At 44.4% G+C, this 56,063-nt stretch overlaps 1 protein-coding gene across 1 annotated transcript; it reads left to right on the top strand.

Annotated features, from left to right (window-relative positions):
- Positions 1 to 4,725: 4,725 nt before the first annotated feature.
- On the top strand, positions 4,726 to 52,293 carry RCL1 (RNA terminal phosphate cyclase like 1). The gene is made up of 9 exons (XM_007939304.2): positions 4,726 to 4,861; positions 19,435 to 19,506; positions 26,557 to 26,732; positions 27,288 to 27,362; positions 28,293 to 28,417; positions 33,507 to 33,632; positions 37,149 to 37,305; positions 41,007 to 41,110; positions 52,143 to 52,293. Exons 1-9 carry the CDS (start codon positions 4,726 to 4,728, stop codon positions 52,291 to 52,293), a joined length of 1,122 nt encoding a protein of 373 aa, XP_007937495.1.
- Positions 52,294 to 56,063: the final 3,770 nt, after the last annotated feature.

Genomic DNA, 56,063 nt, shown 5'->3' with positions numbered 1-56,063 from the left:
GGATTGCCCAACCTTCCTTCCGAGGAGTGGCTTGTGGGTTTGAACCGCCAGCCTTCTGGTGAGCAGTCAAGTGCCTTAGGCACTATGCTACCTTGGAAACCCTATGGGATAGTTCTATTCTGTCCCATAGAGTTGTTATGAGTCAGATTCAACTCAACAGCACACAACAACAATAGCGACATATTTAAAATTATTAACTGTATGATCAGTACAATGAAGAACGTCATTCCTCTCTGTTATTTATATTAGACACCCTGACTTTGTCCATATGGCTTTCTTTAAATAGGGTAACATACTTCAGCACTGGAATGTACTCAAAAGGATCTTGAAATCTGAAACGAGAAAAGAAGAAAAAATATATCTTCCAAATCACCATGAACATATATTACAATGACAGGGGAAAAATCTATTTTTAATGTTGCCAGCTGTATGGAGGCATTACTGCAGACAATTCTGACAACCAGTCCCTTCTCCTTCTTGGTAATGCCCTTGCACCTCTTTATCTAAAGCATATCTGGCAGTTCTTTTTCTTTCTTTTTTTTTAATCACCCCAATTTTTTTTTTTAATGTTACTGAATACCACATAAATACAAACCTAATCCAGGATTCCCACAGCAGTGTCCAAAGTAGCAACTTTTAAATATAGAAGCTTCCCCCTGACTTACTCCTTCAGGATTCCATTTCCTTAGTAAACAAATAGTTAGCTAGCATTTATTGTTTTGAAAATTAGGCTAAATATTGTATTACTTTCTCTCTCTTTTTTTTCTGAACCCTCAAGTTTTTTTGTTTTTATTGAGATAAAATTCACATGACAGAAAACCCACCATTTTAAATATTTTTAAGTGCATCCTCCAGTGGTTTTTAGTATATTCACAGTGTCATCCAACTATCATCACTTTAATTCCAGAGCAGTTTCATCACCCCACAAAGAAGCTCTGAACCTACCAATCCCTCCAACCCCAATCTCCTGACAACCACTATTCTACTTCCTGTCTGTGTGGAATTGCCTACTCTGGACAGTACCAATAAATTAGGTATTGTCATCATCAATATTGACCTTTTGTGTCTGGCTTCTCCCACTTAGCTTCATGGTAGGCAGACTTCCTACTGGAGGTTCAAGGTTCCAAAGAGAATATGGAGGGGAAGGGAGAGGGGGAGGGGGGAAAAGAGAGAGAGAAGGAGGGAGGGGGATGGAGAGAGAGAGAAAGGGAGAAAGGGAGAGTGAGGGAGAGAGAGGGAGAGAGGGAAAGAGGGAGAGAGAGGGAGAGAGAGAGAGAGATGGAGTTTTTAACTAGGTGTGTCACTTCAAGCAGGTCCCTTAATTTCTCTGATGTACTTTGGACAGTGTAAGTAGTTTATTTGGAGCACTGGTTGCTCAATGGTTAAGTGCTTAGCTGTAAACTAAACAGCCCATGGTTAGGTTGAACCCACCAGGCTCTCTGCAGAAGTGCTGATCTGTTGTTGTTAGGTGCCGGAGAGTGGGTTCCAATTCATAGTGACCCTGTGTGCAACAGAATGAAACAGTGCTCGGTTCTGCATCATCCTCAAAATCGTTGCTATGTTTGAACCCACTGTTGCAGCCCGTGTCAATCCACCTCATTCAAGATCTTCCTCTTTATCGCTGACCCTCTACTTTACTAAGTATGATGTCCTTCTTCAGGGACTGGTCCCTCATGATGACATGTCCAAAGTACATGAGACGAAGTCTTGCCATCCTCACTTCTAAGGCTCATTCTGGCTGTACTTCTCCCAAGACAGATTTGTTCATTCTTCTAGAAGTCGGTGGTATAGTCAGTATTCTTTGCCAAAATCATAATTCAAAGGAATCAATTCTTCTTTGGTCTTCCTTATTCATTGTCCAGCTTTCCCATGCATATGAGGCAATTGAAAATACTATGGTTTAGGGCAGGTGCACCTTAATCTTCCAAGTGACATCTTTGCTTTTTAACACTTTAAAGAGTTGTCTTGCAGCAGATTTGTCCAAAGCAGTAAGTCATTTGATCTCTTGGCTGCTGCTTTCACAGGCATTGATTATGGGTCCAAGTAAAAGGATACCTTGACAACTTCAATCTTTACTCCATTTATCATGATGTTGCTTTTTGGTACAGTTGTGAGGATTTTTTTTATGTTGAGGTATAATCTATACTGAAGGCTGTAGTCTTTGTGACTTTCATTAATAAATAAATGCAAGTTCTCTTCACTTTCAGCATATTGCAGGTTGTTCATGAGTCTTCCTCCAATCCTGATACCACATTTTTCATCATATATCTAGCTTCAGGGATTATTTACTCAGCATATAGATTAAATAAGTATGGTAAAAGGATACAACCCTGAGGCACATCTTTCCTGATTTTAAACAATGCAGTATGCCCTTGTTTTGTTTGAATGACAGCCTCTGGTCTATGTACAGTTTTCTCATGAGCATAATTAAGTGTTCTGGAATTTTCAATCTTCACAATGCTATCCATAATTTGTTATGATCCACACACTCGAATACCTTTGCATAGTCAATAAAACACAGATAAACATCTTTCTGGTATTCTCTGCTTTCAGCCAAGAATATTCAGCTATTTTTTAATGTTCTTCTGCAAAATTTTATTTGCATGTGGTATTAATGAATGTTTGATAATTTCCACATTCTTTCAGATCATCTTTCTTTAGAGTAGTCACAAATACAGATCTCTACCAGTCGGTTGACCAGGTAGCTGTCTTCCAAATTTCTTAACATAGATGTATCAGTACTTCCAGTGTTGCATTTGTTTGTTGAAACATTTCAATTATATTCCATCAGTTCCTGGAGGCTTGTTTTTCTCCAATGCCTTCAGTGCAGCTAGTACTTCTTCCTTCAATACCATCACTTCTTGATCATATACTACCTCCTGAAATGGTTGAACATTGACCAATACTTTTTGGTACCAAACCAAACCAAACTCACTGCTGTAAGTCGATCCCAACTCATAGTAACCCCTCCTTGGGTTTCTGAGGCAGTATCTCTACAGAAATAGATTGCCCAGGCTTCCTTCTGAGGAGTGGTTGGTGGGTTTGAACTGGCAGCCTTCTGGTTAGCAGTCAAATGCCTTAGGCAGTACACCACCAGAGCTCCCTCTTTTTGGTATAGACTGTGCATTCCTTCTATCCTCTTTTGATTCTTCTTGCATCATTCAATACTTTGCCCACAGAATCCTTCACTATTGCAAATCAAGCCTTACTCTTTTTTTTGGTTCTTTCAGCTTGAGAAATGCTGAGTGTGCTCTTTCTTTTTGGTTTTCTAACTCCAAGTCTTTGCACATTCCATTATAATAACTTACTTTGTCTTCTCAACTCCTCCTTTGAAACCTTTCGTTCAGCTCTTTTCATCATTTCTTCCTTTTGTTTTAGCTACTCTACATTCAAGAACAAGTTTCAGAGTCACTTTTGACATCCCTTTTTTTTTTTTTCTATTTTATTGACGCTTTGCTTTCTTCATGTATCGTGTCCTTGATGTCATCCAACATCTTGTCTGGTCTTCAGTTATTAGTGTTTGTTGTAGTTAAGTTTGTGTGTCAACTTGGCTGGGCCTGGTTGAATGGCTGGACAGCTGAATGTAGTATTCCCCATGATGAGACTGGTAATCAACTCCATGGTGGAATCAACTGTGAGCAGCTGAGTTGCTGTTTTAGGGATGTGGTCTGCTTCCTATACATAAGAAGCCTTGGGTAATGGTGTCTAGCTTAAGGCATGCTTGAACTCTGCATGTAGCTGTGGCATTGTTCAGCAGCCTGCCATGCTCTGCCGACCTTGGGACTTTCAATGGACTTGAATTAATGGCCTGCCATATGGTTTGGTAACATCGGGACTGTGCCTTTTTACTTGTCAACCTTGGGCTTGTCAGCCTCAGCAGCCAGCAGCTGTCTGAGTGAAGAAAAGCCGCTAGCTTCAGTGGGCCGGGTGCAGGTACCCACTGTGAATGATGAAGGGACCATGTGCAGGGGCAAACCTGGGTGTCTCATAACAAAAACAAGCAGTGGCCTCGTGTCGAACACACGAGTGCCAGCAAAGGCTGCAACTGCCAACTCTGCAAGGTTCTTGTGTCCTGTCTTGTAGTGCACGAGGGGGCTGACATTGCTGCGCAGGTCAGAGCAGGGACCTAGATAGAGGACCGCGCCTACAGCGCGCTCAACTCCGCGTCTGTAACAGGGTTAATTAGCGCGCCAGCCCTCAAGAAAAAGGCGGAGAGGTGATATCAACCTCACCTCTGGGGTTGCCGCAGAACGAGTTCAGTAGCACACGCAGGATGCGCCCACCTCTGGACCCAGGAGACACTGCAGAGTCAGCCAGGGTGCAGCGCCTGTACTCCTGGCAGCCCTCCGACGCTCCCCGCCGAGCTCTGTTGCCGGGGCTCAGGCCCCGCCCAGTTCCAGCGAGGACCAATGGAGGCGCGGCATAGACCACGCCTAGCTCCGGCTCGGGCCAATAACAGCGTGGAGAAGGCCCCGCCCTGATCGTTCAGAGGCCAATGGTGGCGCGGCCCGGCCGGGTGGGGAGGCGGGAGTTGGCCGTTGCCCCTCCCCGCTCCCCTCTGACCTGTGTCTCGTCGTTCCATCTTCCTGTTCCAAACCACGTGGACGCGCCGGGGGCCGCTGGTGCGGGAGGGAACCCTGGCCGCCGCTGCTGCCGTCGTCGCCGCCCCGCGCACTCGCGCTGTCGGATCTGCGCGCCCGGCCCGCGCGAGCCGAGGGCGCGCACATGGCCACCTCTGCGCACTCCCTGAGCTATGTTGGCTGTAACTTCTTGCGCCAGCGGTTGATCCTGGCCACGCTGAGCGGGCGCCCGGTCAAGATCCGCAAGATTCGGCCCAGAGACGACAACCCGGGCCTCCGAGGTAACGCAGGGCGGGCGCGGGGTGGAGCGAACGGGGCACGGGCCCTGGGGGCCAGGAGGTCTGGTGTGTGCCCTGGGGGCTCCGGGTTCCTCACGGTCCTTCGGGGTGCCGCCAGGGGGCGGGGGATGGCGCCCGCGGCGGAGGGGAGGCGGGTTGGGCCCGGAGCGGAGCGCTCTGCCGCGCCTCCGGGCACTGGTAGTAAACAGCTACACGTTTTCCAGCATTCTGTATTGCAACACTCCTGGCATCGCCCCTTCGCTCCCTTCCAGTCCCTTTTGCTCTCGCCGTAAACCTTTCAAAGGAGAAAAACAGTTTCTTGGCCTGAACTGTGGTGAATGGGCCGATATAAAGATGGAGAAAGACTTGGAGGGAAAAGTCCTTCTGGTTGATTCCCTGCCCTGTACCCAGACGTGTCTCAGAAGCAGCTGCTCTCGTGGACACTACCTGTCCCTGTGGCCCCGATTTCTGCCCCACACCCCTCCTTGCGTGTGAATTCAACAGTTTCTTAAAATCCTGCGTTTGTTTTCAGCTGTGACTGTGATTGATGCGCCAAGACCGGAGTTTGAGAGAGATTTTCGCAGTCTTGGGCCTAGCCTAGTTCCCTTGACATTAGAGAAGGGTTGGTGACAGGTACTAAACTACAGGTCTCCAAGCCCACTTTTATCTTAGGAAGGCAAATAGGTTAAAATAGACCCCATGGAACACCTCATGGTGGTCAGTGATGCTGGTTTTCAGCTGCTTCCCGACTGTAAGATACATGCGTTTAAAAGTTACTGTATGATTATTCAAAATTGGGAGACTCAGTTAAAGAAAGAAAGAAAAAACCTGTTTGGAAGTTGAAGGAAAGGGTTTGTGGTGGTTCTGGTAGGTTGCTTGCTGAGTTGTGTTGATTAGTTTAATTTTGCACTGTCTTCTGTTAGGTGGCCAGCCCATTTCATGATTGGTTTGGTTGCATTTTGTGGACAGTTCTATTTCTGCTGCTCTTGAGTGGTGGTTGGGTGAACATAATGCCATGTCATTGATGGAGATAGAAGATTAGGAAGGAAGGAACCAGAAGACCCATATTCTGTGCTGAGGAGCCTGGGGACAGTAGGAAAGGCTTGTGTTGCAACAAGGCTCCTCTCTGTTCTCTGTAGCTCAGAAAACCTGAAGAGGTTAGGGAGAGCATGACTGGATGGTTTGTGCCAGGTGCTGTCCTGCTCAGCATCCATTACTCTGTTTTGAGTCTGGCTCTTGGGATCAATTGCTTGATCTCTCTCTACTCTGGCATTCTTAACCAGCTCTCTCTCTCACCTCTAGATTAGCCCAGAGAACTTGCCACTACCTAGATATTCTAAGAAGACAGGCTTTTACTTTCTGAGAACCCTGGGCATAATAGCTTTTTTTGTTGTTGGATGAGTAGCAGATAATAGTGTACAGAAGATATTGCTGTTGCTACGTGTTGCCGTCAATTCTGACTCCAGACAACCCCGTCTTACAGAGTAGAACTGAGTCCCATAGGGCTTTCTTGGCTGTAATCTAAATTTATGGAAGCATATTGCTGGACCTTTCTTCCATGGCACCACTGGGTGGGTTCAAATCACTAACCTTTTGGTTAGTAGTCCTTACAAATCATTTGCACCACCCAGGGACCTGCACAGAAGCTGTGTTTATCTCTTAATAAACACAGTGGCCTTCAAACTAATATTTACTCTACCAAAGGATGCTCCTCTTTCCCTCCTTCTCTGTTAATGAACACCTCCCACCATCACATACATGAGCTCCCATTTCTTTGAAGAACATGGTTTAGCCACTTGGCACTTTGCTGAAAGGTTCCAGAGTCTTGGACCTGGGAGAGGTAGTACTGGTTGGCATATGTGCTAGTCTTTTATGGGGAACACACGTGTAGGGCATTATTCGCCTGACCTTGTTGTTATGTGCCATTGAGTTGGACCCGACTCATAGCGACACCTCCTTGGGTTTCCAAGACAGTGTCACTACAGAAGTAGATTGCCCAACCTTCCTTACTAGGAGTGGCTGGTGGGTTTGAACCACCAACCTTGTGGTCAGCAGTCAAGTGCCTTAGGCATTATGCTACCAGAGCTTCTCTGACCTCATTAGAATATCAGAAAAAAAAGAAAGAGATCCTAATTTAGACCTCCTTATGCTGGGAGCTCTGGTAGCATAGTGCCTAAGGCACTTGACTGCTAACCAGAAGGCTGGCGGTTCAGACCCACTAGCCACTCCTCGGAAGGAAGATGGGGCAGTCTACTTCGTAGTGATACTGCCTCAGCAACCCAAGGAGGGCCCGACTATGAGTCGGGTCCGACTCGAAGGCACATAACAACAACAACATGCTGGCTCCTGGAAGGAGCCCTGGTGGCACAGTGGTTAAGCACTAGGGTGCTAACTAAAGACCAGCAGTTTGAACCCACCAACCACTCTGTTGGAGAAAGATGTGGCAGTCTGCCTCTGTGAGGATTACAGCCTTGGAAACCCTATGAGATAGTTCTACTCTGTCCTATAGAATTGCCATGAGTCAGAATCAACTCCACAGCAACAAGTTTATGCAGGCTTCCACACCTCAGAAACTTATCTGTGTTTGTCTGCTTAGTTTCTTATAGAGGGAACTGAGATACATGTATATACTTGCATTCATAGTAGTTCAGTGTTAGAATCCTCGCTTCTCACACTAGAGAACCAGGTTTGATTCCCTGGCCAGTGCACCTCATGTGTGGCCTTATATATTGCTGTGAAGTTGAACAGATTTGATTGCAGCTTCTGGACCAAGATAGACTAAGGAAAAAATGCCTAGCAATCTGCTTCTGAAAATCAGCCATTGAAAAACCTATAGATGACAATGGTTCTATCCACAGCCGGTCATGAAGAAGGTGCAGGATGGGCAGCGATTTGTTCTGTTGTGCATGGGATCATCATGAGTTGGTGACCAACTCTATGGGAGCTAATGACAGCACATACATTTCATAGATAGATGTCTTCATGCACATGCACATAAATGCATGTAACCTCTGACACACAATTGGTTGTCATAGTCAAGCATGTCCTTGGTAGCTTGATTCAAGATTTAGGCAACCAGCAATATTGCCAGTCATCCATCCCCTTCCTCTTCTTCAGAATGCAGATTCTGAGAGTTGGAAGGAACTCAGAACATATCTCATAGTTTTTAGCTCAGAATCAAGAATCTCGTCTCCCGAAGGTCCTACTAGCTTTACATCTGTCGTGGTGTGGGCTTTGGAGGGTATGAGTGGCTTGGGAGGCCTTCTGCTTTAGGAGAAGTTATTCAGAAAAAGCTTAATGGAACCCCAGTTATGTAGAAGGCCTTGAGGGGGTGTCAGAGTCCCTGGCCCCACTCTCTAGGCATTTGCATCTCACCTAGAAGAGCTTGAGTGAGTGACTCGAGTAATGTTCAAGTAGGAAGAGCTTCTTGTTGTGTGCCATTGAGTTGGACTCGACTCATAGCGACCCCTCCTTGGGTTTCCAAGGCAGTATCACTATGGAAGTAGATTGCCCCATCTTCCTTCCGAGGAGTGGCTGGTGGGTTTGAACTGCCAGCCTTCTGGTTAGCAGTCAAGTGCCTTAGCCACTATGCTACCAGAGCTCCCAGGAAGAGCTTAGGCAGGTGTAAAGGGGCTCAGTGGACTTCAGAGCAGAGACTTTCCCGGAAGTTATGAAGCAAGGCTTTATGAATGTATCTCAGGTTGGGACAGATAAGATTGAGATGTGGCTGTGAGAATATTTGTTGGTGAAACAGTTAAGTCAAAACATTCTTAATTTCCTTTATGATACTGAGGTAAAATTCTTAATTTGTCGTGGTCATTGTGGCTTGGTGCTTAAGAGTTGGCTCTGAGTTAGAGCTGTGTTTCAGTTCTGGTTCTGCTTTTTGCTGTTAATTCTTGTCCCTTAGTCAAATTCTTTAACATTTTTGAGCCTCAGTTTTTTTATCTGTAAAACAGGGCCAGTACCACCTACCTCATCGGGTCATTGTGAAAGTTAAATAAAATAATATATGAAAGTGCTCTGAACAGTGGCTGGAAGAATACATGCTAGATGCTTTTATTATTATGCAGCCTCTACACACTGGTTGTAATTCTGCTTTCTAGTGTCTCAAATCTGTTCTTTCTTCTCTGTGGAAATCCTTCAAATATTTGAAGAGAAATTCCCTTTGCTTAGTCTTCCCTTTAAATCTAAGGGTTTCTTCTTAGGTGATGGTACCCAAATGTTTGTTGTATATTACAACGTGGAGTCCCTGGGTGGTGCAAATGGTTAATGTGCTAGGCTACAAACTGAAAGGTTGGGAGTTCAAGTCCATCCAGAGCTACTTCACAAAAAAGGCCTAGCAGTCTACTTCTGAACAATGAGCCATTGAAAGCCCAGTGAAGCATAGTTCTTCTCTGACACACGTGGGGTTGTCATGAGTCAGAGTCTACTCGGTGGCAACTTTTTAAAAAAGAGTATGATGCAGTGGCTCTAAACCAGGGGTGTTCCCCCCCCCCCCAGGGTACATGTGACAGTGTTGAGACATTTTTGGTTGTCACAACTGGGGAGAGATTTCCAGGGATGCTGCTGAACATCTTACAGTGCACAGAATTACACAGCAAAGAATTATTTGACCCAAGGTGTCAATCAATAGTTCTGAGATGGAGAAACCTGAATCTAATGAACTTAATTATCAATCCTTATCTTTTTCCAAAACCCTTATAAGAATAGTGGCATGTGGTACCAAGATAACTGTACAAGGCTTCAGAAAGGAATGAGTCTGTTGTAGGTCAAGCTGTAACATTGGGCAGATCACTTAGATAAAACTTGCCCCTTTCAAGACAGAGAGATTGTAAATCATAAGATAAATTTGAGGAAGGAGGATCCGTTCCCTGGGATGGTTGTTTTTTTTTTTTTTTTTTTTTAAATTGTGATTTAGGTGAAAGTTTCCAAAGCAAATTCACTTTCCATACAGCAGTTCACACACATGTTGTCTCATGACATTGACTACAATTTACCCCAATGCAACAGCTCCCCTCTCACTTCCTCCCCATAGTTACCTCTTCCCTGTGTCCATCCTTCCATGCACCCCTGCCCCCTGAGCAGTCTCCGTGTGCATACACAGCCCTTCTTTCTCCCATGATTGTTCTCTCCAAGGAGTGTATCTGCCTCAGGTTCAACTCATATGCCTGTCTTTTGCTTGGCTGGAAGCCACAGGTGTGGGTTCAACTCCAGACCTGAAGGGCAGCTAGGGGCCATAGTCTTAGTGGTTCCACCAGGCTCTATCAGACCAGCAAACCTGGTCCCTGGGATGGTTTTTATAATGATATGTCTACATGTGTAACTCAGGTTTGATAGGACTACATGTGTAACTGTTGAGGAATGAGGAGGATCATGCTGTCTTATTACACTCTTCTCTAGTGAAGAAGAAGTAAATATTTTCATTGTTGTTAGTTGCTATCGAGTTGGTCCCTGCTCATGGTGACCCCGTGTATAACAGAATGAAACATTGCCTGATCCTGCACCATATTCCTAGGGAGCTCTGGTGGTGTAGTGTCTAAGGCATTTGACTGCCTAACCAGAAGGCTGGCGGATCAAACCCACCAGCCACTCCTCGGAAGGAAGGTTGGGCTATTTACTCCATAGTGATACCACCTCAGAAACTCAAGGAGGGGTCGCTATAAGTTGGATCCGATTCAACGACAGTGTGTTTGCTTTTTTTTGGGGGGGGGTTGGTACCATATTCCTGATGGTATGCTCAAGTCTGTTGTTGCAGCCACTGTCTGAGTGTCTTCCAACCAAGGGGGTTCATCTTCCTGTGCTATATCACACAATATTCTGTTGTGATTCATGGGGTTTGTTTTCATTGGCTAATTTTTGGAATTGGATTGCCCTATTTTCCTGGTCTGCCTTAGTCTGGAAGCTCTGCTAGAACCTGTCCATCATGGGTGACATAAAATACCAGTGACATAATTTCTGACATCATAGCAACACAAAAGCCACCACAGTATGACACACTGACAGATGGGTGGTACATAGCAGCAGCATTGTGTTGATTTTTAGTGTTATATTTATGATATTCCATTTCATTAATAGATTGCAATTAATTCTATTGTTGATGAACACTTGGGTTGTTACCAATTTTTAGCTGTTCTAAGCAATGATACTAAAAATATTTTTGTATAGGGGTGCACTCAGTGTGCATTTTTGTTGAGTATATGCTGGGCCATAGGTTATGCTAGTGTAAAGCTTTGGAAAGATGCTATGAAACAGTTTTCCAAAGTGGTTTTATAGCTTGCAGTCTCCCTAGCTTCAGTTCCAGTTGCTCCAAATCCTTCTTAGTCTAATTTGAACCATTTTGCGTTTCTATGAAGATTAATGAGATTGAGGACCTTTTCTTTGATGTGTTGGTCATTTGGATATCCTCTTTGTGAATTGTCTGCTCAGATCTTTTGCTCACTTTTTCTTGATTTCTGTCTCTCTTTTTCTTACTGATATGTGGTGTTAGTAATATATTTTAGCTTTGTTAAAGTATTGTAGGTATCTGGCTCCACTTTCTGACTTGTCTTTTCACACTCATAATGGTGTCTTTTGACGGACAATAGTTTCTAATTTTAACATAGTCCAATGTATAGGTCTCTGTATCCTTTTGAAGAATCTCTGCCTACTCTAAGGCCATGAAGATATTCTCCTTCAACTTTAACACCTTGTATTTTTAAGTATAAGTGTTTTATTACTTTAAAGAAACTCCTTCTTCATACCTTTAAAACAGACTTTTTCTGAAAAGTAGGTGTTAAAATGTATCAAATGCCTTTTCTGTGGTAATTAAGCTAGTTACTTGATTTTTGTCTTGTTTATGTATTAATGCTGTATTTAGCTACATTGTGTTTTACCTTGTGCCCTGTCCTACTGCACACTCTTGGGATGTCAGCTTCTTCCTTGTAGAGGGTGGTTTTTAAAAATGTGGTGTAGTGTCTTTCCGAAGACTTTATTTTAGGATTTTTCATCACTTCCCATTAAATGAGATTAGTTTGTGATTTCATTTTTTTTTAGTGGTGTTCTCAACAGTTCTGCAGTTGAAGCCATCTTTATATTTTTATTATTTTTAGTACTTTGGGACATGTAATACACAGATTTTTTTTTTCTTTGAATGTTGGGAAAACATTTTTCAAGTAACTTCATCAGTGTTTTTTTCTGTTTGCTACTTGATACGTTTGTTTATTTATTTCCATCCTCTTTGTTACAACTTTTTTTTGTGTCTTCATTTGTTTTAACAGTTTTGGTTTTTCATTTTTTAACATTGCTTGTGCCTTAATCCCAGCAATACTAATAAATAATATTAGTATTGTTAATGTAATTATGCTTCCATAAAGATTGCTAATATTATTAGTATCACCAGAGAAACTCGCAGTGTGTTTCAGTGGTTGTATTATTCTTTTGCTTTCTGCTTTACTAATTCATGTTTCGGTTTTTTTTCCCCCTTTTACAGAAGAATGAGACCATTCATTGATTGTATTTTCTCAATGAACTAGCTGATTTTTTTTTTTTTTTAAATTGTTTCCATTTTGTTTATCTTTCTTTGGACTTTAATTTTCTTTTTGGCTTGTAATTTTGTTCCATTTCTAAAATGTAGGTTCATTTTGCTCTTGCCTTTTTTTTTCTTAATTGTCAAGATATTTAAGGTGGTAATTTTTTCTTTGGTATTCTCTCATATATTTTCACAAAATTTATATTTATTTAAAATATTTTACTGTGCTTGACAATTTCTTTCTTTACCTGTTCATAATTTAGGAACATGTTATGTATTTCTTCAGATCATAATGGAACTTAACACTTATCAAGGCACTCTGTTGGCGCTATGTTTAAAACATTGCACTGCTAACCAAAAGATCAGTGGTTCAAACTCACCAGCTGCTTCGTGGCAGAAAGATGAGGCAGTCTGCTTGCATAAAGACTTACAACCTTGGAAACCCTCTGGAGCAGTTCTATCTACTCTATCCTATAGGTCACTCTGAGTCGGAATTACCTCTGGCAGTGGATTTTTATTACCGCATTATGTAATGATATGTGATACAAGCATATGTATATTTTTACCACATACATTATTTCCACTCGGAAGGAAGGTTGGGCAGTCCTACTTCCGTAGTGATAACTGCCTCGGAAACCCAAGGAGGGATCGCTAGGAGTTGGGGCCGACTTGATGGCAAATAACAATAACAACAACAAACATTATTTCCAAGCCAAGAGGTGTCTTTTAATTTATTCTGAGAATTGGGTGTGTGTATGTAATTTCTATCTCTTTGGATTTATGAGGAAAATAATGGCTCCTGATTTCACTTATGAACAGTTTGCTGTCTTGTCTTCCAGTTACTTCTCTAAAATTGAAATCACATTTATATATTACTTTTTAATTCTTTTCCTAAATGTTGTGTGAGCATTTCCTCATGTAATACTTATTTTAAAAGCATTTTTAATAGCTACACAGAATGATAAAAGAGCCATCCTAAATTATTTAATGGAAGTAATTTTGTTGGCTATTTAAATTGTGTTACAGTACCTTTATTTGTATTTTAAAATTTAAATTTTATGTACTAAAAAAAATACATAGACATGGCATGAAATTCAAAGGAAGGGAAAGAGTTTACAGTGGAAAGTGTGTCTGGCTGCTTAAGCACTGCACCACCAGGGCTCCTTTCTGATACCTGATGAATGGATGTGCTTCAGTGTTTCTGAATATTTAATTTGTAATCCTTTTCAGTGGAAACTGTTGAGATTTGATCTTGTTTTCGAAGTATATAGCTCCTTAGATTATATTCATTTTGCATTTCTTGGTGAGGAGTTACTGGCTGACCCCTTTCAAAAAAAAGACGAGATCATTTATTCCTGTTGTAGGGAGGAGAGGAGGCATAGGGGGTGGTATCTAAGAAAATCCTGAAATTAAAGGTCCTGACCTTTCAAAATAAATTTAAAATATGAAATATAATAACAAGAAAATGTATACAACGTAAAGGAAATGCTTAGTACATTGTAAAATGAATACTTGTGTGATCCTGTCCAAGTCAAGAAATAGAACATTGCCAGCCATGTGCGCCCCTGACCATCCACTTTCCAGATAACTGTGGTATTGATTCCCTTTGCTTTTGTTTATAGCTTTTAAACCTAGTTAGGTAATCCTAAACACCACAGTAAAATTGAGCTTGCTTTTGGAACTTTTCCCCTGATGCTTTTAGATAGCTGAAATTCTCTACCACCAGTAGCAGTCTTGAAGAATCGCAAAGAGCATGGGAGCAGCAGGGGCAAGGAGTCCTACATACCTTGTGTGGCGGTTATGTTTGTGTGTCAACTTGGCTGGGCCTGGTTGAGTGGCTGGGCAGCTGGATGTAGTATTCCCCATGATGAGACTGGTAATCAACTCCATGGTGGAATCTACTATGAGCAGCTGAGTATGAATATGTGGTCTGCTTCCTGTATATAAGGAGAAGCTTTGGGAAAGGTCTCTAGCCTATGGCATGCTTAGACCCTGCATGTAGCCATGTCATTGCTCAGCAGCCTGCTATGCTCTGCCAACCTTGGGACTTACAATGAACTTAAGTTAATGGCCTGCCGTGTGGTTTGGTAACATCAGGACAGTGCCTTTTTACTTGTCAACCTTGGGGCTTTTCAGCCTTAGCAGACAGCAACTGTCTGAGTGAAGAAAAGCCTCTAGCTCCAGTGGGCCGGGAGCAGGAAGCAGAGCTGGACCCCAGGGTTGAGGGACTTTCACCTAGCCCCTAGAGCCTGGCACTTTGAACTTGGACTAAAAGCCTCCAAATTGTAAGAATAAACTCCTGTTTGCTAAGGCCTTCCTATTTGTGGTATATTCTTGTCAGAGCAGCACTAGGTAACCAGAACACCTTGTCTTCCTGAAGTTTGGGGGCTAGTGCTGTTGTAGCAGGTGGGTGGCTGTCACAAACAGAAATCTATTTTCTCACAGTTTAAGAGACAAGAAGTCTGAATTTAGGGTGCCAGCTCTAGAGAAAGGGTCTGTCTTCTCTCTATCAACTCTGGGGTAAGGTCCCTGTCTATTCCGAGCTCTGCTCCTGGTCGGTCTTCATGTGGCTTGACGTCTGTCTTCCTCCATCTCTGCTCTGCTCCCTTGTTTAATGTCTTTTATATCTCAAAAGGGGAGCTCTGGTGGTGTAGTGCCTAAGGCATTTGACTGCTAACCAGAAGGCTGGTGGTTCAAACCCACCAGCCACTCCTCAGAAGGAAGATTGGACAATCTGCTTCTATAGAGATACTGCCTCAGAAACCCAGGAGGGGTTGTTATGAGTCGGAATCAACTCTACGGCAGTGAGTTTAGTTTGTTTTTTTTTTTTTAAATATCTTAAAACAGATTGACTTAAGGAACCCCCTGCACTAATCCTGCCTTGTTAACATAACAAGAGGTCACAGGCATAGAGATGAAGACTTACAACACGTATTTTGGGGGGGTGGAGTGGGGATAGAAGTCAGTCCATGACAGGGATGGTTGGTTACATTGTGTTGATGTGAACCTGAGCTCTCTTTAGTACCAGCTGATGGCGCTCTAGCTTCACTGTTGCCAGGACTCTGGAGGTAGCTGTGTGTCTCCTTGTTTGACGTACTGCTCCCAAAGCACCTGTTTGCTGTGGCACGGGTGTCCTGCACAGCAGTCCCTATGCACGCTTCTCAGCTGGCGTTCCTTACTGTGTTCATGTGTAAGTATATTTATAGTAGATTTATAACTGAAGTGGATTTTTACTTGCTTTGTTATTAAGAATACACACAGCCGACATTCACCAGTTCAGCAGTTTCTCCACGTACAATGCAGTGACACCGATGACATTCTTTGAGTTGTGCGACCATCTCACCCTCCTTTGCTGAGTGTTCCTCCTCCATTAACATCAGCTGACTACCTCAAGGTTCCTCTGTAACCTTTGGAGTTGCTGTGGTCAATTTGATACCGTAGAGATAGTTCTTAAAAGAGCATAGTGCTCAAGGCAGACATCCTTTACTAGTTGAGCTAAACTGTTGTTGAACCTGATTTTTTAAAACACAGACTATTCTACCTAGAAAAGACCATGGAAATTACTTCAGGTTCAATTCCATAGCTCAATTCTTTCAAACTTTTGTGATGGCTACTAGCAGTGAGCATACCTTCTTCACCACAACCTAGTATACAAGCAAAGCTATGTAAATCTGGGCAAAGTTTCATGACCAGTACCCTAACTATGTCCAGTGACTCTTCTATATTTTGTTCTGTTTGAATCTCATTAAAGGTAAATAAATGATGGTTGAGGGCCCATAACATTGACTTCAGGATCCTTAGGTAGGTCAGTGGTTGCAGCTGAGAAAACCAAAAATCAAACCCACTGCCATCAAGTTGATTCTGACTCATAGCAACCTTCGTTGGGTTTCCAAGGCTATAAATCTTTTATTATTATTATTATTATTATTTTAATTTTTATTATGATTTGGGTGAAAGTTTACAGAGCAAATTTATTTTCCATATAGAATTTCATACACATTTTATTTCATGGCATTGACTGCCATTCCCCACAATGTACTAGCTCTTTTCCCACTTCCTCCCTGTAGTTACCTCTTCCCTGTGTCCTTCCTTCCTATGTATTCCTGCTTCCTTCCCCTCACTCCCCCTAGCTATCTCCTCGTGCAAACACTGCCTTTTGTTCTCCCACTATTGGTCCAAGGCTATAAATCTTAATGGAAGTAGGTTGTCTCATCTTCCTCTGGTGGAGCAGCTGGTAGGTTCGAACCACCAACTTTCTGGTTAGCAGCCAAATGCCTTACCCACTACGACCTTGATTTTCCAGAGCAAGTAGTTGGCTTGAGTAGTGAATGAGCAGAGGAAAACTAGTGAGTGGCGTGGTGTGATGTGGCATGGCAGAGGGCATGTATTTTGGAGAAAGACAGACTTAGGTTCAAATCCTGGCTCCGCCAGTTGCCAGGGATTTGACCAGGGTAAGTGAGTCGATGTTCCTGGGTCTTAGCCAACTGTAAAATGAGACCATCACTCCCAACCTGCCTTGATGGCTGTAAGGTTAAATGAGAGACCCTCTGGTGTAGTAAATGTTCAAGTCACAGTAGCGGTGAAGCCCCAGGATCAGTTATCTCAGTACTTCTAGCCCAGTGCTCTTTGTACAGGTTGCAGGACTTGCCACGACAGGAGTTATAGGGCAACCTTGAGTCACAGGTGGATTGTAGTCCTCAGCTGCCCCACCACCTGGGAGATCAGTTCAGGTGACTACTGCGGTCAATGCCTGTGAGTGCTGCAGGTTTATTACAGGAGTGGGACTGCCTAAGAGTGTTGGCTGTCACAGTGCCTTCAGTGCAGAGGAGTTGACTGTCCTATGCTTGCTCATGGGCAGGTGGTTGAGGCTAAAGGGTGTGTGTATGTGTGTATGTGCGCATGTGCGCATGTGTGCATGCACAACATCAGCTTCAGGAGAGACCAGAGGACGTACTCTGCAATGCCTGAGCCTTCACCTTCTCTCATTTTACACTTAAAATCCATTTTCTCTCTCTTTTTTAAAGAATGGCCACCTTTTATATTTTAGATGAGTTTATTTTCTGATTATAAAAGGAATGAATGCAAATTTGATGTAAGCACATAAACAAGAAAATTGAATTCAGATAAAATCCTGTCAAGAGAAACCCATGTATTAATATTTGGCATTGTTTCTTCCACTTATTTTTTTCATACATTTAAAAGAAGTGGCAATAACTCTGTACATTCAGATGCCTTTTTAATGAAATCAAAAGCTGAACTGTTTAGATAGCTATAGATGAGTACAGTGGCAGAGGAAGGGAGGAGTGATCTCTCACTGTCTCTGAGACTGAGGAACGGCCCTTGACTTAGTTTTCCCTTTGTCAGGAATTCAGGTGTGAAGAAGATTTTGACTTCAAAACTCTTTTTTACTTTCTACCATTTCTCCTTTATTTGACATGCCCTCCAGAGGTCAGAGGAGCCCTTCTGGCTCAATGAGTGGCTAAGTGCTCAGTGGTTCAAACCCACCAGCTGCTCTGCAAAAGAAAAGACCTATGAATCTACTCCCAAAAGAATTCAGTCTTTGAAACCTTATGGGGCCATTCTACTCTATCCTATAGGGTCTCACTATGAGCCAGCGTCAATTTCAGTTTGACAGCAGTAGGTTTCTCAGAGGTCAGAAGAATAGATCTTAATGGGTTTTATGTTGCTGAAGTTAACACCCCATTAAGTTGCTGGTGGAGTCCCCACATGGTGCAAATGGTTAAAATAGCTGCTAACTGAAAGGTTAGTGATTCAAGTCTACCCAGAGGCATCTTGCAAGAAGGGCCTGGCAATCTGCTTTGAGAACCTTCTGGAGCACACTGCTGCACTGATACATACCATACAGGGTTGCCATGACTCAAATTTGACTTGATGACAACTGGTTTAGTGGTAGATTGCTGGTGTAATTGCTGTTTTTCCATGGAATGTGAACATTGGGTTGTTTCTCATAGTGCTACTAAACTTATATATGTTGCTGTTGTTGTTATTAGGTGCCATCGAGTTGGTTCTGACTCATAGCGACCCCTGTACAATAGAACAAAACACTGCCTGGTCCTGTGCCATCTTTGTAATCATTGCTATGCTTGAATTTATTATTACAGCCGCTGTGTCAGTCCATCTAGTTGAGGGTCTTCCTATTTTCCGCTGACCCTCTACTTTTCCATGCATGATGTCCTTCTCCAGGGACTGATCCCTCCTGATAATATGTCCAAAGTACATGAGACAAAGTCTTGCCATCTTTGATTCTAAGGAGCATTCTGACTGTACTTCTTCCAAGACAGATTGGTTCATTCTGGCAGTCCATGGTATATTCCATTTTCTTTGCCAGCACCATAATTCAAACTCATCAATTCTTCTTCAGTCTTCTTTATTCATTGTCCAGCTTTCACATGTACATGAGGCAGTTGAAAATACCTTGGTTTTGTCAGGTGTGTCTCAGTCCTCCAAATGACATCTTTGCTCTTTAGCACTTTAAAGAGGTCCTTTGCGGCAGATTTGCCCAATGCAGTGTATTGTTTGATTCCTTGACTGTTGCTTCCATGGATGTTGATTGTGGATCCAAGTGGGGTGAAATCTTTCATAAATTCAATATTTTATTCATTTATTGTGATACTGCTTATTGGTCCAGTTGTAAGGATTTTCGTTTTCTTTATGTTGAAGTGTAATCCATACTGAAGGCTGTAGTCTTTGATCATCAGTAAGTGTTTCCAGTCTACTTTCAGCAAGCAAGGCTGTGTCATGTGCATTTTGCCCATTGTTAGTGAGTCTTACTCCAATCCTATTGTCACTTTCTTCTTCATATATAGTCCAGTTTCTTGGATTATTTGCTCTGCATACAGATTAAGTAAGTACGGTGAAGGGTGCGACCCTGATGCTGTCAGTGCTTTTCACCTGCTGCAGGTTCCTTCCCCAGTGGTCCCAACCAGACTGCCAGGAAAACCTGGGCATGATGCAGAAAGGTGACCTGCCCTCTCAGACTTGGACCCAGTTGGCTCTCTGGAAGTGGTGGCCCAATGTGAGGCTAATCTGTTTTCTCTTTTCCCCACAGATTTTGAGGCCAGCTTTATAAGGCTGATGGACAAAATAACTAATGGTTCTCGAATTGAAATAAACCAAACCGGTAAGTTCCTTCACTTAACATGCCTGAAAAGTACCCACCTGCATTACATCAGCATTCCTCTGCTTTTGATGATGTAGATCTCATGTTCAAATGGGAAGACTCAGCTTCCTGTGACACCTTGTTCAGAGATATATGAGAAATTCCCCAATTTGTGAGGAATATAGTCCTTTAAGGAGGTTAGAAGACTGAGAAATTTCAGATCAGCAAGCAATCACATCCTTGTTTTTTAAAACTAAAAATATACCTCACACTTACAGGTACCTTTCATTTCTTTTTTTTTTTTATTTTAATGCATTTTATTGAAATATAATTTATGTACAGTGAAATACACAGAAATAAAGTGATGGGTCAATGGATTTTTTTTTTTTTTTTGCAGTGTTCTCTCCCCTCCCCTCCCCTCCACTCCCACCCCTAGCAACCAACAAAGAAAGTTTCCCTCCATATATAAACCTTTCCTTGACCCTCCACAACAACAAACTAATACTATATTTGCCCTTCTGTGATTGACTTATTTCACTCAGCAGAATGTTCTCCAAGTTCATCCATGTTATTTGGTGTTTTGCAGACTCCACATTACTCTTCAGTGCTGCATAGCATTCCAGTATGTATATGTACCATAGTTTGATCATCCACTCTTCTGCTGATGGGAATGTAGGCTGTTTCCATCTTTTTGCTATTGTAAATAGTGCTGTGATGAACATGCGTGTGCATATATCTGTTCCTGTCCTAGCTCTCACCTCCCTAGGATATATACCTAGTAATGGGATTGCTGGGTCAAATAGTATCTCCAATTCCAGCTTTCTAAGGAATCACCACATCGCTTTCCACAGTGGTTGTGTCACTTCACAGTCACACCAGCAGTGTATGAAAGTCCCAATCTCTCCACATCCTGGCCAGCATTTGTTATTTTCTGTCTCCTTGAACCTCACCATCAATTCTGGGGTGAGACGGTATCTCATTGTTGTTTTGATTTACATCTCTCTGATGGCCAGTGATTGTGAGCATCTCTTCATGTATTTGCTGGCCACCTGAATATCCTCCTTGGTGAAGTGTCTATTCATGTCTTCTGCCTGTTTTTCAATTGGATTGTTAATTCCTTTGATGTTCAGGCATTGGAGTTTTCTATAAATCTTAGAGATAAGTCCTTTGACAGATATGTGATTATTGGCAAATGTGAATTTGTTGCTGTCATTTTTGTTATGTGCTTTTTCGTGGTGTTGATTTCTTTGTTCCATATAATTTTCTGTGCTGAGCTCGTTTTGTTTAGGAATTGTGTTATCACTTCCTTTGTTGCTATTGTTTTAGTACTTGCTAAATATTTGTGCTGGTCCTCTTTTTTATTTTGATGTAAAGGTTTATCATTTTTCCTTTGAGGTTACCCTGAGATTTATAGTTTTCTTCCCAAGTTTAGAACAGTCTGTTCTATCTTGTAGTTGTCTTGACCTTCCTACCATCTAGAAGTTCTATAATGACACAGATATTTTTCCTCTTTTTGGTTTGTAGTTGTCCTCATTTGTCAGTTGGTGTCTCTGGTTCCCTGTTTACAATCTTGTAGGCTTACTTACTTTGGATACTTCCATAGCTGGGTTGATTTCTGGGTTATATCACCATGTGTGTTAATGGTCGGTTGTTGTTGGCTGTTGCTTCTTTGTCCAAAGGACTCCCTGTAGCATCTCTTGTAAGCTTGGTCTGGCTTTAACAAATTCCCTTAATTTCTGCTTATCTGGAAATGTCCTAATTTCACCATCATATTTGAGGGACATTTTGCTGGGTACATAATTCTTGGTTGGAAATTTTTCTCTTACAGGGCTTTATGTATACCATCCCACTGTCTTCTTGCCTGCATGGTTTCTGTCGAGAAATCTGAGCTTAGTCTCATTGGTTTCCCCTTCTAGGTAACTTTTCATTTCTCCTGTGCTGCTCTCATGATTCTTTCTTTGCCTTTGGTTTTGGTGAGTTTGATGATGATATGTCTGGGTGATTTTTCTTTCTCTTTGGTTTCGGTAAGTTTGATGATGGTATGTCTGGGTGATTTTATTTTGGGGTCTATCTTGTTTGGGGTTCATTAGACTTCCTGAATTGATATATTCTCATTTTTTATCATATCAGGGAAGTTCTCTTCGGACAAGTCTTGGCTATTTTTCTCAGTGGTTTTATTTTTCTCTTCCTGTTCTGGAGTTCCAGTGATACATAGGTTATTCCTTTTGATAGTATCTCACATGAACCTTTGGCTTTCTTTATTTTGTTTTGTTCTTTTTTCTGATTGGTCCCTTTCCAAAGAAGTGTTCAGGTATTTGTCTTCAGTCTCGTTAATTCTGTCTTCCATTGCATCAGTTTTACTCCTTTGCCCTTTCAGTGTGTTATCTATTTCTGACAATTTAGTATTAATCGTCTGAATTTCTATCTGTAGATTTTGAATCATTTCTAATTTTCCATTTATTTTGTCATTTTGTTCTTGTATTTTCTTCCAAAATTCTTCTAGGGTTTTGTCTGTGTTTTCCTTGAGCTGTCTCTCAATTAGTTGAAAATACCTAAATATAATTCTTTTGAATTCCTTGTCAGGGAGTTCCAGTGCTGTCTCTTCTTCAGGGATGTGTTTTGGGTCTCTATCCTGGTTCCTTGTTTCTCCTGTTTCATCTTGCTTCTTTGTGTGGACTGTGATGCTCTGTTGTCTCCGAGGCATTGTGACGTTTTTGTGTTTATATTTAATTAGTGATTGTATGTTGGAGTGACTTGCCCATGATTTTTGTTTTCTTTGTATGTTATCTATGCAAGCAGGGTACTGTGGTGTGCTCCTCTATTCTCAGTAGTTGACAGCACTTGTACATTCACTGCCTGTCTCCTTTCCTGTTGTCAGCCTCTCCTATGTCCCTGCCGACCTTGGCAAACACAACCTATTCTTAGGTTCCTGGAATCCGAACGAGAATGCTATCACTTTAAAATCCAAAATGTTTTCCACTTGTAAAGATTCAAAATGGCTGCGCCCTCGGTCACTTTAAATATCCAAACTGGCCACCGCTTGTAAACATTCAAAATGGCTACACCCTTGATCACTTTAAATATCCAAAATGACTGCCGCACATAATCAATCAAAATGGCTGTGCCCTCTGGACAGCGGAAAGTCAATAGCTCACATTGTCTCCCTCCTTGTTGTTTCCCTTCCTAGTCATAGGCCACCAGTGCAGTCATCCCTGCAGCCATGGGTGACCAGGGCTGATCTTTAGGTCAATTCTCAGGTCCCAACACCACTTTGAAATATTCAGGCTGTTGGTCCCATCAGAGTAGCCGACTGTCTGTAGCTCCGACCATCTCTGTAACTCACCGGTTTTGTTCAGGTTTTTCCACTAGTTGGTGCCTAATCCACTTCTGTATAGTTCCTTTCAAAGCTCAGGGCTGCAGGATTATCTTCTGTATCTCTGCCAATTGGCTTTTCTTTTCTTTATTGAAGGAGGTCTGTGTCGCTTATCTGCCTATTCTTCCATCTTCAAATTACCTCTTACAGGCACCTTTCAAAGCACATCTACTTACGTTATCTCATTAAATTCTTACAGTAAACATCTGTGAGACAAGTAGTTACATCTGCTAAATTTTTATTTTGTATTTTAACACAACTTTACACAAGTACATGAGAAAAAAAATGTGAAACTCCAGTCAGCTCTTTCCTTTTTCATTCCTTTCTTCGGGAGTGGCCATGGTCACAGCCTGGGCTGCATGTGTGTCTCTATCACACATGTATGTACTTCAAACCACATATTGTTCATATTGTTCTCCAGCCAGCTTCTTTTCACTAGCAGAAGTGTCTCAGAAATTTCCCTGTGGGCACATTCAGGCCCACCTCAAAAGTATTCCATTGTATGTCTCCATGATTATTTAACTGCTTGTTTAGTCTAGACACTTCTTTTTCCCCCCTAAAAACTCTTATATCTGTGTTGTATAGGAGACCAGACCATGACCAACATCCTTTGGCCTACCCCATCAACTGTGTACCGTTGCACACATGTTCAGCGAAGGAAACTGAACTTTCCCATATATTGGTTCTCTTAAAGAAGAAGACAAGCTTGGCTTCCTAAGTGACCGCATCCTGCCTGAGGGTTATTGATCTGTAGCTGTACTCAGCCGTGCCTTGCAGAGAACAGGTTGAAGCTTGAGAAGTTGAGGTGCCCTTTGCAAGACTATGATTCCCCTAGTCTTCCTCAGTTCATTTACACTGATGTGGAGATTTTTTTCAGCAATGTTTTATTGGGGATTCAGATGAGATGATATTACTTTCTAGTTACGTCTGCAGCTGAGTTTAGGGAGAAAGGCATTTATAGATCCCTCTCTCACCCATGTCCTCCCACTTCCCCTTCACTCTCAATATCTGGTCAGTTTCTCATTTGGCTAATTTGCATAAACAGATGGATAGGCATGATTTCACCAGTTTTTCATCTAAATGGTTATATAGTCATTTTTTGACTTTTTGACCTAAAAGATTGATCTTACGACCCTAATACCATTTACAAGGAATAACCTAGATCTGTCCTTCCCTTTGAGAAGGGTTAATTCCTTTGTTCAGAAGATCATTCTGATTGTGATCATCTGGATTTGAATTGTTAGTATATTCTGTGAAACTTCCAAAAGCCGCTTCTGGTAAATTGTGCCAGGAGACATTGCAAAAGATCTTGAACAGTAATAGTATCTGGTTCATCAATACCAGGGTATTTTACTTTCTTTTTCCTCCAATATCTAAATAGTAAGAAAATATGGTACTTTTCTGACATTTAGCTGAATGATATGTGAAAAGTGCATAAAGACTTTTCTGCTAAAGCTATAAAATAATTTTAGATGTTTCTATTTGCTAATAATAAATTTCAATAGTTCCTATTAATTGAGTTTGTGCCAGTTACTGAATTTAATCCTCATAACACTGGCAAAGTTGGCCCATTGTCCTCATTTTACAGATGAGAAAAAAAAGAGGTTCTAAAGACTTAAAGGACTGGTCCAAGTACTTACTGACTCCTAGGCTTATGAGTTGGAGCCGACTTGACAGTACCTAACAACAACACAGACTTACACCCTTACTGCAAAACCACACTTCCTATTTCTGTTTTGCAAAATCCCAATGCCTGCATTCATGGGGAAATGATGTCATCATGGCATGTTAAATAAAATTCCACTGTAGGACAGAGTAGAGCTCCCCTATAGGGTTTCCAGGGAGCTCTGGTAGCATCGTGCCTAAGGCACTTGACTGCTAACCGGAAGGCTGGCAGTTCAAACCCACCAGCCCCTCCTCAGAAGGAAGGTTGGACAATCTGCTTCCATAGTGATACTGACTCAGAAACCCAAGGAGGGGTCACTACGAGTCAGGTTCGACTCGGCACATAACAACAACAACAACATAGGGTTTCCAAGGTTATAATCTTTATAAAAGCAGACTGCCATATATCTTTCTCCCATGGAGCACTTCATGGGCTTAAATTGCCGACGTTTTGTTGGTTAGCAGCCATATGCTTAATTGCTGCGCTGCCAACTTTCCTTCCATGAAGAAAGATGGTAGCCTTTTTCAACCACTGTACCTTCAGAGACTTCCCTCCGTATTTGTCTTTGTGCTTTGCCTTGTGTTCTGTTTTCATTATTAATGTGGGAGTTTTGGCTTCCCTATCAGACTGTATGTGCCCAGAGGGCAGGATGCGATTGGTCCCTTCATCACCTAGCACCAACTTAACCAAATGCAATGCTGTCAAGTCAATTCTGACTCGTGGTGACTCCATGTATTACAGAATACAACTGTGCTCCATAGTTTTGTTTTCTTTCTTTCTTTTTTTTTAAATTGTGATTTGGGTGAAAATTTACAGAGAAAATTCACTTTCCATACAGCAGTTCACATACACTTTCTCTCATGACATTGACCACAATTTACCACAACGTAACAGCTCCCCTCCCACTTCCTCCCGATAGTTACCTCTTCCCTGTGTCCATCCCTCCATACACTCCTGCCCCCTGAGCTGTCTCCCTATGCATAAGCAGCCCTTCTTTCTCCCATGATTGTTCTCTCCAAGTAGTCTATCTACCTCAGGTAAATGTTCAACTCATATGCCTGTCTTTTGTTTGGCTGGAAGCCACAGGTGTGGGTTCAATTCCAGACCTGAAGGGCAGCTAGGGGCCATAGTCTCAGTGGTTTCACCAGGCTCTATCGGACCAGCAAACCTGGTCCCTCCCCTTTTTTTTTTCTCCAAATGATTTTGAGTTTTGTTCCACATTGTTCTCCCTCTCTATCGAGGATCTCCTACAGAGATCCTCTTCCAAGTGGAGCTCCACAGTTTTCTTGGCTGTCATTTTTATGGAAGTAGATTACCAGGCCTTTCTTCCACAGAACTGCTGGGTGGGTTCCAGTAGCAGCCAATCATAAACCATTTGCACCACCAGGGACCCTCATCGCCAGCCACACAGTGGCTAATGGGTCTTTTGCTCCTGCCGTTAGATGCTCCAGTTCAGCCCAGCTGGTCTGATGCTAACCTCAAAAGCAGAGGTTTGCAAATACAAATGTACGTACAGGCTGGGCAGCTGCAACAATGCATAGAGGTAACATTATTCCCATGGGTAGTGATGGGGACTTGGTGAATGTTTGCGTTCCTTACCAGGCCTGCTCTTACCCTCTCCAGTCCTTCTGGTTGTAGGGGTGTAAAGTCCTTACTTGCCTTTTAGGCATCTTGTGTGGTAGTTGAGGTGTGTAGGAAATTTTTTGTCTGGAGGCTGGATGCCGCTGTGCTGACTTAAGGACAGCCTTTGTAAACCCTTGTAGTGAGCGCAGTCAGCGAGTATGGCTTTGGGGATGCTCTTCTGTGCTCTGCCATGATGTTGGCCATTCAGGTGGTGTGGTGAGGGACTTAATTTATTACCGTTTTTTACATTACACTCACAGTTTATCACTGTTACAGGGCCTTGACAACGCTGAGTCAGCCTGTGAGCAGTAGGAGTGGTATTTGGAGCTCCCTGGAAGGCCCTTGTCAGACTCGCCTCTGGGATCATGGCCTCTGTGACATGTCGCTTCTCTCTTTCCTCCGGTCCCAGGCACGACCCTGTACTACCAGCCTGGCCTCCTCTACGGCGGCTCCGTGGAGCATGACTGCAGCGTCCTCCGCAGCATCGGCTACTACCTGGAGGGTCTTCTGTGCCTGGCTCCGTTTATGAAACACCCGCTGAAGGCAGTTCTGCGAGGTGTGACCAATGACCAGGTTGACCCTTCAGTGAGTACTGAGCCTGGACCCTAGTGTAACTTCTGTTTTGACTCTTGTCACCACCTAACTTTTGTGAAAAAATGTTCTTTATGAAGCACCATTTTACTTTTGAGTGTATGTATACCTTTTGTGTGTTTACCTTGTGATTTAGAGGTTAATCCTTCTAGGAGATGCATGAATCAGACTTCTTGTTGTTGGCTGCTGTCACACTGGCCCCCAACTCATGGTGACTCCACACAAAGTGGAACAGAATGCTGCCCAGTCCTGCATCATCCCCGTGGTTGGTTGCAGATTGCACTGTGGGCTCCACAGGGTTTTCATTGGCTGGTTTTTGGAAGTAGTTTCCAGACTAAGACACTCTAGGAAGAAAGGCCTGGTAACCTACTGCTGAAAATCAGCCAGTGAAAACCCTATGGATCACGATGATAATGATCCACTACTGATAATGGGAACAGGCAGCGTTTTGTTCTGTTGTGCATGGCATCACTGAGTCAGAGGCCAACTCGATAGCAGTTAATGACAACAATGATATCTAATTTCTTTTCCCCCGAAATAATTTTATAGGTTGATGTTCTTAAGGTGACAGCCCTACCTCTGTTGAAACAGTTTGGGATTGATGGTGAATCCTTTGAGCTAAAGGTAAGAATGTGTGAAGTTTGGCTGTTTATATCTTTGTAAAACATTTCTTAGGAACTCAGTGTATATGTGTCATGTTTGAAGTCCCCATGCATCAGCAGACCCACAGAACACATGAACAAACATGGCAGACTTGAATTGAAAGGAACCCTTTAGTGATGGCAACAGCAGCTAGCAGTTACATTGCACCTGCTTTGTTGTGGGCACTGGTGTGAGCATCTTACCTGTATCTGCTCATTTAGCCTCACAGTGAACTGCTCAGGGTCACTGTGCCAACAAGCAGTGGGGCCACCTTGGTGATCTAGATGAGCTAGATGGAATTTATGTCCAGGGGCTCCCCACCTAGATGCTTAGAGGCATCTCGGGATTTTCTGACCTTGTAGAACTAATTTGGCATCTGTCTATCTGCTGTTGAGAGGAACTGCATCGGTCAGCTATGGTGACCCTGCATCTGCAGCTGTTTGGCATCTGTGTCCTTATTTGATAATTTTAAACAGGGGAAGTGACTTCAGTTTTGTTAATGATGTAGGGTTTTGAAAGCTCATTTATTTACATATGAGGGCAAAGGGGCTCCTGAATGTTAAGAAATGGGATCATATGATGAGCTAGGTCAGGTCCTCTTTTTGAGGATGAGGAAGCAGGTCCTGGATGAAGGGTGCTAGTCAGGGTTACTTAGGGAAATGACAAGACCAGGACTTTGACTCAGATGCATAGGCTCTGGGCCCACTGCACTTTATGATGCACCACAGTTGTCCTTGCCTGGCATGTGCCCTCATGGTGCAAATGAAGGTGCAGTTGTTTGGCAGGGCTGATGAGTTGTACCCGGAGAGCTATTTGCCTGTTGACAGGCCTCTGGTCTCCTCTTGCTGGGCTGGGTGTCAGGGTGGCTGATGGTCTGCTGTATCCTCACCTCCTCTCTCCGCCCGGGTACAGATTATACGGCGGGGGATGCCCCCTGGAGGAGGTGGCGAGGTGCTTTTCTCGTGTCCTGTCAGGAGATCCTTGAAGCCCATTCAGCTCACAGACCCAGGAAAAATCAAACGTATCCGTGGAGTGGCGTATCCTTTGCATTTGGTTTAGAGTGATTATTATTTTTTGCCTCTCCAAGGTATGAATGGCTAATAACTTTCCTTCTTCCCAGGCTATTCCTTCTGTTGTTGTTGTTGTTATGTGCCGTCAAGTTGGACCTGACTCATAGCGACCCCTCCTTGGGTTTCCGAGGCAGTATCACTACAGAAGTAGATTGCCCAACCTTCCTTCCGAGGAGTGGCTAGGTATGGTATTTTATTACCCGTGTCCCCTAACTGGTTCATTACAGTAGTATCTTGGAGATATTGGAGGTGCAGGTACAGACCATTGCAATAGAGTGAATATCACAATAAAGCAAGTCACATGCATTTTTAGCATATAAAAGTTATGTTTATACTCTATCATAGTCTGTGAAGTGTGCAATAGCATGATGAAAACTTTTGAAATATTGTGAGAATCACCAAAATGGGACACAGAGACATGAAGTAAGCACGTGCTATTGGGAAAATGGCATCCGTTGGCTTGCTTGATGCAGGGTTGTCCCAAACCATCAATTTGTAAAAAAATTTAGTTAACCTGCAAAATGCAATGAAGTGAGGTATGCCTGTATTATTTTTATTTTTTCCAGTTTATTCTTAAGCACGTGGCTCCTAAGTGTGTGACACTTTCCTAAGGGCAATGGTTTGGAAGCCACAAAAGCAGACCAGGTCCCCCCCCAAGAGCACATCATCTGGAAAAAACAAAACAAAAACCAAACTCACTGCCACTGAGTCGATCCTGACTCATAGCGACCCCTCCTTGGGTTTCTGAGGCGGTATCATTATGGAAGTAGATTGCCCAACCTTCCTTCTGAGGAATGGCTGGTGGGTTTGAACCACCAGTCTTCTGGTAGGCAGCCAAATGCCTTAAGGCACTATGCTACCAGAGACAAATCCACACACACAGTTCTGATGGAATGGGTGAAAACACAGGGAAGTATGCAGACTGGGTGTGGACAGTTTGTCTGGAAGACTTAGGAGGGCTGGAATACCAGTGGTGAACCATCTCTACCTCTAGTGTGTACTTATGCTCCCGCACTTCCCAGTCACTTCCTGATCGCGTGTGGAGGCTTCCTCTCTGTGCCTCAGGACGGTAGATACAGGGCCTTTCTGTGGACCAGACATTTCAGCCGTTGCCCTGCAGAGCTGCCCACTTGGCTAACACCACAGGAATGCAGGTTTTAGTTGAGGCTGTCATCTTTGGCAGTTAGGAAGCCACCTTTGGAAAAAGCTTGAGTTGGTCTTGTGATTTTTACTTGCAAGGCTCGTTGGCCTGTGGGGCTGAGCTTGGAGATGTATATCCACAACTAAAACCAAACCAAACTCTTTGCCATTGAGTTAGATCCAACTCATAGCAACCCCTCCTTGGGTTTCCGAGGCAGTATCACTACAGAAGTAGATTGCCCAGCTTTCCTTCCGAGGAGTGGCTGGTAGATTTGAACCACCAGCCTTCTGGTTAGCACTCAAATGCCTTAGGCACTATGCTACCAGAGCTCCTATAAGAGGGTTCAAATTGGGAGAGAGTAGCCCCACTTAGTGTGAGTTTGTGGCCTTAACTGAATTACTGCCAAAGCTCATCTTTTCCCTCTTGCCATCCACGAATGACCAAGGATTGTTTCCTGCTAACAGTTGGGCCTGAACAGGGCCGTGACCTCATAGTTAATGCCCCCCACTCCCATTCTCTGCTGCCTGATGTGGAGAGAGAAAAGAGTACTCTATTGTAGTTCTGTGGCACTGTCCTAGTCACCTCAAATCCACAAACCCAGATTGTGGGTTTCATGATTTGGTACAAAGAAGTTGCAATAGAGGCAGGAGAAGGAGGGGTGAGTTGGAATTTGGGGGACAATCTACTTCTCTGACTGTATGGAGGGAACTCAGAGCAGTGTCTGTCAGTCTCTGTCACACACATGTACACACACCCTCTGAAGGGCAGAGGTCCTGCATGGACTATAGCTGTGAACTTTTCTCTCTTGGATAGGAGTTGTTAATATGATGTTCCTAAATTGGCTTTAGGAGGTTCACAAACTCATGAAGTTGGATGCAAAATTATGTGTGCACAGACATTTCTGGGGAGCAGGCCCATGGCTTTCATCAGAGCCTCAGAGGGATCTCTGTCCCTCCAAAGGACAAGAACCTCTGCTTTGGGATTTGAAGCCTGGACTGGTGATAGGAAAGCAGAGCTGACCTTCCTTGGGTACCTGCTGCATGCCAGTTGTCATGCTCAGCTGTACCTGCTTTATTCCACTTAACCTTCCCAACCCCGGAAGGAGGGTATCAGGCTTCCCTGCCTTTCACTGAGGAGGAAGTAGAAGCTCAGAGAAGTCAGCACACATGACCCAGAAGGATGCACTTGGCTGGTGCTGGGGCTCAAACACAGATGATCTGATTCTAGAACTTGGCCCCAAGCTGTTGCACTGTAGGGCCTCCACCTCAAGCCTGACAGCTCCATAGTCACTCTGGGACGTTGCTAATTTTGAAGGGCCTTTGCTTCTTCGTGTAGCTCCATTTGCCCCAGGTTGGTGCTGCTACCCTCTTGGCCTCCACATCCGAGCAGGGCGGAGGCTGTCTTTCGGAAGAGGGAATGGTGGAATCCTGAGCAGGTGACTCAGTTGTATGTGCCCTTTGCCCTCATGGTAAACCCTGGGCCTTACTAGGGGGTTGTGGTGAGGGTGACAGATGATGATGGAGGATGTGACAAACCTCAGAGCCAGGAATGCTGTGGGATTATGTGTTAGGAGAGTAGCATGTCCTGTGTTCTCCCGGGAGAGTGGGCAGCCTCAGGCGTCAGAGGACAGCATCTTCCGGTCCAAAGGGCACGTCAAGACCCAGAACTGTTTGTCCGAGCTGTCTGTGGTCAAAGGGACATTCTGGACAGAAGAGATAGTGCAACTGGGTTCTGTGTGCATGTGTTGAAAAATCCCTCTTTGCTCTTTCCTCATTCCAAGTTTGTCCTTTGGAGCCAGTCAAATATTTATTGAGCATTTCTGGGTACAAAAGTAGTGTGCTAGGGAGCTGTAAGAGCTACAACAGCATAGGCCCTGTCCCATGGAACGTGTGGTCTCATGGATGAGAAAGAACACAGTGTAGGATATGCGGGCAGATGTGTGCTCAGTTCAGGTGAAGACCAGTCAGGTGCTGGTTGGGGCTTTGAGGACAGAGGGAGAGGGTGGAACTTGGGTTGGAAGGACAAGTGGAGGAGCCAGGATGGGAGGTTTTGGTGCCAGGTTGGGAAGCAACAACTGAGCAAGTTGGGGGTCTGAAGCAAGATCTGGGAGGGTGCAGAGCTCCTGGGAGACCCCCAAGCAAGAGGATGAGTCATTTTTTTGTGAAGTGTTGAGGTTGGATCAGAACGGTGCGAGAGAGATCAGGTCAGGTTCCCTGCAGGTTCCAGCTGTTGGCAGGAATCAATCCTGACAACTCATGTGTGCATTGTAGACTGCTTCATAGGGTTTTCAGGGCTGTGACCTTTCAGAAGCAGATCACCAGACCTGTCTTCCATTGTGCCTCTGGGTGGGTTCAAACTGCCAACCTTTTGGCCTGTAGTCAATTGCTTACTCTCTGAGTAATGTTATTGCAGCTTAAATGAAAGTTAAATATGTCCAGTAAGCTTATAGTAATTCTTGCACAGTTGGACTGGACCAGGCAGACCACATATCTTGTCTCACCTGTTGTTGGACTCAGCATGGGGCTCCTGTGAGGATAGAGCGTCACTGAGGTCACAGCTCCATTCCTCCCATGTGGACCACTCGCTGTGGACCACACAGACCTTAGACATGAAAAGCACTCAGTCCATATGTCTTGTTTATTTGATCTGTGGAGTTGGAGAGAGCCAGTCTCTGTTACAAACTCTGATTTTAGGCCATAGTTTCCAAGCCTTTTTGCTTCCTTTCTGGAATTCTATATTGTAGAGATGCTAGTTATTAGTCTTTGGACAATAAAATTGTTAGATGGTAGTGATGCTGTCAGTCACTTGTGATTCCTGACGACCACATGTGCAGAGTAGAGCTGCTCCGTAGGGTTTCAAGACCGACCTTTCAGAAGCAGGTCACCAGGTCTGTCTCCTGAGGCTCCTCTGGGTAGGTTTGAGCCGGCTTGTAGTCGAATGCTTGTGGATAATACAGGCTCCTTATACTTCTGTGTGCACTGGCACACAAACACACAGTAGGTGTAAGGTACCTCTGTTATCCACATATGAGCTAGTTAAATCTTGAATAATTAGAAATAGGCTCTGTGCATTAGATATAAACCTTTCTGGATCTTTATAAACTGCATCCACTGTGCTCGTTTACTAAACGTCTTCTGCTTCCCCTGATAACAGACTAGGAGGCTGAAGGGATTGGTCAGGTCAGCCTTCCAGGAAGCTGGTTCTGGCCTTAGGTTCTTGGCTGGGGGCTTTAGGAGAGAGGGAGAGGGTGGACTTGGGTTGAAAGGATGAGCAGAGGAATGAGTGTGGTGGGGTTTTGGTGCCAGGATGGGTTACAGCAAAGGGCACAGCTGGACCTGGTGTGTTTTCAGAAGTGCTGTTTCACAGGGAACTTTCTCAGTAGGTGCAGAGGCAGGTATGCCCACTCATTCCAGCACTGAGTGGAGCCTCTTCTAGGGGAAGGGGCACATAGGAAGTCTGGTGGGGTCAGGAGCTCTTCCTTGTTTGGGTTTTTCATCATGTAAGCCTTTTATAATAATAATATAAAAAACCTGAGTTATGGTATTAGAAAGTGAAGTCATTAAACATAATTGTGAGAATAGAATTAGAAGTCCTCTTTTGTAATGGTTGTTGTTAGTTGCCATTGAGTCAGATCTGAATCACGGTGGCCTTATGTGTAACAGAATGAACGGTTGCCGGTCCTGTGCCAGTTTCATGACCATTGGTGTGTTTGAGTCCATTGTTGTAGTTGTTGGTGTTGATCCATTTCATGGAGGGTTTCCCTTGTTTTTGTTTTTTTTGGCCCTCTGCTTTATATCAACCATGGTGTCCTTTTCTAGTGACCTTTGTTAATAATTCTGCAAATATCGGCCAGTTTTATGACTGACTTTCCCTCTCTGGAGTCCAGACAGAGTGGCTTCCTTAACCAGGTTGCAGTTACTCCGTACGCGTGTCCCCTCAGATGGCCAACCGGATCGTGGATTCTGCAAGGAGCATCCTCAACAAATTCATCCCAGACATCTATATCTACACAGACCACATGAAAGGAGCTAACTCTGGGAAGTAAGTGTGCGTTCTGGAAGCTTAATTCTGAAGTGAACCTAACTTTCTTCACATGCCTGTTCTGACAGAAGTTAAAACCGCCAGCTCTGAGGTTGGCAGCCAGAGGAGGAGTGGTTTCGGAATTAATTACCTTCTGATTTAATGCCATTGTCACCACCATGCATCCTTGAGCACCTGTCACGTGGAAAGCATCCTAGTGGCTAATACTGGGAGACTGAGGGGTCCTTTCCCTCAGGGAATTAAGCCTGTTGATTAATAAGCACCATTTTGCACTTTAAATCCCACAAAACATTAGTGTGAATGTGTTTTTTTCACCCTGAGTAAAAAACAGTTTGGGAAAAAAAAATCCCTTGTTGGCCTGAGTGCCACTTGACTTCTCCCTTCATCAATAGGAAAAGCACCTCTAGATTTAGAAAGCTTGTAGATTTGTGTTTGATCATTAGCGCCTTTGTGAAAAAGCTCACTGAAAGTAAAAACAAAATTTATGATGTGTCAATAAAATTAGGTCTTGGTTGTGTATTTAGAAGCCAAAAAGCAGGCTTCTAAAGCAATTAAAACCAAGTTTTTTTCCACTAAATTTTATTTTGTTGTTGAGAATATGTATAGCAAAATATGTGCCAATCAACAGTTTCTACATGTCTAATTTAGTGACATCGATTAAATTCGTGTTTTGCTACGATATTCTCACCCCTTTCTGAGTTATTCCTCCTTAATAACATAAACTCATTGCTTCCTAAGGTTCCTATCTAATCTTTCAACTTGCTCTTGTTAGTTTGATCCCATATTAATAGTTCTAAAAGAACATAATGCCTGACATTTTTTTAATAGTTAAGGAGCTCTGGTAGCGTAGTGCTTAAGGTACTTGACTGCTAACCAGACGGCTGGTGGTTCAAACCCACCAGCCACTCCTCGGAAGGAAGGTTGGGCAATGTACTTCTGTAGTGATACCGCTTTAGAAACCCAAGGAGGGGTTGCTATGAGTGGGGTCCTACTCAGTGGCACTTAACAAGAACAAAGTTATACTATTACTTCATTTTAAGAAGACTTTAGGGGATATTTTTGGTTTAAGGTTTACAGATTATCTCGGCAGTAATCGCAGGGGTTCATCCAGCCTCCATGGCTCCAGAAAATCCAGAGTTCAGTTCATGAAAACTTGAAATTCTGTTCTTTATTTCCTTCCTTTTGATCAGGATTTTTCTATGAAGTCTTTGATCGCAATGTTCAGTAACAGTAACTGGGTATCATCCAGTTCTGGTCTCCTGGCAAAGGAGGCAGCTGCTCCTGAAGGCAGTTAGCCACACATTCCATTTCCTCCTCCTCTACCTGACTCGCCTTCTTCCTCCGTTCCAGTTGAATAGAGACCATTTGTTGTGCTTTGGATGGCCGCAAGGTTTTAAGACTCCAGGCAGTATGCAGCAAACTAGGAAGTAGATCAGAAACACTAAGCGCATTATTAGGCCAATTAACTGGGATGTCCCATGAAGCCATGACCTTAAAACTCTGAACCAAGGAACCAGATCTCATCCTTGTGCTTGATAGTACGTAAACAGCCTCACAGCTGGGTTTTTTTTTTTTTTTTGTCTTTGTTGTAAATGTATCTATCACACAACTTTTGCTGATTTAACTTTTTACAGGTATACACTTTTTTTAAAGAAAATTTTAGACAGAAAAGTTGAACCAACAGTAAAATGAGCAGCTGTGTATTCCTGCCCCCCCTGTAGTTAACTGTAGGAGCTCTGGTGGCGTGGTGTCTAAGGCATGCGACTGCTAACCAGAAGGCTGCCAGTTCAAACCCACCAGTCACTCCTCAGAAGGAAGACTGGGCAATTTACTTCTGTAGAGATACTGCCTCAGAAACCCAAGGAGGGGTTGCTATGAGTCGAATCAACTCGAAGGCAGTGAGTTTGGTTTTTGGTTTGGTAGTTAACAGCAGGCGGTTGGCCAGATTTGCTTTTCTTGTGTGTACGTGTATGATTTTGCTGGACCATTTCAGTGCACATGGAGGCATTGTTACACTTTAGCTCTCAAGTTTTCAGCTCCTCAGCCTGGGGCTGATCCTGGAAGGTTAAGAAGTTGGCATTTTCAGTGGTGGCACAGTGGATCCTTTTCACAGTGTTCCACCTGAGGCCTCTGTCACTTCACCCATGAGAAGAAAGGACAAAGTCGAAGGGGGTGGGGCAGGACATGCTCTCTGACCTTCAGGGAGCCCAAAGGAGACAGGAAGTTGATTTCGGAAATGTGGTGATGGCTCATAGTCCAAAGCCACAAAAGTGGTGGTGTCAGAGGTTGGGAGAGGATTCATGTGCAGAGTGGGTGCTTCTGGAAGTGAAGAAGCCAACGGTGGCCCCAGCACCTTGGTGTGGTGCTGCATAAGAACGGCACACTGTGTCCTCATTTATGCCGTGGAGTAATGATGCCTGCATCCCGGCTTACTGGGAAGATGGGAAGATGACGTGTGTGATAGTTCGGATGCAAGGCCTGGTACAGAGTAGATATTGCAGGAATGGTGGCTGCTAGCACTGCTGTACTTTTCTGTCCCCTCCCTTCTTGGCTGAAGAGCTGGGATTGAGTGACAGCTACTTTCTGTGGGGAGGGGATTACAGAGGGAGGTGGGAGGTAGGTAGCAGTAGGTGCTGATACCTAGACAGAGGGCGGTAAGAACTACACTCCCCTGCTGGAGTGTAGCCTTTTACAGGCTGGTAACTGAGCTCACCCCACCAGTTGACAGTTGATGTTGAGAGGACTCAGATCCATGGTGGCCTCGTGTGTGTCAGAGTAGGAGTACTCTAGGGTTTGGGGTGGCTGAGTTTTCAGAAGTAGATTGCCAGGCCTTTCACTCAAGGCATTTCTGGATGGACTTGAACCTCCGATCTTTCAGTGTATAGCCAGGCACACTATTAGCACCACCCAGGGACACCCCGGTGTCTAGTGGCCCTTGTTAATGCTATTGTATGCTATTGATTGCTACATTAATAAAATAAAAACCATATCTATTGCCATTAAGGCCACTCTGACTCTTGGACGCTGTGTGTTACAGGGCAGAGCAGAGCTCCGCAGGGTTGACTATCATTTTCAGGGAAGTAGGTTACCAGGTCTTTCTTCAGTGCTGGTGGTGAGCTTCAGCCACCAACCTTTAAGTTAGTAATAGGTGAGTACAAAACATTGAAAAATCAAACCCATTGCCATCAAGTTGTTTCCAACCAATAATACCTCTGTAGGACGGAAAAGAACTGCCCATGGGTTTTCCAAAGCTGTGATCTTTACAGAAGCAGACTGCTACATCTTTCTCCTGTGGAGCAGCTGATGGATTCAAACTGCCCTTTCACTTAGCAGACGAGCACTTAACCATCATGTGCATTTCCAGAGTAAGCTAGTAGAAACTCAAATAAGGCTTCATGGAACCAGGAAGAAGCTTCTGGACAGAATACCATTAAAAGATGTCCTCTTCTCCTTTGCTGGCGAGTATGGACTTCGCTTCATGAGCCCAGCTGAGTGTCTGTGCCTTTGAATCCCCAGGTCTCCAGGCTTTGGGCTGTCACTTGTTGCTGAGACCACCAATGGCACCTTTCTCAGTGCTGAGCTGGCCTCCAACCCTCAGGGCCAGGGCGTGGCAGTGCTTCCTGAGGACCTCGGCCGCAACTGTGCCAAGCTGCTGCTAGAGGAAATCTACAGGGTATGTGCCCCGCCTCTGCCATTCCTGCCTCTCCTTCCTTTCCCTCAGCACCTCCTTCTCTTCCTGCCTTTAGCCCAAGGTGGTAGCCTGCTTCTGTAAACAAACAGTTGAGCATTAACTTGTCTCGTGGACTGGCTGACCTGGTCAGTGAGCAGGCTGAGCCCCACAGGGTAAGGACACAGGGCAGGTAAGTTTGAAGTGGGCAGAGGAAAGAACTGGAGCAGCGTTGTAAAGGAGAGAGAAGGTACAAGAAAGGAGCAGGTGAGGGGTGACAATGGAAGGGCACACCTCACCCTGATCAAAGAGGGACCACCTCCCAGTATCCCCCTTATTGCTGTGTGGAAAGGGGGACTCGTCAAAGAAGCTGGAAATTTGGGTTTGTATGTGACCTGAAAAACCAAACTCATTGCTGACAGGTTGACAACCCTGAAGGACAGAGTAGCACTGCCCCATTGGGTTTCCAAGGCTCTAATCTTTATGGAGGGAGCTATGGTGGCATAATGCCTAAGGCATTTGACTGCTAACTAGAAGGCTGGAGGTTCAAACCCACCAGCCACTCCTCAGAAGGAAGATTAGGCAATCTACTTCTATAGTGACACCGCCTTGGAAGCCCAAGGAGGGGTTGCTGTGAGTTGAATCCAACTTGACGGCAGTGAGTTTGGTTTGGTTTTGGAATCTTTATGGAAGCAGACTGCCACGGCTTTCTCCTGCAGAGCTGCTGGTGGGTTTGAATCACCAACCTTTTGATTAACAGCCTAGCACTTTAACCACTGATCACCAGGGCTCTTTTTGTATCTGACAGTTGATCCATATTTAAAATAATGTCACCAAACTAGGTTTTGCAAACTATATTTCTATGCTGTAGAGGATAAAAGAATGTCTAGGGGAAGCCTCTGCCATAGCATGGTAGGGGCTTTGGAAAGCCTGAGACCGTGGGACAGAAGGTGACATAATACTGAAGACTGATGTTACCCATTTGCATTTCACTTCTGCAGCTCTGCCAGCTGGACCACCCACCCACTCAGTGTCCCCATTCTTCTCTGTCAGTAAGCACACACACTTACTCCATTCCCCCAGATGAGTGGAGGTGACATGAATGAACAAGGAAGCAGTGGGGAGGGAAGGGAAGATGGTGGCTGGAGGAATGAAATGGAGCTGCCTGAGAATACATTCTCCAAGATTGTCCCCACCATAGAGGTGAGGCACAATCTTGAAGATTTCTGTGTGTCTGTGCCATCTTTGGCCTCGGTCCAACGTCAGTGAAGGTGAAACATTTCCCTTGACATGCAGATGGAGAAAGGATAACCTTAAACCTTCCAGAAGCAGGCTCTCAGGGGTGGGCCTCTCTCTGCTGTGCATGCCAAGCCGTCATTCTTGAACATAGCCCTCAGCCATGGCTCTGCTCTGGGCGATTAGCTACGAGTCAGTATGTAATGTTTGTCAGTCATCTCTTCCGCAGCTGAAGAGCTGAAGCTCCCTTCATCCGTGTATTTTATTCTCCAATTCTTAGTCCTCTCTGTGGTTCTTTTTGGAGATCTCCGAGGAAATGTTGGTGCTGTTTAGGTAGCAGAGAACACACCTGAGCCTACTGAAACTTGCAGCCCGGAAGGCGGGTACTGTGGACCTTTTGTGATGTTCTCTTCATGCTTCCTTTGCCATTGGTTCAGTGTATTGATTACGGAGGTGGGGTGCTGTCTGGGTTGGGGTATTGCTCTCCGGACAAACCTCGCAAAGGAAAACAGAGTCGTCATCTCTCTCTGGATCCATGTTAGTGTTTTCAAAAATGTCTCATTGGTGGTCACAGGGTAGAGCAGCAAGAATGAACTGTATCTGAGTTAACCAAACCTTCCAGGTCCTAAAAGGCTTGATTTAATATCCATATAATTGAAAGTGGGAGATGAAGGACCTGTCATTGTATCATTAGGAGAGTGCCCCTTCTCACCTCAGTTTGAGAATCAGGGAGGAAAGAGTTGCCCATTGGCAGACATGGTCCTATAGGAAGTGCCCTTTCACAACCATCACACTCAAGGCCCACTAACCCTCATGTTTTTGATGCTTAATTTCTAATGCTAAATTTTGTGGGTTTTGAAAACAGGGAGTAACTAAAAGTTGAGGGTTAACTTTTGGGGGTCAGGAGGTTGCCATGCCAGCTACAGAATTGAAAGTGCTCATTAGCTATGTGTTTGAGAGGAAGGAAATGTCTGTGTGATATGTGTATCCCTAGGACCCTATGAAAGGAAACCTGGTAGCAAAGTGGTTAAGCACATGGCTGCTAACTGCAAAGTTGGTAGTTTGAACACACCCAGCGGCTCCATGGTTGAAAGACCTGGTATTCTGCCCTCAAAGAGATGACAGCCTAAGAATGCCTATGGGGCCATTCTACCCTATCACATTGGGTCACTGTGAGTTGAAAATCACCTCAGTGGCACACAACAACAACACGACCCTGTTGCCTTATGGGGTTCCCCTTCTGGTCATGTCAGGTTGACTGTGTTGTTATATGGCAGGTTAAATAGGGTCACTCAACTCTCAGTGACAACTGTTCATTTCCTAGAACTGATTATGCTTTTTTGCTTATACCCAGTACCTTAGTTCTCTGTTGCTGCTATAACAGAAATACCAGAGTGGGTGGCTTTAACAAACAAACAAACAAATGTATTCTCTCACAGTTTAGGAGGCTGGAAGTCTGAATTCAGGGCACTGGCTTGAGGGGAAGGCTCTCTTGTGTGTTAGCTCTTGGGGAAGCGCCTTGTCTCTTCAGCTTCTGTTTCCCAGTTGCTTGGAGATCTCCATGTGCCTTGGCATCTATTTTACCCCAACTCTACTTTTCGAATGCTTCTTTAATCTCTTTTATATTTCTAAAGATACGCTTTATGCTAGTTCTCCCTTATTAACATGACAAGGACAACCACTCCCATGTGGGATTATGACCAGAGGCATGGAGGTGAGGATTCAGGACACATGTTTTGGGGGACACTGTATGGTGATGGATGCCAGGCTGCTGCTTCATCCCCGGGAAGGCTTTAGTTTTCACTGCATATACTTCTGTAAATTAGAAGGTCTATTTATTCTGATCATTTCAGAATTACAATGGCTTTGACTTAAAGAAGTTTATATAAGGTTTATGCTTTTTTTTTTTTTTTTTCTTTCAGATTTATTGTAATGAAAACATACATAACAAAGCATATACCATCTCCACTATCTCTCCATGTACAATTCGGTGACATTGATCCCATCATTCAAGTTGTAAGGCATCCTCACTATCCTTTTCCAAATCATTCCAGGAAACTAATGTAACCTCACAGCTCCCTAAGCAGAACCTTCATCCTCCTCCCCACCTCCACCCCTGGTAACGGCTGGTAACCTTTGGTTTTATGTATTTGCTTATTTCATATAAACAAGATCATCCACTGTTTGTCCTTTGGTGACTGACTCATTTTGCCCAGTGTGAAATGTCTTCAAGGTTCATCCATGTTGTGGCGTGTGTCAGGACTTCACATCTCTTTATGGCTGAGTAGTAGTGTGACATTTACTCTGTAAAACCAGTGTTCTGTTTAGTTACTGCAGGAACTTTGTAGTCTGGTATTTTACGGGTTCTGATATACGGAGCGCATGCTTCCTGTTCTTTGCCCCTCTGTTTTGTTGGTTTTCCATCTTCTGGTTTGCACAACGATTAATCATTGACATGTTTGTGTTTACAGGGTGGCTGTGTGGACTCGACCAATCAGAGCCTGGCCCTGCTGCTGATGACCCTTGGACAGCAGGACGTTTCTAAAGTCCTCCTGGGACCACTCTCCCCCTACACGTGAGTGGTTTTCTTTGGGCCTCAACATTCTGTCCAGTTTAATTTTCTCATTGCACAAGAAGACCCAGGTGCTGCACTGCACCTAGCCTAGCACTGTGAGCACTTCTGCTAGTTTTTATCTGTAAATGAGCCAAAGGTTGGGACTCATAAGCTGGTGGTGCTTCTTACTCATAAGGACCAGCCTTCCTTTCTTTCCTGTGGCTTCACCCTTCCTTACCACTCCCATGTAATTACAGTGGCATGACATACAGTGTGTTTTTCTTCTTTTCTCTGTGCTTTACATTTCATTTCTACTTTGGAGATAAACTCCTGGCTTTATTATAACTTGGATTTTGTTACTAGTTTTTTTAGTCTCTCTCTTCCGCAGCAGTCTCAATTGCTGTGGCCCAAAAGGCTGTCTTTTTGTCCAAGCTGATAGTGCTTGAGTTGACTGGAACAGATTAAGAAAGAGGCAACACTACCGGCCTAGTAGAGAAATTGCAGAGGTGGGTTGGGGACTGTTGGGTGTTAGCAGAAGCTGACTGCTGAGGTATGAAAAGGCAAGCACCTTTTAAAAAGAAGAGCTCGTCAGACGACTTGCCTTACCACCAGCACAGTGAGAGAAGCAGTTCTCAGTGATAGGAAGAGATGTTGCAACTTGAACACTAATGTGTGTGTGTACATGCACTGACACATATTCCAGTATATATACACACACGCTCATATGCCAGTCATTGTTATACAGCTGTCCACAGGAGGCAAGTCGGGGTGGGCCTGAGTGTGAGGAAGTATTCAGGTAGAGATGAGACTGAACTGCCCTTTTTCGGTTATCATGGTACCGATGCTGTATGTCTGAAAGGTACAGTACTGTGATAACTGAAGAATGGTGGTGCCATCACGTTGAGAAAGGGGTCAGGGCTGCGTTGGGGTCCCCATCGGACCATGGCTTTGCAGACATGGAATTCGGAAGCTTGGAAGAGATTTTTTCGCAGGGCTGGTGGTGAGAGGTTTTTGTGGAACAGGGACACAGAAGAGAGAATATGTTCTGTTCACAGTGGGGAGACTGAAAAGCCAGAACCTGGTGAGGGCTATACTCTCTCACAAGAACTTGTGTAAACTGTGTCACAGGACAGGAAACCTGAACTTGAGTAACCCTGGCGGGTGTGTGACATCAGTAGTCAGCATTACTAAACGAGCTTTGAGAGGCAGGCAGGGTTGGGGGCTTGGTGTCCTGAATAGAGATGCTCTCCCCACTGAGACTTGGCTAAAGTGCCTGGGAGCTGTGGACCGACATGGTCCTTTTCATTCTGCCTCCTGGCTGCCTGCACAGCACGAGGCTTGTCTGGAAACGTGTGTGGTCGTGGGCACAGAGTTTGGCAGAATGTTGTGTGAAAAATGACATGTATATTTTTACTTTTCCTTGTCCTTTCCTTTGCTTTCGGAGACCCCCCCCCCCCCCCCCCCCCCCCCCCCCCCCCCCCCCCCCCCGCAACCCCGCCACAAGGACCTTTGAGATGCTCTTTAAGGCAGCAGCTTCCTCAGAGGTGGGTCAGGATGTGACTGGACATCTTTTAAAAGTCCCCATGTCCTCCTGCACCAAACATTAATTACAGTGTTATTACTTCCAGAAACCTTGCCTAAAATGGTCGCCTCCCCTGGGAAAACTGAGTGGCCTGCTGAATGGAGCTCTAAGGGAGCAGGACAGATTGCCAAAGGCAGTGTTTTTAGAGGGGGAGTGGTGTGAGGAGACATTCCCCTCCCTCGGATCCCCTGCCTCCCGGGGCTTTATGCGGAGAGCCCCTGCCTGGGGTGAGGAAGAGTAGCCTCCTTTCTTGGAGAGCCAGCACACGGAGGGTTGTCGGGGTAATTGCTATTAAGTTGGCCCCCAACTCACAGCAGCCCCACACACAATGGACACTGCCTGGTCCTGCCCAACCCTGTGATTGCTTGTGAGTCAGACCATTGTGATCCATAGGATTTTCACTAGTGGGTTTTCAGAAGTAAATCGTCAGGCCTTTCATCCTAGTCTGTCTTAATCTGGAAGCTCTGCTGAAACCTGTTCAGCAGCCTGGTAACACACAAGCCTCTTCTGACAGGCAGTGGTGGTTGTGCATGGGTGCACTGGCCAGAAATCAAACCTGCGTGGAAGGTGAGAATTCTGTTGCTGAACCACCAGCATGCCTACAAGGTGGGGCAATCGAGTTATTTTCAAGAAAGCCAGATCTGTTTGGGACCCTTCTTGCCATTTAACCACTGCAGAGGGGCCCAGCATGATGAAGAGCAAAGGTGGGAAGGAGCATGTCCTCCGAGGACCCCGACAGCAAAGCCCACATGGCATTTGCATGGCTAGTGGAGGCTGGGACAGGGACAGAATCTGTAGTTGCAGTGGGATAGCAGTTATCCTGACTGGATACAGGAGCTTGGGAGACCAAACTATCACATTTTATTTTTCTAAATACATTTTATTGAAATATTTATGTATAATGAAATACACAAAACGAAAGCCACATGGGTCATTGCTCTTTTTTTTGCAGTGTTCCCTTCCCACCCCTGTACCACGTTTATTTTTGTGTGCAGCTCAAGCCGTGGAAGTGTGTTCTCGGATTTCTCAAGAGAACCAGAAGCAAGATAGTCCTTGGTTCAAAAATGTATTTCTTCTGGCAGTTTGCACACGTTTCAATTTGTATAAATAGCTTGTAGACGTCTGTTGACAGAGCCTTGGGATTGGGGAGGATGTTTTCCTTTCAGCACCACTTTCAAAACCCTTGCTGGGTTTGTCTCTTCCTCCCTGAGGAGCCCTGTTGGTGTGCGTGTGAAATTCTGACAGCTGTCCACTTAGAGCCATGCAAGATAGAGGGATGTGACTTGCAGTGACGCACTGAAACTGTCATAGAGTTGATTCTGACTCATGGTGACCCCATGTGTTAGAGCTGAGCTACTTGGGGTGTTCTTGGCAGTAAGGAGCCTTAGTGGGCAGCGGTTACACACTCAGCTGCTAACTGAAAGGTTGGTGGTTTGAACCCATACAGCCACTCCATGGAAGAAAGACCTGGCAGTCTGCCTCCATAAAGATTACAGCCTAGAAAACCCTATGCAGCAGTTTTACTTTGAATCATCTCTACAGTACCCAACAACAGCAACATATTCCTCTTTTATTTTCCATTTCCCACTGCTCCATTTCAGAAGTTTGCTTTTGGTGCTTTTCTGGTCTACTTGAAAAAGTAAGTCTGTTTATGAGAAAATTTTCAGGAGGAACAGACATTTTTCAGCCAAATAAATTAGTGTTGGGATACATTCAGGTAACAATCTGGCATGTAGAGATTATTAAGTTTGTTGAGTTCTGGATGATTTACATTTGGTGACTGTGGTTCTACTCTTCCTTCAAAAAGCTTAATTTTAGTTTGTTGTTGTTAGCTGCTGTCAAGTCAGCCCCTGGTTCATGGCGACCCCAAATAATGGAACAAAATACTGCCAGATCTTGTACCATCCCCATGATCAGCTGTGGACAGGACCATTGTCGTCCATTGGGTCTCACGAGCTGATTTTCAGCAGTAAATCTCCAGACCTTTCTTCCTAGTCCTGGTCTCAGGCTCCATTGAAACCTGTTCAGCATCATAGCAACATGCAAGCCTCCACTGACAGTTGACTGGTGGCTGCACGTGAGGTGCATTAGCCAGAAATCAAGCCCCATTTCCCACATGGAAGATGAGAATGCTACCACTAAGCCACCACTGCATCCTCCAGTTTTACAGTTCAGGGAGGAGTGGGAGGGTTTATACTTCATTTAAATGTAGGATGAATAGCAAGAAAAATATCATCAACAGCCATTTTAATTAGCACTTTTGGAAATGCTTTGGGAGAGGAGCCTGGGGTTACCAGCTGTCTTAGTCTTCTAGTGCTGCTATAACAGAAGTATCACAGGTGGCTTTAACAAACAAACATTTATTCTTTCACAGTTTAGGAGGCTAGAAGTTGAATTCAGAGTGCCAGCTATAGGGGCTGGGTGGAGGACTGTCAACCTTGGACTTAGCTCTACCTTTCAGCCCACTGGAGAAAGCTGGAGGCTTCTCCTGATTTATGCAGCTGTCTTCTGAGGCTGACAGACCCAGAATTGGCAGGTAAAACAGTACAATCCCAAGATCAGCCGGCAACGTGGAAGGCCACTGGTTCTAGCCCAGGAACTGGAGATGAAGACTGAACCAAATGCAGGATCCTTCCTGTATATACTGGAAGCAGGCCACACCCTGAAGGCAACTCTCCTTGAACTAATGAATTGCTCACAAAAGACTCCACCATGGAGGTGATTACAATGTCCAATCTCATTGTAGGGAATAACTACATCCAGCTGCCAAGCCACTCAAAGTCATGGCTCAGCCAAGTTGACAAACAGCCTTTGATTATCACACCAGCTCACTCTGCATGTGGCTAGAGCCCAGTCTGTGTGGTCCAAGCCCTGGCCCTGCTGTGGAGCCACTGTGGGTTCACAGACAAGGTCTTGGGCATCTCTTAACCTTGGTCTCGCCTGTGAGACAAGATGAATGAGTCTGAAGTTATGGGCTGTGACGGCAAGACTGAGAATTAAGGACGGCAGGTACTTCAGGTCCTGAGCAGTGTGCCTGCTGGGGGCTTACCCTAGACACCCCTTAGCCCATCTAGGGAAGTCTCTGTTCTCTGCTCAGGTCACTTTGAAGACCAAGAGTCTCAGTAAATCTACTCTTGAGTGATCTTTGGCCTGATGTTAGCTGTAAATCTGGAGTCCCTAGGTGGTGCTAACAGTTAACCCACATAGTTGCTAACCAAAAGGTTGGAGGTTCAAGTCCACCCTTGAACCTTCTAGAGGTGCCTTGGGAGAAAGGCCTGGTGATCTTCCTCCAAAAAATCAGCCATTGAGAAACTTAATGCAGCAGCTCTACTCTGACACGTGGGGTCTCTGTGAATTGGGGTCAACCGTACAGCATCTAGTTATAATCTATCAATTTGTCCTCATTAAATTTTTAATTTGTGACTTCAGCCACATTGGTAAACTACACACATCATAATCCCAAGAATTCTGGAAGTTAAGTATTTATTTAACCAGCACTTAGGTGCTTTTGAAGTACTCTTTTACAAGTACTAACTCATTGAATTTTTATAATCCTCTGAGGGTCCCGAAGGCCAGACCATTACCAGCTCCATTTTATAGGTGAGGAGTCTGAGGCACAGACAGGTCCAGTCACATGCCCGACTCATAGTCAGGAAGTGGGGTCTGAGCCAGTGGTTTGTTCCAAACCCTGTGTGGTTCTTCTGTACTTCTGGGCTACATTGTAAGAGCTGGGCTTCCATCCACACCGTGAACACCTTGAACCTCCTTGCCCCCAGCAAGCTTATATACTGCTGCCTCCAGGGAGCCCTGGCATCAAGTTCTGCAATAAGATGATCTCCTTCTATCTTTAGTTGGAAGCCTAAAATAAACCTTGCCACCCTGTTTTTTAATAAATGACCTCCTTCCACTGCTTGTGGAGGTGTTAGGGAGCTTAAGCCCACCATCCTTGTTAAACACAGGCCCATCAAGGCCTCTTGGCTCACTCTGCACCATAGCTGTGAGGAGATTGTGCGTGGGGAAACTGGGCACTGCTGTGCAGGCTTGCTGCTGTTTGGTTGTTAGTTTAACAGATTCAGTTGTTCACCTGCTTGCTGCAAGCAAGTGCAATGCCACTCCCCCTCACATCAGACAGGTGGTTTAAATGCTGGAAGGAGTCCCTGGGTGTGCAGGAGTTTAACATGCTCAGTTTCTAACCGAAGGGTTAGAGGTTCATGTCCACAGAGATGCCTTGGAAGAAATGCCTGGTGATCTGCTTCCAAAAATGTGGCCACTGGCAACTCTGTAGAGCACAGTTCTGCTCTGATGTACATGGAGTTGCTGTGAGTTGAAATCAGCATGATGCCATTTGGTGTGATTTGGTCTGGTTTGGTTTAAAATGCTGCAAAGCACTGCCACCTTTGTTACATCGTTTGAGCCTGGGAACTTATTTGGCACGTAGTAAAAGCAAATGATAGCTTTTTCACATGACAAAAGGTCACTGACCTGCACATGGTGAGCTATTTGCAGTCCCCCTGCCATGTAGCTGGCTCCTTCTGCACCTCTGTAGAGGAATTTAAGAACTTTTCTTAACTTAAAGCAGAAGTCAGCTGGGCTTTGGCAAAGCTGCTGCAGATAAAGCCACAGCAATCTGTCTAAAAGCTGCTGTGTAACAACTGGAGTCCCTGGGTGGCACAGACAGTTAGGTGCTCAGCTGCTGATTGAAATGTTGGAGGTTCAAGTCCACCCAGAGGTGCCTTGGAAGAAAGGCCTGGACATCAGCCATTGTAAACACTGTGGAGCACAATTCCACCCTGACACACGCGGGGGCGCCCTGAATTGGGATCAACTGGATGGCAGCTGGCTTTAACTGGTAGTTATTTCTCAGCTTCTGAGCATTTTTGCTTTTTTATATCCTGGGTAGGTATGAGACTGGAGGTGGAAGAGACGTTCTGAAGCATACTGGCTCCCAGTCTCATACAGTCTTCCTCAGATTGGCCAGGGCGGTTGGCAGAACATTCTGTAAAAAGTGGAACTGACTGTGCTTTTTCTGACCATTCCAAAGGCTACAAATACCCAAAGCTACAAATGTGCAGCCTGCACACTTGCTGGTGTGTTCCCCCACCCTCCTTTCAGAGAGCTGAGGCCAACCCTGAGGAGTTCTGCCAGCCGATGGGTATCTGGGCCTGTGAGCACAGTTGAGTGATTCATTGTGTATCGGGCTGGGCGAGGCCAGGAGCAGGGTGGATGTGAGCTCTGTGGCAGCCACAAGAGGACGATTTTCTCCTCTGAATGCAAAGTGCAGCAGAGGTGCTGTCCTCACGGCTACCAGCTGGAAGTGTGGACCACAGATGTGGACTGCGTATCCAGGAGTGTGATGTGTTTGCTTTTCTTAGGACAGGGTGGGGGAGGCGGTGGGGCTGGGAGGAAGACCAAAAATAAAAGAGCATTTCAGTTGGTTAGTTAGGGAAGTCAGCAAGGGGAGAATTGACTTCCTTCCTTGAATTGCTAAGAATGTTGACATAGTGTCTCAAAATGACTCTTAACTCCTGAATTTTATTTGGTGCCTCTTTATTGAGTGTCTGATAGAGTTCCTAAAGGGGCAGTTGGTGAATCAGTGGTAGAACCTTTGTAAAACAAGGAAGGCATTGGAGGTTCAGTGGTAAATTCTCACTTTCCATGTGGGAGACCCGGGTTCGATTCCCAGCCAGTGCACTTCATGCATAGTCACCACCCATCTGTCAGTGGAGGCATGCGTGTTGCTGTGACACTGAGCAGGTTTCAGTGGAGCTTCCAGACTTATGCTTTAAAACTGAGCTTCCAGACAGACTAGTGATGATCTGCTTCTGAAAATCAACCAGGGGAAACCCCATGGCTCACAGTGGTCGCATCAGCAGCCGGTCATTGGGATGGTGCAGGACCGAGCAGCGTTCCCTCAGCTATGTGTGGCGCATCATGAGTCGGGGCCAACTTGAGGGCACCTGACGGTGTCAGCAGTGCAGTGCCTAGCAGGTATAGTGTGGGCTTCAGTGATCGATCAGGTCTGTAATCACTGAGGGTTGGGGAGAGGGGTGGGCACTGCTGTGAAAACAACTGTACAGAAGAATTTAATTAGGCTCCAGGAGCAGAGCTGGGAATGCTCTGGAAGTCCAGAGCGGAGAGGAAGGCCACATGGAGGGTTACTGGCTAGGAAACCGTCCTAGAATAATTACAAAATGGGATGTCATTTCAAACACATTTCGAAGAACCACATTCCCAGGTGGGAGAAAAAGGAAAGCAGTGGACGTTGCTTCTGTGAGCGTGCTGGCATGCGTTCAGCCCAGGCCCTCCTCTCCAGGGCGGGCGGGGTTCATCTTAGCTGGGCGCGTAGTCATTTCAGCCAGGGCGTGTTCAAACTCCTTTTCTCTTGTTGCCTCTTCTGGCAAGTTCGGTGCTCCTGGAACACAGGGACCAGAGAAGACAAGAAATGCATCCTCAGTAGCTTTAATGCTTAGTTTGTCATATACTGTGTGTGGGTGGGAACCAGGGTCAGTGTTTTTAACTATAAAAATATGTACAAATGGCTTGATTTTTAAACAACTTTATTGAGATAAAATTAATACACCATACATGTATCATTTAAAATGTACATTCAGTGGTTTTCATTAGATTCACAGAGATGTGCAAGCATTTCACAATCTAATTTTAGGACATTTTCATCATCCCAGAAAGAAACCCAGGGCCCATCAGCAGTCCATCTTCACTCCTCCAGTGTTCCTAGCTCTGAGGAACCACTAATCCACCCTCTGTGTGTTCCACAGATGTGCCTGTCAGACCATTTCATATAAATGGAATGGTATAACATGGTCCTTTGTGACAGAATCTTTGATTGAGCATCATGCTTTTGGGGTTCATTCATGTCTCAGAACTTCATTCCTTTTTTATTTTTGAGTGAAATTCAGTGAAATGGAAAGAATATTGAAAAATAAAATGTTCAATAAAATAAATTTCAGTAAAATGTGAATAATACCATATTTTTAATCCTTCATCATTAGTCAATGGACATGTGGGTTGTTTCCATTTTTCAGCTGTTGTGAATGTGCCACTGTGAACATTCATGTACAAGTTTTGAGTAGACGTATGTTTTCGTTTCTCTTGAGTGTATACCTAGGAATGGGATTTTTGGGTCATGTGGTAACTATATTTAACATTTTGAAGAACTGCCAAACCATGTTACATTGACACTTGCTGTTTTTGTTATGTGCCATCGAGTCGGACCCGACTCATAGCGACCCCTCCTCGGGTTTCCGAGGCAGTATCACTACGGAAGTAGATTGCCCAACCGTCCTTCCGAGGAGTGGCTGATGGGTTTGAACCGCCAGCCTTCTGGTTAGCAGTCAAGTGCCTTTAGGCACTATGCTACCAGAGCTCCTACGTTGACACTAGCCCCTGTTTTTGATTGTAGACATCCTAGTGGTTGTGAAGTGGTAGTATCTCTTTGTGGTTTTGATTTTCATTTCCCTAACAACTAAGGACATTGAGCATCTTTATTATGAGCATTGACCATATGCATATCCTCTTTGGAGAACCTCTGTTCAGATCCTTGGCCAGTTTTTTGAGTTATTTACCTTTTTATTATTGAGTTTCAAGAGTTCTTTATATATTCTAGATACGAGACCTTTATCAGCTGTAGAATTTGCAAATATTTTCTCTCATTCTGTGCCTTGTCTTTTCATTCTTTTGATGCTGTCCTGTGTTGCACAAAAGATTTTAATTTTGGTGAAGTCCAATTTATCTTTTTTTAAGCTCTGTGCTTTTTGTGTCATATCTAACCCAAGGTCATGAAGATTTACCCTTCTGTTTTCTCCTAAGACTCTTATAGTTCTACCTCTTCCATTTAGGTCTTTGATCCATTTTGAGGTAGTTTTTATACTTGATGTGAGGAAGAGGCCCCACTTCATTTTTTTGCATGTAGCTATCTAATTGTCCCAGCATCATTTTTGGTAAGATTCTTCTTTCCCCCTGAAATTGTCTTGGCCCTTTTTTTGCATACTGATTGAGCATGCCTGTAAGGGTCTATTGCTGGATCCGCTCTGCTCTCCCACTTGTCTATATGTCTGGGGGTCAGCATTTTTAAAGCTCCTTGGGTGATCCCACGTGTAGCTGAGGTGGAGAACTATCTGGCTGGGTAGGGAGGTGGAATGGTTTCATTGGGAAGTAACCCAACCCAGGGTTGCTGGGATATTTCAGTACAGGCTCTCAGACCATCCATTCTTCACAAACTTACTAGGTGCTTGTTAAAGGTACATGTCTGTCTCCTGCACACTGGGAAACCCATGCCTTGTCAGGGTGGAATGGGGTGTCTGTGGGGCCCCTCTACACAGACACTTCTCACTGACTGGTAAGACTCACCAGATACTTGTTAAGAGTAGATGTCTCACTCCAGACCCCTGGGGGGACACCGTGCCCTGTCAGGGTAGGGCAGGATTTTTGTGGGGCTCCTCTACATGGACACTTCTCCCTGACTGGTTGCCAGTTGACCAGAGCTTTCCGGAACCTGTGTATTTAGTGAGCTCTCAGGTACGTCTTACGATCAGGCTGGCTTGCTACTGAATCTGCTAGACCAGGCCATTAATGGAAACCTGTATATCTGCATTGCAGCTCTTCCACAGAACTGTTGTTCCCATGTTTCTCTCTGGGTGATCCCATCACTCTGTGTTAAGGGAGCATACAAGAAGCAGCCCTGTGGATCTCCTTGTTGCGTTTACTGTGAGCTCTTCACAGTTACTGCACTTGTATTACCTCAGGCCAAACCCACACAAAGACTTATACTCACATTTCTTGACCATCTACCTTTGTTTTATTTAAATTTCCTTAGAACTTATCGAGAATATTTATTTATTTATCTTTTCTGTCTGTCCACACTCGAGTGAAAACTTCTTGAGAGGAGGGATTTTCACTTGTCTTTTTAGTTTGCTGCCATACCTCCAGCTCCGAGAACACAGTCTGATACATAGTAGGCATTCAGTCAGTATTTGTTGAGTGAATGGAAGGGCCTGGAATGGTATTATTGAGGTTGGGGGATGAAGGAGGAGACTTCTCTATTTTAATGTTAGCAGGAATCATTCTGCTTTGTTTTTTTACCTTATGGTTCTGTGAATCCTGGAGATACGTGTTTCTCTCTGCGTGAGTCACTCGAAGATTCTCATCATATTTGTGTCTAGTCTCTAACAAGGGTATAGGACTGAGTGACTTATGTGTCATTTTCTAACCTCTTGTCTTGCTATTTTTTAACAATTAATCTTACCATACATTTCTGCAAGCTGTCTGGATCCTTTGGAAACCAGCAGGGTATAAATAAATGCTATTTGATCAGGAATGACACAGCATGCTGAATTTTATAATCATTCCTGTTGGTCTGGGAAATTAAAAGCACAGGTTTTAGGTGGGAAGAGGGGTGAGGGGAATTTTTCACAAGCACAAATTCTTTTCTCATTTCCTTTTTTTCTTTTTTAGGATAGAATTTTTGCGCCATTTGAAGAGCTTTTTCCAGATTATGTTTAAAATTGAAACCAAGCAATGTGGTGACGAGCTCAAGGGTGGGGATAAAGTGCTGATGACCTGTGTTGGTATTGGTTTCTCCAATCTTAGCAAGACCCTCAAATGATCTGATCACAGGATAAGGCCCCTGCACCTCCACACAAAGCCAAAGCTGCCAGGACACAAAGGGACCAAGTTCAAGTGCATTCATCGGGGATAGCCTTTTAGAGTGGGAACTTCCCTAATCTCCTGTTAAGAAAACCAGAACACATATGGCTACCAGCCGTTTCTCCAGTTGCATTGACAGTCTTCAGGAAGTCACGATCAGCATATCCTTGGCTTACCTGGAGGGGGAATATCTCAGGACACAGACACACCTGCTGGCACAGCATCACAACTGCATTGGAGTTGTGCTTCCTCAGCCCTACATCTCTGGACTTCGTCTGAGCCTCTGACTGTTGTTTCTGCAGGGACTTACTTCTTTGAGCCTTTCGTTTCTGACATAGGGCTTATATGACATAATATGATGAAAGCTCTTTTGTCAGTAGTGCTGTGTTATGCAGATGTCATACTGGTATATTGTACTCATATATCCCTTATCTTCTGAGTGGACTGCCATCTCGGCGACGGACACTGCCTCCCATCTGGTCATTGTGTGGTGGGGAGGGCGGAATTGGAGACAGCCAGCATCCAACTAAAGTTACTTCATGTTTTCCACGTGCCAGATGTGCTATCCAAAGCCAAACCAAACCCTCTGCCGTCAAGTCAATTCCAATTCATAGTAACCCCCATTAGGTTTCCAAGGCTGTAAACCTTTAACAAAAGTAGATTGCTCATCTTCCTCCCATGGAGCAGCTGGTGGCTTTGAACCACTGACCTTCTGATTAGCAGCCAGATGCCTCACCCACTACACCACCAGAGCTCCTTAGATGTGCTATGGATTTTCTTATTCTCACAATTCCTCTATGACAGATTTTATCTTAAGAATTTTTTAAAATATTTTGTTCCTTTGAATTTTTAAAGAACTAAATGAAACAGTGTTAGGGTCTGGGGTTTTCAACTACTTATGAGCTAATAACTATCCACTGTTCGTGGGTGCTGTGAGAAGACGACAGAAACAGAGAACTTTATGACCCACAGACAAGTGGCCTGAGTTTTCGTATGTCTGTTCCCCTCCCTTTGAAATGTCTCAGGGGCAACATGCAGGGGCCCCAGGTACTGCTGTGCACACAGTGGGTTGGCATTACAGCCTGGAAACAAGCAGTCTTGGGAGTTGCACGTCTTTTATAGTAAGAACGGTAAGTCTGCTCTATTCCAGGTAAAAACATTGTCTCCCTCAAGAGAGCCTGCTGCAAACATGATTCTGATGGAGCCTCACATTCTACATGGTGAACCCTTGACGAACTGCCTCTCCCGACTGATAGTGCCTTTATTTCCTGTGTGTTATGGGGCTGGAGTTGGCAGAAAGGGGCAGGTCTGTTTTTATCTACTGGGACTTCAAATGGGGTCTTCCATCTAGGATGGGCTCTTGATGTACAAAAAGGGCTTTGTCTCACCAGCCCTTCTTGGTACTACTTTTTTTTTTAAAAAAAGTGAAAGAGGACCAGAAAATCTGCTCTGATGTCTGAGGGTGTGGAATGATGTGGGTTGAGAGCTAATATTTAGAAAGGCTAGACCATGCTGAACCATGGCCCTATGCTGAGAGCTTTACATACCATAATTAGTTTTCTCTTGCTACCTAGTATGACCACAAACCGCGGGGCTTAAAACAACATTCGTTTGTTATCTCATAGTTCTGCAGATCAGAAGTCCAGGCAGGCTCATTGGGTTTGTGGATTAGGGTCTTATGAGGCTGAACTCAAGGTACTGGTCAAGGCAGACCTCTTATCTGGAGGGGCCAGCAGAGAATCTGCTTCCAGCTCATTTAAGTTATTGGCAGGGTTTGGTTACTTGAGGTCGAGGGACTGAAGTCCACATTTCCTTGCTAGCTGTCAGCTGGGGAAGACAGCTTCTAGAGGCTGACTACATTCTTTGTTCAGTGGCTCCCTCCTTCTGCAAACCAGCAACTGTGCATCAGATCCTTTTTGTACTTCAGTTCTGACTTCCTCTTCTGCTCCCAGCTGGAGAAAACTGCTTTTCAAGGACTCTTGTTCCCTTAGTTCCATCCAGATACATCCAGCTACCATCAAGTCGATTGACTCATGGTGACTTGATGAGTGTCAGAGTACAACTTTGCTTCTAGGTTTTCAGTGTCTGGTTTTTTGGGGAAGCAGATTGCTAGGACTTTCTTCTAAGGAGCCTTTGGGTAGACTTGCACTTCCAGACCTTTTGGTTAGCAGCTGAACATGTTAACTTTGTACCACCTGGAGACTCCACCCAGAGAATATCCCTATTTTAAGGTCAACTGATAAGTAACCTTAATTACATCTGTAAATTCCCTTCACTAGATTAGTGTTTGACTAACCAGAGGCTGGGAATTTTGAATGGCCATCTTATAATTTCTGCCTACCATACATACTGCAAATTTCCTTAGTGCTGCTGACATTTGAGCCCAGATCTACCCACACACATCCAGAACTAAGGGGCCACATTGCATTTGGACATGCCAACTGCTATCCTACAGGGGCCTTCTTGGAACAGGCTCTGGATATGGTGCTGTGAGTCAAATTCAAGTGGTGTGTAGAGTCCAGGCAGTTTATTGCAAACAGTAGAGGGGACTATGCCCTTCCAGCTGCAAACATGGGACGTGTCTTGTGGCGTCTAGCCCTCCATCTGGCACATCTCCTTCTGGGGTTGGAACATCTGGCAGTAGGGTAGTGATGTCAAAGGAAGATAAATTTCTGTTTATTGAAACAATCAGCTTCAGGCTCCTTGTATTCCCAAGAGAGGCAGTGCTGTTCCTTTGGCTGAAGCCATTTAGTGCTGGTTGAAGGTACATTTGAAGGTACATTTTAGTGGCTCTTGCAACCCCTGCCTTGTTCTTAGTTTAGTTTCTGGTGGGTACAGCTACCTTTGTCTTGGCCTGTCTGCTCCCCTCTCCTGACAGGCAGCTGCTCTGGCTTACAGCAGTAATAGGTTAGTAGGACTGTTGTTGTTATAGGTGCCATCGAGTTGTTTTCGACTCAGTGAACCCATGCATAGCAGAACGAAACACCACCCGGTCCCACACCAGCTCCATGATTCCTGCTATACTTGAGCCCATCGTTGCAAGCCACCATGTCAATCCATCTCGTTGAAGGCTTTCTCCTCTTTTGTCGACCCTCCACCTTACCAAGCATGACATCCTTCTCTAGGGAATGGTCCCTTCTGACAACATGACCAAAATAGGTGAGACGAAGTCTGGCCATTCTTGCTTCCAAGGAGCATTTCAGGTGCACTTCCTCCAGGACAGAGACGTGTTAGGTCTTTTAGCAGTCCACGGTACTTTCAGTATTCTTCACCAGCACCACAACTCAAAAGCATCGGTCTTCCTTATGCATTGTTCAGTTCTCACATGCATACGAGGTGATTGGAAATATCATGGCTTGTGTCAGGAGCACCGTAGTCCTCAAGGAGACATCCTTGCTCCTCAGCACTTGAAACAGTTCCTTCACAGTTGACCTTCCCAGTGCTACACGTCATCTAATGTCCTGACTGCTGCTTCCATTGATTGTAGAACCAAGCAACACGAATTCTTTGACAACCTCAATCTTCTCTCCATTTTTCGTGATGCTGTTCATTGGCCCAGTTGTGAGGATTTTTTTTCTTTATATTGAGACATAATATAAATAATACTGCAGACTGTATTCTTCAACCTTCATCAGTAAGTGCCTCGAGTCATCCTCACTTTCAGCAAGCAAAGTTGCATCGTCTGCATATTTCAGGTTGTTAATGACTCTTCCTCCAATCCTGATGCCA

Source organism: Orycteropus afer, unplaced genomic scaffold (genome assembly GCF_000298275.1).
Source record: "Orycteropus afer afer isolate SDZICR_OR568_19922 unplaced genomic scaffold, OryAfe1.0 scaffold00005, whole genome shotgun sequence".
NCBI classification, from domain to species: domain Eukaryota; kingdom Metazoa; phylum Chordata; class Mammalia; order Tubulidentata; family Orycteropodidae; genus Orycteropus; species Orycteropus afer.
Note: the sequence above shows the minus strand (reverse complement) of the source record. Positions and strands in the feature narration are given on the sequence as shown.

Bases quoted from the DNA above. Each gene is read 5' to 3' on its own strand.
- RCL1 (XM_007939304.2), top strand. From the start codon at position 4,726: ATGGCCACCTCTGCGCACTCCCTGAGCTATGTTGGCTGTAACTTCTTG. The intron at 19,507-26,556 runs GTAAGTTCCTTC...CTCCGGTCCCAG, and splicing joins AATTGAAATAAACCAAACCG to GCACGACCCTGTACTACCAG. The intron at 28,418-33,506 runs GTATCCTTTGCA...ACCAGGTTGCAG, and splicing joins AAACGTATCCGTGGAGTGGC to TTACTCCGTACGCGTGTCCC.